Source organism: Misgurnus anguillicaudatus, chromosome 23, assembly GCF_027580225.2.
Source record: "Misgurnus anguillicaudatus chromosome 23, ASM2758022v2, whole genome shotgun sequence".
NCBI lineage: Eukaryota > Metazoa > Chordata > Actinopteri > Cypriniformes > Cobitidae > Misgurnus > Misgurnus anguillicaudatus.
In genome coordinates, this window is record NC_073359.2 from 12,568,036 (window position 1) to 12,640,124 (window position 72,089).

The 72,089-nt window shown below is 35.9% G+C and overlaps 2 protein-coding genes across 5 annotated transcripts; one reads left to right on the top strand and one right to left on the bottom strand.

Moving 5' to 3' along the window:
• The first annotated feature begins 17,588 nt into the window (after positions 1-17,588).
• On the top strand, positions 17,589-27,576 carry LOC129452704 (uncharacterized). 3 transcript variants are annotated; one of them, XM_073861882.1, is made up of 11 exons: positions 17,731-17,752; positions 18,318-18,366; positions 19,408-19,487; positions 19,570-19,764; positions 19,912-20,074; positions 20,545-20,646; positions 23,651-23,758; positions 25,536-25,934; positions 26,377-26,444; positions 26,865-26,908; positions 27,340-27,576. In XM_073861882.1, the coding sequence occupies exons 4-11, from the start codon at positions 19,570-19,572 to the stop codon at positions 27,395-27,397; spliced, it is 1,137 nt and encodes a 378-aa protein (XP_073717983.1). In that variant the 5' UTR covers positions 17,731-17,752; positions 18,318-18,366; positions 19,408-19,487; the 3' UTR covers positions 27,398-27,576. The 3 variants fall into 3 exon arrangements, with proteins under 3 accessions (XP_073717980.1, XP_073717982.1, XP_073717983.1); XM_073861879.1 differs by lacking the exon at positions 19,408-19,487 and having other exon boundaries at positions 17,589-17,752; positions 18,318-18,378; XM_073861881.1 differs by lacking the exon at positions 19,408-19,487 and having other exon boundaries at positions 17,589-17,752.
• Positions 27,577-31,489: 3,913 nt separating this feature from the next.
• LOC129432548 (uncharacterized) lies at positions 31,490-40,972 on the bottom strand. Of its 2 annotated transcripts, none has more exons than XM_073861357.1 (18): positions 40,798-40,972; positions 39,756-39,988; positions 39,566-39,680; positions 39,382-39,471; positions 38,290-38,685; positions 38,014-38,118; positions 37,649-37,881; positions 37,378-37,561; positions 36,490-36,578; positions 36,171-36,406; positions 35,736-35,850; positions 34,820-34,937; positions 34,640-34,731; positions 34,120-34,237; positions 33,362-33,463; positions 33,115-33,296; positions 32,128-32,296; positions 31,490-31,816 (listed from the first exon to the last, which is right to left on the bottom strand). In XM_073861357.1, exons 2-18 carry the CDS (start codon positions 39,825-39,827, stop codon positions 31,608-31,610), a joined length of 2,625 nt encoding a protein of 874 aa, XP_073717458.1. In that variant the 5' UTR covers positions 39,828-39,988; positions 40,798-40,972; the 3' UTR covers positions 31,490-31,607. The 2 variants fall into 2 exon arrangements, with proteins under 2 accessions (XP_073717458.1, XP_073717457.1); XM_073861356.1 differs by having other exon boundaries at positions 40,794-40,972.
• Positions 40,973-72,089: the final 31,117 nt, after the last annotated feature.

Consider the following 72,089-nt stretch of genomic DNA (forward strand, 5'->3'; position numbering starts at 1 on the left):
GCCTCACATGAAAGAGTAAGAACTCTGTGCATGTTTTGAGGATCGCTCTGAATCTGATCTCTATCAAAAGTTCTTCAAAAAATGGAATAATCTCTAAAATTTCGTGTTTTTGAAGACACCTAACCATATTTAAGAGTTGATAAGAAGAGAACTAATCAAGGTAGGATGAAACAGTTTTTGTTGTTGTTGTTGTTTTTTTATTTGATAAATTGTATGTTTAGTAGTGCTGGGTAAAGATTAATCGGGATTAATCGCATAGAAAATAAAAGTTCATTTTTGCATAAAAAATGTGTGGGTGCTGTGTCTAATTATTATGTATATTTAAACACTTACTCACACATACATATATTACTTTCAGAAATATATATGTTTTTTTAATATATACATAAATGTGTGTGTGTGTGTGTGTGTGTGCGTGTGTGTGTGTATTTATATATACATAATTATTAAACAAAGCACACGCATTTATATTATGCTAAAAATCACTTTTATTTTGTATGTGATTAATTGCGACCAATCTTTGCCCAGCACTAATGTTTATATATTTAAAGAAGAACATTTTCTGGAATGCATTAAACGGTTGTGAAAATCATGAAAAATGCTGGTGCTGGCTGGCAACTTAAAGAAAAAAACGCTGGCGGAGAAAGAGTTAAGTACTTTTTGCAGCATAAAGATGCAGGTGGGTTTTTGTTATTTATTATTTGATTAAAAAAACCAAAGGTTCAAATTAAGAAAATGAGCAAACATCTAGTCCCGGCACCATGGACGGGCTGTAAGTCACTAGTGCCCGCCCTGGACGAGCCTGCGGTCTCCCTTCACCTGTTCACCAACTCCATGTCCCACCAACCAACAGTTCTTGCTTGTTTGCACTTTTTTTAAGTTATTGTTTTGTATAACTCCTGAATAAAAATAAAAATGTGTTTGGTCTGATTTAAAAAAGAAAATATTTTAAATGTATTTAATTGGTTTGTCGGTAGTGAGCGTGGAAATGTTTGGTTGTTTGCTAAGCAAAGCGCCACCGCTTAACGTTAAGACACGATTGGGTGTTGCAGTGAGAGTGACATGTTATGGTTCTGCTGTGATCTTTGAATTATTTTTGCTGCTGAAACAATAAAAACCTACCCGTTCTCACCAAGATGCGTACAAATGACACGCAGTGTGATTATCGTGCAATAGATACGCTAAATTCCGATTTTGCGTGCATATGATACGCCAGTCCTTCCCATTCACTTATATGGCGAATCGTTTTGTGACATTTTATTTATTGTTTTCTCATTTGTTTTCTGTTTTTTAAACCATTTTCGCTTGGGTTTAGGGTAAGATTTCACATTTGTTTAAGCAGGTTATTTAATATACAGGTTTCTCTATGTTTTTATCTATATTTAAGCCATGGTCGCTTGGAGTTGGGGTTAGAGTTGGGGTTTGGGTTAGGATGTCATTTTTACATAATAAAAAGTTGTTCTAACCCTAAACCCAAGCGAAAATGGTAAAAAAAAAACAGAAAACAAATGAGAAAACAATAAATAAAACGTCACGAAACGATTCGCCATATAAGTGAATGGGAAGGACTGGCGTATCATATGCACGCAAAATCGGAATTTGGCGTATCTATTGCACGATAATCACACTGCGTGTCATTTGTACGCTTTTTGGTGAGAATGGGTTGATAAAAACAGTCAACATTGCGTCTAAAATGTAAGTGACTAAATATTAATTACTTGTTTAGTGAACTGTCATATGAAATCTGTACATTTTTAACCGTAATGTGATGTTGCTTAACTGTATCACGTTATTAAAAACTTCACATTTTTACCGCAGTATGTTTAACTCACTTTGTTAACACACTGTTAACTCACTTTGTGTTTGCTGCACTTATTGGTTGAACTTAGCGTTACATTATGCACTTTCGGTCGCCATTAAGATTAAAGGATGCAGAATCATTATCGTGTTTTGGTTATTGTTATTGGCGTTTTATTCAGACTAGGCTACTTGTCCGGTCGAGCAAGTAAAATTCTCTTTCACTTGGCCTTTTAAAAAATCCACTTGTCCCTGATAAGTGGACAAGCGTTGATGTCGAGCCTTGCGACGTGTGTTTGACTGCTTAAGTAGGCTAGGTAAAATCTTTACGACTCCGTTGTATTGCGTATGTCAGTTCTTCCTAGTTTTTGTCCATTTAATTCATAATAAATGATATTATGCATTGCAGTGAGGTTGATCTCATTTGTGCCCCCCTGAAAAAATTAAATGCCCATCCGTGAATTTGTGTCTGGCGCCGGGTCTGCAAACATCCCTTCAAGCCTTTGAGGCTTTCTCCTAATGTGAACCCACCCGAAGGCAGTTGAACATGCATTTTAGTCTGAGACTAGAATATGCCTGGATAAAGAGTAAACAAGGAAATTAATGGATGATGGAACTCGTTTTTTTCTTTTTTTGCTTATTAAAGTTATTCCCACATTAAGAGATTGGAATTATTTTTTTAGAGAGCCAGATCATTTTTTTTTCTTTCAGCAATGAAAGACAACTCTTTGGTTCCCACACGGTTCCTCATTTTGTAACACTTCTTAAAAACCAAGCAAATGTATCAATGTATAACTTGAGTTTCATTTAATAGACTGGGTTGTCAAACTGAGCAAACAAAATCCAAATCCATGTTATTTCACTGTCATAGCACCTAACATTAGCCTGTAGGAGGTTGTCGTTTCAGAAGCTCAAATAAGTGGTGTGCATTTTTCCTCCATCATCTTTGCATGCCTCATAGATTTCTGTCTGAGCCATCAGCGCTTAAGGACCAGTGGAAATCCAGACTATTTTACAAATGAGGCAATTATAAGTGAGCTCCAAAGTGAGATCAGACTCAGTATCGGCATTCCAATGAAACCGAGAGGGACTGAGATTTCTGGATCATACAGTCGATTCTTTCGCTTGCAATTTCTCAGACCGAAATGCTGAACACTTACCAGCCTCCTGTGGTAATTGATTAAAATTGGAGCCGAGTTTGATTCAGACAGAGCGAGGATGAAACCTCCCCAGATGCAAAATATTGATACAGAGGAGTAAATGTCGCCATTGTTCAGTGTTGTTCTTGACCAAAACTTATGTGCTTATGCCTAGAACAGGGTTTCTCAACCTTTTTCAATTCAAGGCCCCCCTATTGAACACTACAAAATTTGAAGGTAATCCCACTTATAATTTCTACTCAATAAAACATACTAGAGCTTGGCATACGTGGCACCTAGACAGCTCATATATTTCTTACAAAAATAACTAAACTTATTTTTTGTTGCTTGAGATTATTGAAATGTTTGTTTTGAGGAAAGAAAATTATATTTATATTATATATTTATTTATTTGTTTATTTATTTATTTATTTCAAACTTCGGTAGCAAAAACGTAAGCCTAAATCACATCTCAAGAATACAACTTTTGTTATGTCGAGATCACGAGAAAACAACTTTTGTTATCTCGAGATAACGAGAAATTAAAGGGACACAAGGCATGTCTGAGTATTATTTCTCTACTAGCTCCCCCTAGTGTCTGGGAGTAAATGCTTTCTATATCTGAGACTTTACGAGACTGAAGGACACCGGGTCGGATACAGCGAACTTGCAAGTGGGGTATTCTTCCTACAGACGGTAGGGGCGGGCGAGAGAGTTTTCATTCGTCATGTAATGAGTCATTTAACCATATACCGACTTACGAAGATGATTTATTAACATAAAAATGCTGCCTTGTGTCCCTTTAAGTCGTGATCACGAGAAAACAAGCAAGCAAAAATAATAATAGTGCAGGGCCTCTCTGACTTCCGTAGAATACAAACTTTGATGGGAAAGCATAGTTGCATTTAAAGTTTATTCGTTAAAAAAAATGTGCATTGCAGAAGAAAGGTCTAAATATAATTTCACTGTGCTACAGTTTTACATCAGTTATATTTTATTGAGCAAAAAATCTTGACAGCGTTTCATTTTTGGTACGTAATATCAAGCAGCAGGAATCGCTTGCCATTATCTCATCCTTCATCTAAAAAGTTTCTAAAAGAATCTGGCTGCAGATGTAAAGTTTTTTAATTATGTTCACGTTTATTAGTTTTATCTTGTCCATCAGCGGATGCTAATATGATGCACATCAGGAGTCTGCTCTCCCCCTGCTGGTTAATCAAACACCGACCGCTAACTTGACACATGTCTTTAACCAGATGCCAACAACCTGGGCCTAGTCTAAATGATATGCGGTACCAAACCCCTGCACATGCAGAGTGTTTTCAATGTTGCTTTCTAAAACTGTCTATGTTGAAAGCAGCATAAGACAGATTGGAGAAAAAGTCTTTGCACATCAAATACTTTAACATGATCATATAAAAATAAAATAAAATAAAATAAAATAAAATAAAATAAAATAAAATAAAATAAAATAAAATAAAATAAAATAAAATAAAATAAAATAAAAAATAAATAAAATAAAATGTGACGTTATGTTATGTTATGGGAATTTGTACGTATTTAACAAGTGGCTTATTTGTATTAATTCGTATAGTGAATTGTACAAATAACATATGATTATTAGAAAGAAACAATAAAAATATTCCAACAGTAACCTGGCCTCTAAACTCATCAAATTGTATACAAACAAATCATGCAAACTTGGTTGTGTGAATTCGAATTGCCATTTTATACAAATTACCATGAGATCTTCCACATTAGTCTTAATGATGATCTCTGACACAAGGCTTTGGTAGAGAAAGTTTAATGGTATCTGCATAGTGTCCATTTATTCTTCTTTGTCTTCATAGCTTTCTTTACACCCACGGTTTCGAACATATGTTTACCTTAAACATCTCAGCAGCAAATAAATCTCCATTCTTTATTCCCAGGGAGTCGTTAATCATACACCTAACATGTTGCTTCTTGGGATTCTTTGACGGCTCCTCCGAGCCAGAGGTTATGATTTCCCTGTGTAGCTATTTCTAAAGGACACGCCATCAATATCCTCAAAAGAAAAGTAACCGTGTGCTTTTATTTCAAAGGCAAACAACACTGTTAGATTAACTGTAATTTCTACAGTTACTTACCACAAAATGTAGTAACATAAAAATACCAGTAAAATACCATCATTTTCTTTTCCAGTTCATTACTGTAATATTCATTGCATTATGGGTATCAACATTTAATTTACAGTGATTTACTGTATGTTTTGAATTTGCGGTAGACTGCTGTAAAAAGCAGCAGTAGTGCTTCTGTAGTTGAATAAAACAGTGTTATAAAAAGCATATAAAATGGAAAAATAAAATATATCTATGAAATTAAATGCATTTCATTTGTTATGCTTTTAGCAGTGAAGCAAATTTCAAAATGTGAATTGTTTTTCAGCAGTGCAAAATAATTTATTGAGAATTGTAGATAGAAACAAGAAAGGGATTATGGTTAAATGCTTGACCGTCAGATCTGAATTTTACCTCAAAACTTCAAACACTAGTGACGCCAAGATTTCAATCCTCTGAGTGTCAGGAGAGTGACAGAAGAGGCTGCTTGGGGAGTGTAGCGAGTAACTTTTATCAAGTGACTATGTGACACTGTGGTACTGTTATGGACCTACGACACAGGTGACCCAGGTTTGATTCCCCTTCAAGGCAATATCTTTTTAAAACTAGGTTACAGTAAGGGTATTATACTGTAAAATGGAACTGCGGTAAAGGCATCATACTGTAAAAAACATGTACAGTTATGGTGCTGTAATTGGGCAGTTACAGTAACTCACTGGCGACATGTTACCGCATATATACAATAAAAAGTCTAACAGTGAACTTTCGGAACTGAGTGGTTTTGCGCTCTATCCTGCGAAGTATAATGGGACATCTGCCGAAAATGTAAGGTTAGCATTGGTAAATTATACTGACACTGCTCTGGTTTACCCTGGAGGTCCACGTGGGCATATATCTGTAAAACAAAAGAAAAGATGAGTTGGTGGAGGCGTCAGCAAAGAATTTTGCATCCGCCACTCGAACATCCACAATTAGTTTATTGCAAAGCGAAGCACAACAATAAGCTTAACAATGCTTCTATTTAAATTTTTTCATCCTTCGTGGCTTTCCAAGCGGTTTGTTCTGCTTGGGTTTTCTCTGTAATGACAAGAGCTACTTATTTCAGTGGAAAATATAAAGTCAGTAATAATTTATTCTTTTCAACAGCATTTAAATCTTGCTCGTCCAAGCACAATGATGCACGGCAACTTAAACAAGCTCAAGCAAGTCGACCTCGGGGAGGGTTATAAACCCACGTCTGCGGCGAGGCGGCCTTTGATATGGCCTTCATTTTGAGGCCGGTGGATGGGAAGAGTGGAAGGCATGCAGTGCTTTCTCACACCCCAGGGTCTCTGGAGGCATCTCAGGCCCTGAGTTCTTGGCAGGCGGAGAGACTCCAGTGGTGGTGTCTTCTCGTGGCGCTGTCTGTAGTGCATCCAGAGCTGGAGCTGTGATCTGTCAGGGAGTGAGCTGGACGAGATTTGATGAGAGGCAGAAAATAAGGCGGTCGAAGTTGTGAGTGTATGTGTCAGTGTGTGTATTTGTGGCTGGGGACTGAGGTCTTACAGTACAACCAGCAGGGACTATCACTCACTTTTGTGTACTGTAGTATATGGCTTTGTTGATACAATTATTTAGTCGCCACAAAACTACTGTATTTGTACAACTGATGAACATTTAGACATTTAGAAATGCATTATACCACAGGGCTGTTGAATGCATCATTCTGAGGAATGTTGCACAGGTATGTATTATTTCTTGATAATCGCACACCTGACCTGTCAAATATCTTAATATAACCACCAGAGCAATATTTGTGGTAAACGTGGCTATTTTTAAGACATTTTTTACAGGTAAGGTGTGCTCTTATCAAAAAATAATGCATACATTATTTTATGCAATATTTCTCAACCAATCAAAATAAAGCATTTAACAGCCCGGTGGTATAATTGACAATAATTCACACCGGTGTAACGGCACTCCACTTCACATCATGCTGCATTACCACCTTGGGTGTGCATTATTTTCGAATAATAAAATGGCCAGTCGTCAATTATTTCTTATAGCTATTCTGACTATTTAGCGTTAACTAGACAAGATGTGGCAAATACGCTTGTCAGGCAAAATGTATTATTAGATAAGGCTGACCTTAGATATGAGGTTTTGATTACGTTACCATATAGTATTTTTATAGCATTTATAAATGTCTTAGTTCTGGGGTTTTCAAACTGTGTTTCAGACTAAAAGGAAAGTGTGAAAAGTTTTTTCTGTGAATCATGTGTCCATTGTGTAAAAATAAAAATGTTAATATACTAATTACTATTTTGTTTTTATTATCATTTTAAAAAAGTGATATAGGGGCCTCGCACAGTCTTTGTATAGGGCCCATAATCCTGTGCTGCGCACCTGACAATATGTATCATACACGAAAAGTAAAACTACTTTTTTTGTAATTTCTATTTAAAAGATTTGAGTGGGTCTTAAGATGCTTCGTACTGTATGTAGGTCTTGGTTTGTGAAAAAAAAGTTTGTGAACCCCTGTCGTTTACTTTAACATTTACAAAATGATGGATTATACTGTAGTTGGTTGTACACTGTCAGAAAAAGATACAAATGCTGTTATTGGAACAATACCCTTTAAAACGCTCCTAATATATATATCAGCGTGATAACAACTACCTTAAAGGACCAAAAACATCTTTCGAAAATTTTTATTGGAAGTGTAAATATCTTTTGAAGACATGGCTACGCAGCACCATGACCCAGAAAAGACTCGCACACCTTTCGGTGATACATGCTCAGACAGAAATTCTGAACTCCCTGGGCTTTCGTCTCCTAGCTCATGCGAGACTTTGGACTTTATTATACAACGCAATGCGCAACGCGAGTGTCTTTTGCTAGAGTAAAGAGCGCGTTAGTAATATGCGCATACAGTATTAACGGGTTGCCAACCCGGGTTTGCTTATCACATACATCGATGCGCAGCAGCACAAAAACGCTTTTTAATATGAAAAATTAAAAGATTAAAATGTAAAAGATTATTATTGAGTCTCTTGGACATAAATGATGACCGATTATGAGACGTTAGAAGGCGTAAAGAGCTGCTTCATCTGTAGCTAAGTAAATAAATGCTTTGCTTTAAACAAATGCATCTATTTTTAAATGTTTTTTAAATGCTACCCCACGAATTTATTGTATATAATGACTCTGTACCTGTGGATATGGTGAGATGAGAACGTTTGTAAATTCTTTATCTCTTGTTTGTAACAAATAAAGTATTTTTAGAGTAAAAACCTTATATAAAGCCTAATATATTCTAAAAATGTAATTATACACAATGTATTTTTTTTATATAAAAATATAGGCTACAATATCAGAACTAAACACATTATTATTTTTGTTCAATTTATGAATTACTTATAAGTTTAAAAACGGACAGTAATAGTACTATTTAGTAAAAAAAGATCCATGTAAAAATATACTAGGTATGTTACCGTGAGAATATTTTACCACTGTTAATCGACGTGAGATCCTAACTTAAAAACGAAAGTAAAATATGTTCGTCCGCATGGACATTGAAAATTGTGAAGTTTAATTAATATCATGGGCCCTATCTTGCACCCAGCGCAATTGACTTTGTCAGTGACGCATGTATCATTCGTTTTTTGCACCGGCGCACAACGGGTTTTTCCCTCCATAGACGCACGTCGGCAAACTAGGGAATGCACTTGCGCTCCCTGGGCGGTTAAGCACAAAAAAGGAGGCGTGTTCCGGCGCAAACCATCCCTGATGCTATTTTGCGGTTTCAAATACTGTAACAATTGCGCCACTGACCAAAAAAAAACTAGTCTAAAGTCAATGGCGCGTTGTTCATTATGCTATTTTAAGGGCGCATGCTTGACCATAATGTATAGCGTGCACAACGCGCACACACTTTGCTTATCTAATCTACACAGATGCAACAGTTATTTTTGCAAATCATAAATTGTTACAATAAAAAATATTAACACATGAGATAAGGGAAATCGTGGTGAGCATTGTGGTGATAGTTTTTATTTATTGTGTGGCTGCGTTAAAAAATTCTCATGCAAATAATGATTAAAATATTTTCATAAGTTTGTTGTGTGGCTGTATTACCTTTATTTTATGTAAATAATCATTAAAATGTTTTCATAAGAAATCTTAATGTATATGAACTTAATTTGTAAGTGTACTTTGGCGTTGGACCTTACTTGCGTTTCTTGGGTCCGATTTCAAAGCTCCCAAACTTTTTCAGCGGTGAGGGTGGACGCAGCGATGTCCTCTGCTGGCGTCAGGTCATGTGTAGGCAGATCCACCTCCCGTTACATGGCGTGCCCGTTTAATGCAGGCAATCTTGGGATTCCCCCGTCTCCTGACATCATTGTAGCACTTGGCGCAACGATGGGGATGCCAGCTGATGAGACAATTGTGTCTATTTCCTCTCACGCCTGTTTAACCGACGCTGATTTGGGCGGGTTTCTCCTATCCCCATACAAAACAACTTCTCTGTCTTTGACTGCTCTTACAAGAACGTGGGTCTCCTCGGCTGTGAACCGCTCCTGGCGTGCGCCTGGTAAATCAGTCATAATAATAGCAACCCGCCATGGAACTTGCGCCCTTGCGTTTAAAGGGAATGTTGGATAGCGTTCTGATTGGTTTATTTGACGTTACGCCCAAACCACACCTATGAATAATGAACCTACTTCAGACCAACCCCTTATTGATTTGCGCCTGTCGCAAGAGTTATTTCTCCCGCCGGGAAAATAGCAACAGCGCCCAAGATACGCCCACAAAGTCACTTGCGCTTTGCGCTTCGCACTTGCGTTTCAGATCGTTAAAATAGGGCCCCATATGTTGTTATAATATTATATGTTGTATGTAAATATATGTATGTATCAAAAGTTGTAACGAAAGTAATTCCACATATATTCATCTGAGAACTGATGATGTCTGTGTGTTTCAGACCCTGGCTGTGTGCACTGAAGTGTATATGACAATAAAGTATTGAAAACTCACTGTATTAATTTTTAAAATTTTAAAAATATTTTAAATAGGCCTATAGGTTCATAGGTTTTTTGTAAAAAAAAAAAAAATTCACAGCACCCCCTGTTAAAAATGACTTCCAGCGACCCTGCTCATAAGTGACAGCTTCCTTATTTCCTATAGTGTAGTTAACTGGTAGGTTATTCATGCGCTTTTACTTCATGAATATTACATAATCAGACAAGCTACTAATTGGTCATAGTGGTTTTTTTCACATTATATAGTACACTCTTACACTATAAAAAATGCAGCATGAAGGTAAAACAACTTGGTTTTGCAAGTCAATTCACCCTACTATTTTATGTTTTGGCTTGTGAATAGTTGACATAAAAAAACTACAGTAGTTGAAGTTGTTTTTTAAGTTAAAGCAGCAAGAAAATATATATGTTTTATTTTTTTTGTATAAAAAGCACACCCTTGTACCTAGTGCATATTAGTACATTTAAGGTACACATTGGTATCTCAACGATACATATCTCTACCTAATTGATACAAATTAGGACATTTTGCAAAGGGTAGCGTCCCAGTGTTTCTGACAGTGTAGGGAGGCAGTCATCATTTTGATTTGTACAGTTTCTCATTGTCACACATTTCATGACAAACTAAACTTTCATCTATTAAAACTCACCTTGACACAAATTGGTTTAAAATCTTGTAGTAGAGCAACTAGAGACTTCATCATCACTGTTTATGCATACATTCGTATTTAAGCTTAATGAACAAAGACTCTGAATGGTGTTTATCAGTTCTGTGTCTCTCTTCTGCAACATTTCAAAGAGTCTCCAATGAAGATATTGTATTGTGATTTATCATGGTGTATACATGCATCACTACACTGTAAAATTGTGAAATTACAGTATAACTGGCAGCTGGTTGCCAGTAACTTACTGTGGATTTTACATTTATGTTATTTACTGGCAACAGTTTGTTCAAAGTTAAATGAACATGAAACATTTTTAGTCTTTATCTTCTACAGTAAGTTACTGGCAACCAGCTGTATAGTTACACTATTTTTTTACAGTATATGTAAATCGTATCATGAAGCCCATACAAAATACAGACATTATTCAAAAAAGCAACTGTCAGATATAGGAGAGTAGTAAATTGCTGCCCATTTCCTAAAGCCTTTCTGTGTTAAAAAAATCTGTTTTTGTAACAGATTTTGTAAAGTATGTGTCTTCAAAGTTTAAGCATTTCACAGATACTTTTATCTAAAGTAACTTACAATGCATTTAAGTTATACATTTTTAATCAGTATGCGTGTTCCAGGGGCGTAGCCATGAGGGGGCCTGGGTGGGCCTTGGCCCCCACATTTACATGTCCGGCCCCCTCAGATTTCTAATTGCTTAAAATAAAATAAGAAAATGTTGATTTCTTAGTCTGATTGATAGATTGACCAATCAAAATGCTGCGCGGTAAATAGCTCATGTCACGCGTTGTTGTGTGTAACTTACGCTGTCATCTTCGCATGAGAGTTAATTAATATTTGGTGACAATGTGCCATCTACATCATATATATAGTTGAGTTTCCCCCTCATTTTAGGATAGGACCCCCCAAAAATAAAATTCTGGCTACGCCCCTGGTGTGTTCACTGTGATACATAATGATGTAAAATCAATGGTAGTCACTTTGGGGAAAATGCATTTACTTGTCACTACAAAATTTTCTTAATGGTTCCCCAAACAAGCTTATTTTTTGGTGGTGAAAATATTTTCCTGAGATGAACCCATTTTTTAAGGCACAGGTGTGACTGTTCTTTGTTCCAGCATAGTAAATATTTGCATTATCTTAGCAGATGGATTAAATACTGTCTGGACTGTGGTAATCCTTTACCACCGTTTTTGACTTGCTGATCAGTGTTGCTTGAGCTTTACCCTTCTCATTTGTTTTTGCCAGCTTTCCAGCAGTCCGCCCAGCATGTCTTCACCCCTCCCGCTCTCTCTCATCTCCATTCCAAGCGCACACGGCGTGAGGCTACAGTGCGTGAAGGCAAGGAAAGAGACCTCCTCTGCATGAGGAGTAACCTCACTCATTCATATTCACCCTCATCTGTCGGGGGCCGGCGGGGTCGCACATGGATTTTAATCAAGCCCCAGCCGGTTGTGTTAGGTGTTTTTGCGCCACGGCCAAACGGTGGGCAGCATTAGCAGTTAAGAGTACATTAGCCATGCTGAATTTCCATCCTTATTACCTTAGCACATATATGAGAGAATATTTCTGCCAGCCGCTAGTTCTCATCTTTGATACTGTAGTGAGATGTGGACATATTCATTGCTTAAAGGGATAGTTCATCCTTGCCAACTGTCCCGTATTAACCGGTATGTCCCGTATTATAAGCATAATTTATTTGTCCCATTTTTTGACTCTTATCTAACCAATGACTGATCCAACAGGCTTGTTTCGACTTCATGTGGCGCCACAAAAACCGAGCGGCAGATAACATAAAAATCCAGTGAGACCGATTTGAGAAATCATACAGAGGAGACTGCTATCAAAATGCTCTCGTGGTATTTTGAGGTCATACTCCTGTCAGTTGTTGTGGCGCCACAAGCAGCAACAGCAGCAGTGCTAATCACAACACTTGAGAATGATCTCTGACACCTTTCATCCTATCACAATCAGTATACGTTTAAGAGGGTCAAATAATATAATTTCATGTTTTTTTTATTTAGCTGTTTGTGCATGTATAAGATCTGCATAGTTGAAGTTCATTCTTAATTCTGTACAGATCACCGATCCAGACCTTCCTAAAACGCCTCAATCTGTAATGCCCCAAGGCATTTCCAACTTTGCTTGGAAATTCTCGTGCTCGTATTTTAATTAAAGTTTTAAATGTTGACTACAGCTCACAGAATCTATGTTAGTTTTAGTTTGTGATACGTAAGATTAACATAAAGGGGATAATGTTTTTCACTCTTAGTGCAGGGGTCACAAGTGTTTTGTTCTTTGCAAATTGAGCGTTGTGCGCAGTACGCGTGAATGGTGCTTTTTGTGCATTTTGTGTTTGAAGCAAATTAGCGGCTAATGCCGGAGTTGGAGAATTTGAACTTTGGCGGAATTTCCCGCCGCATTAACCAATTAGGAGCCTGCCTGCTGCTGTGGAGGCAGCTCCGCACTGAGTCACTTATTCGACCTGGAAGAACGCTTGGATTTTGCCTCTGACGTGCGTCAAATGCTTGCTTTTTCCGCGTGTCTACTCTGCTCTACACGCGCGAATGCATTCAAACTGTTCAAGCGACATTAGACGGGATTTTGACGAAACGTGGTTGGTGTAAACGCACCATTAGAGTTGGGTTTGGGTTAGGATGTCATTTTATGTAACAGAAAGTCGTTTTGGGCCATTTTGTGCCGCCATGTTTCTACAGAAGCCCTTAACGGGCAAACTTTTTTTACTGAGTTTTCTCCGCCAACCTCGCCACTGAATGCCACTAAAATTTACACACTGCACCTTTAATAACCGATGGTAAGCACAGAGGTGGCGGTACCCAATGACTTCCATTGTAATAGTTTTTCCTACTATGAAAGTCAATGGGTACCAACCAAACGCTGTGTGTTTTTCTTTCTTTTTTTTCCACATTAGAAAGAAACTCATACAGGTGTAGAACAACATGAGGAAGAGTAAATAATGACAGAATTTGTATTTTTTGGGTGAACTATTCCTTTAATGTAAGTTAAATTAAAGCAAATAAGTATATTAAAGGGGTAGTTTACCCAAAAATGTTAATTCTATGATCACTGACCTACCCACACATGTTTGTATACCAATATAAATTTCTTTTTTTCATGGAAAAATGTGTTTTTACCAAAAAACCCAGGCTGCTGTTTTCCTCATAATGAAAGTGAATGGTGACCGAGCTTGTAAGTTTCGGTAAATAATACATTTTTTTTGTGTTTTACTGTGTTTCTCACACAGAAATGTCCTACAGGGGAATTAATTTAAAGGGGACATATCATGGACTTTTTCATGTTTAACTCTTTCGCCGCCAGCATTTTTTTAAAAAGTTGCCAGCCAGCACCAGCGTTTTTCATGATTTTCACAAAAGTTTAATGCCTTCCAGAAAATGTTCTTCTTTAAATATATAAACATACAATATGAACGAACAGACCCTCTGCTTTCAAAAAAAGTTTCATCCTACCTTCAGTAGTTCTTTTGTAATCAGCTTTTGAACATGAGTAGGTTTCTGCAAAAACACCACATTTTGAGCAAAAAGCAAAGATAATTCCATTTTTGTGACGGACTTTCATAGAGATCCCATTCAGAGTGATCTTTAAAACAGACACGGACATGCAGCCGCTTGCCATAGGGCAATACTTCCGCGTTTAAAAAGTTGCGGAAGGGCCACCTGATGGATAATAGCGGTTTTGCGGAAAGACGGAAATACTCGTCATTGGCAGGGAAGCGTTTTCTCTTGATTGACGAGATATTAAGAGAGTTAAGTGCTATAATTAGGTCCCCACTGCTTCTATCAACCTAGAAAATGTGAAAAAGATCAACCCAGTAACTTAATTTTGGTAAACCATTCTATGAAAACATGTGAAAAAATAGGTCATTGATATTTGGCTCCCCTTGTGATGTCAGAAGAAGATAATACCGACCCTTAATCTGCACTATTCAACCACGGCACTGCCATTTAGTGCAGATATCAACTCATTTGCATTTAAAAGGCACATTTTTGCTCACACCTACAAAGTGGCAATTTTAACATGTACGTAATAATAAATTATCTATATGGTATTTTGAGCTAGAATTTCACATATGTACTCTGGAGACGCCAAAGATTTATTTGACATCTTAAAAAGGTCTGGTGAAATGTTCCCTTTAATGCAGATGTCTACATGGACTGCTTTTAAAATGTTATTAATGTGCTTTTAAATCACCTGTCCTGTCAGCATCTACTTTTATTGTACATGATACAGCAGATTAGACATTTTGCTAAATGGTCTTTAAATGCTCTTTTAAAACGTGTAGTAAATATTTGCTTAGACTCTTCTTTTCAAAAGCTATATACTACTGTATATCTAACATCCCCACTATTTTACATTAGCATTTTATACATACAAATGTATCTGTCCTAGTGGATATTTTCTGATGAAACCCTTTTGCATGAAACATGAATCACATTGAATTTTTTAACTCTCTTGTCAGTAATGAATATTTTCTCCTAAAATTCTTCACCCACCTAACTGCGATCATGTAACAATTCTATATGCTTTCATGCATTTCTTTTTTTTTGGCTATCATTGAGGCGCTCCATCTGTAAAGTATACCCAGTGTGCTACTACGAGAATATATCTCAATAACAACAAGTGACAGAAATCCAATAGAAGCTAAAATGAATATGTTTGATCTGCTGTTTTTAAATTGTACCCTGTTGACTTTCAGAACGGTTTCTCAGATTGTGCTGTGTGTGAAGCCATTCTGATGTTCAGGCTTGATTTCCAACATTCTTCCAAAGATGACCCGCACATTAGTCACAGCTATCCAAACGGAAATGAACCCTACTTTGGTAGTTGGCTGACGTTGGGAGCCCGCAGCCAAGGGTGACAGTTATGAGGGCAAGTGCCATCCATCTTTGGACCGGGGTTATGTCGAGCACTGGTGAAAAGGCTTGCGGGATTGTCTCCTGTGTGTCCGGGGGCACTGGTGTTGGACCAGAGCGTAGTGGAACAGTCAGGTCCAGATGGCAGTCGGCCTTCACACCCACATGCTTTAACTTGGCATTCCCATCATAGCATGCCACGACTGTGCCCAGTGGATGCCAGCTGTCAGGCCATGTATGTCTTCTAGCACTTACCGTGGCTGTCTTGACCAGAAGCTGTTTATTGGCAGAAACTATCTACAGGGTAATAATAGCCTCTTAAAAAAGTACATGTAGGGAATAGTTCACCCAAAAATTTAAATTCCTTTTAAGTAGTATCATCATTTATTAAAATATTTATAATTTAAAATAATGTGAAATATTGTAAGCTTAGGCAAAAGTAATCGATATGGTATATGCCAGTGTATTCTTGTGAAAAGTCGACTTGTGTATCAGCTCCTGACTGGCTTTAAACTGGAGTCGTAGAGAATGACCTATAGTGGGTCTGCGTCTTTAGCCTTTCCTATTGAGTGTGATATATCATTAGTAAAAAGTTACAAAACAGCTTCAAGACCTAATAGACTTGCACACTTGACGACCCTCCACTGTGTCATATTAGCGTTCTTCAGGGGCGAAGTTTCTGTCTGAAGAGCTTCATCTTTCTAAAACTCCAGGGAAAGAATAGCTAGCTGAAATACAAACTGTGTAATACTACAGTAGCTTTGTAATGAATTGTATTGCTTTTATGTGCAAAAAATATGTTCATGCCTCCCAGGCCTGTTAAAACTGCAGGCTGCTCATTTCAACCCTGATATTGTGGATAAATCTCTAATGTTGTGGATGAATCATAAAAAAGTGAACGGAGCAATCTTGGCTTTTTGTTGTCAACCGCACCTTTTTAATTAGCCCCCAACATTAACTGTAATACCAGGACAGTCTTAGGTTTCGGCATCAAGGTTGGTGGTAAGTCCAGCCCCCAAGGTTTTCTAGGAGTCTCTGCTCATGTTTTTGATGAAGACCAAGTAGGAGAAGTTGGTGTTCACCCTTACCGGTGTAATTCAGTATATCTATAACACTTTTCACAGTGTGAATTGTTGCAAAGCAGCTTTACAGAAACATTTACATGTTAAGGTACTGTATGAGTCCCCCTGTAAGCAGCCATAGGTAAAGGTGGCAAGAAAGCAAAATCACAAAAGGTTTAGTTGTGCAGAAACAAAACCTAGGAAGAATTGGCTCAACAAGTGGCCATTTTTAAAATGGTGAAAATTGGAGTTTATACAATTTTGGATATGGCACCTGGGAGCTGTTGGTTGTGTAGGCCTCTGGCACACCTACAGTAAAAAAAACTCAGGGAATATCTCCGGCTACTGCATTGAGCCCAATCCGACTGGAGGGTATGTCAAATCAGGAATGTTAACCAAAATTCAGAGATGACCTGTATCTTGGATACTTTAGGCTTGGATCAAACTATATTTCCCCTGCATATCCTGTTGCTGGTCGTGGCAAAGGAAACCCCAGATATTATCTTTTTGAAACAATCTGCAAATACATTACCTTTGTTGTGACTGACTCTGCAAAGGCTTTTCTTCATTTCTCTATCAAGCACAGGTCTACAAGTGTCTCACATGAGAGCTAGCCCTAACATGACCTTCTGCCAGTAGACCATTCAGAGGAGAAGTCTAATGTATATGAACTGAAGGCAAAGGTTTGATTCAGCTATTGTTTTGTCTAGCAGACGCAGAAGGACTAAGATGTTTTGACACATTGAGAAGTGTTGTGTGCATGAAGTGTCACAGGGGCAAGTGATGACAAATGATGAGGACACACAGTCATGACACACATCTCTCTATCTATCTATCTATCTATCTATCTATCTATCTATCTATCTATCTATCTATCTATCTATCTATCTATCTATCTATCTATCTCAACAAGTTCTCCAACTCATACGACTAACATGGTCGTATGCACCTTTGCTCAAATACGACTACCTATAGCGTATCATAAAATAGCGCCCCTACCGGCAGCGGGAGATGGGCCACAGCCTCTTCGCCTTGATGCATTGTGGGTCTCTACCATAAACGAGGATTACAGGTATGTTATCAGTGAACCTTGATAATCTAATAATTTGATAACAAAATAATAATGCTAGGGCGTTTTGTGTTGTTTCATCTTTGTTTGTGGTGATGTAGTTGTTCAGGTACGTTATGCTACTTGGGAATAAAGTAAAAGGACATTACGAAATATCACAAATAAATAAATAAATGCAAAAGTTAAACATTACGAACATAAGTGACATTGAACTTTGCTTTTATTAAAATACGTCGTCACAATAAATATTCGAAAAAAATCGATTTTTGTCATTGGACAAATATTAAGAACGTTAGGCCTATAACGTTATAATTCTGTCGTCTGTTCAGTATTCGTCGCGTTTCAAATCAACAAGGTATGTTTCCCATAATTTTAACATTTTTTAGGGTTAGATCATTTAGTAAAGTTAGTATCTTGCGATATTGATTCGAAATTGGAAACGTTGTGGTTAAGGGACTATGTAAAAGTGCACACATTTTGAAAACGTGCATGGTGCCACACATATTTCGCTTATCTGACTCGATCATGCAAATACATTGTTTTTTTTCCCTCTGATTCCTTTATACAGGTGCAAATCTAGGAACAGAACAAATAACGCTAGAAGACAGACAACAAAGGTGATTAACCAAGTAATGTGATGTTTTTGATCCACTTAAACATAATCATGCATCAAATTAACAAAACACAGTCACATGCATCTATATATATCTATATATGCATGAAGCCATATATAAGAAACCCCAAAAGATTTAGTTAACAAGAAAAAGTACAAAACTGTATCAGCAACATGTCTTATTAAACTAGCTATAGAGATTCTCATAGTATGCTGGTCTACAGCTAGTAAAACAATCACTATAGTTAGGTTGTACTTGATTTGTATAACCAAAATACATTATTCTATTAAACTATACAATAAGTTATATCCAGTGTTATTCAGTTAACATATTGCAATGAGATGAGTGACATGCCTGAAATTTCTGTAATTTAACCTAATTTGTGGTCTGAAGATGGACAAACTTCTTATGAATGTGGAACGTCCATTTTCGGACTACAAATTAAGATATTTTTGATAAAATCTGAGGGTATTTGATGCACACATAGGAAACAACACCATTGCACCCTTTGACATCCAGAAAGGTAGTTAAAAACATGGTTAAAATAGTCAACATGACTACAGTGGATGAACCTTAATGTTATAAAGCGATGAGAATACGTTTGGTGTGCTAAAACAAAAAAAATAAAGACTTTATTCAGCAGTTTAAACTGTCATACATAGTTGACGTAGTAAACTCAGTGCAGGCTTCTTTGTTTACATCCGAATGCCGACTCATTATTGACCGAATTTTGCCTCAGCATCACATACTGTACATGTGTCATGCTGCTCTTGGGCTCTGCTTCGGGCAATATTTAGTTGACATTCGAACGTAAGCAAGGATGCCTGCATTAGTTCCTGATGTATGGAAATGGTTCAAATTGGTTAATGAAGTTGTTATTTTTGTTTTGTTATATTGCACAAAAAGTACTCTGGTCTCTTCATAATATTAAGGTTGAACCACTGTAGTCACATGATTTTGCTGCCTATTTGTGGATCATATACCTTTAGATTTCATCAAAAAAAATAAAAATTTCTGTTCTGAAGATGAACGAATGTCTTACAGGTAGAACTAGTCAGTATTAGGGGGCATAACAACAAACTCTTGACAATATTTTCGAAGACGGTGACTTGTCAACATACTAGGTGTGAAAAAAATATTTCTTATGCCCTCATTACATAGCATGCTGTGTTCTAATCATCATTTACCGTATGTTTCTTTTTACAGATGCCTACTCTAAAGGATTGCTACACATGCAGGGAAAAGATTGGAGTAGCCAGCAAAACATGTCCACACTGTAGGGCCAAACAGCCATATAAGCAAATGCTTGAGAAAAAAAAGAAACAGCTTTCCCAGGAATGGATAGACAGACAAAAAAAAAACTGCAGTGTGAACAAAATTTATGATTCAACAAATCTTCTGGTAGGTTTATCTTTCAAATGTTAGTCATAAAATAATAAGTAAATAATGCGTGCGTGCGTGCGTGCGCGTGTGTGTGTTTCATGCCTGTGAAATTGTAATTATTTATCCCGTTTTTAGTCTTATGATTGTGTCTCAATTTCATTCCAGCTCCACAAGTGGGAACTTTTAGAGAGGTACCCAGTCCTTCTCCTTGCCAGGAGAACCTCAAATGGTTTCTCTGCTGAATGCTTCTGCCCATGGAAGAATGAAACCGAAGACACTCAGGACGCTTTTCTTACTATAAAGAGATTATACGAAAGTCTTCTTAATGGTAATAAACACAAATGTGCACAAAATTTTAACATATTGCAGAATAAACTTTACATTAAAGACATTAGTAATAGGTTTTATCGACAATACATACATTTGCAGAGTTCATTTTTTCCCTCACATTAGGTTTAAAAAAAAAAATTTTAACATGTGAACAACATGATGTTTGTAGCATTATTTCTTATTTAAAAATGTCTTGTTCAACCGGACTAACATTTTACAACACATATTGGTGTTATTTATAAATATTTTTATACATTTAACCTTGAAGTATCATTTTTAGATATTTGAAATTACATAAGAACACTTAAGTGGGGCTTTGTATTATTTTGATCATGTCAAATTGATATCACATTATTAAATACAGTACAACCCATAGGTGAACTTAAACTTAATTAATTGTATTTATTTGAGCTGTATTATTATTGAATTATTGTTATTATCCTATCCACAATTTCTTTTGTCCAACAGTGGCTATTGCAGATAAAGAAGTAAACGGCATGGGAGAAAGTTCTGTCACAAATGGCACAGAGACTCCACCAGCAAACTCCACACCTCCGTCCACCTGTAATGGTAAAATGTCTTATTTTTTTGTACAGCATACAGTTTTGTGGTCCTATTACCTGTCATGCACCAAATACTAGTATCTGTCCAAAGGCAGACCTTAAAGCCCCATACACACCAGGACAATTATCGTGCATGCTTATTGCAAGTGTAATTTCAGACGTTTTTTGTGTTCATACCCAAGCGATTTTTACTGGTGATTCGCAGAGTGAACGTGCAAATTCACTCCCTGACAGTTATAGTGCTTGTGCTGATTGATAACGAAAAAAACATATTTATGATATGAATAAAATGAAAGAAGATAAAAATACAGATATAAAATGTATATATGGCATATACATGTTATGAGGAGATGGTAGTCAGAAACAATGGTGCAAATAAGTTACAATGACAGTAGTGCAAGGGAAGAGTAGTGCAAATAAACATATTTATAAAATAGACATTCTTAACCAGAGATGTATAAAGTACTAGGGACCCAGACTTGAGTAAAAGTACAAGACGTGCTCTATCAAAAAAGTGACTTGAGTAGAAGTTGAAGTGCTCTTTAGGCACAGCACTTAAGTGGAAGTACTAAAGTATTAAAAATGTTTTGTACTTAAGTATTGCAAGTAGTTTATTTTAAAATATACTACTCAAGTACTGCAACTAAAAGTACAAGTAGTGTGTAATGTAGTTATTAAAGAAAACAGTCAAAAGTTTGAATAAAAAATTTAATTGTTTGTATTATTTTAAATGTTTAAGCTAAAGGACACTCACAATTCCTTTGGCTGTAGCAGGAGTACAAGGACAGGAATGTTCAGATTAATTCAACTGATATGGCGATAGAGAATTCAGTATTAAAGGTGCAGTGTGTAATTTTTAGAAGGATCTCTTGAAAGAAATGCAAAATAATATACAAAACTATATGATCAGGGGTGTATAAAGACCTTTTAAAATGAACCGTTATGTTTTTATAACCTTAGAATGAGACATTTTTATCTACATACACAGAGGGTCCCCTTACATGGAAGTCGCCATTTTGTGCCGCCCTGTTTCTACAGAAGCCCTTAACGGACAAACCTTTTTACGACGTTGTCTCCGACGATGAAATGTTTGTCCGTAGCTTCTTTATGTATTTCAAAAGCGAGGGTTGGTCAGTGGACTGAGCCGTTGGTTGCAAGTCGCAACCTCACCACTAGATGCCTTTTAAATTTACACACTGCACCTTTAATGAAATATTAGTCTATATAATGGTAAAGGTACAAGATGTTTTAATGGATTTAGGCTTCGTTCTTTCGCGCACACTCGCCCTTTCTCGCACATTTTCTCTCTTTTTCACGCACTTTGGCTCTCTCTTCGCTTCACATTTGTCCACAACCACTGCTCATATTTGTGGTGAGAGGAAGGGAGGGGTCCGCCCTTCACTATCTCCGATTGGTTTAGACCACTATGTGTGTCTAATGTGTATCCTCGCTCTGGCAGTGATAATGTGGGTTTGTAATGATTCGTAACATTTGAGTGTAAAGTAAAAGTATTAAACTCATCGAAAATATGTACTTAAGTAAAAGTGGAAGTAGGAGAAAAAAATTATACTTCAGTAGAGTACAGATACTGCCTTTTAGTACTTAAGTACAGTAGTCAAGTAGTTCTACTTCGTTACTATACATCTCTGTTCTTAACTATATTTCTCGAAGGTAAAATAAAAAAATTAATAAAAATACCGAAATAAAAATGTATATAATAAACGTCTATTGGTGTGTCCAAGAACTGGCAGAGCACCCTTAGTATGTAGGGCTCTTTCTTGTCACCTTGGTAAAATGTGTGCTAGACAAGACCGTTTTGTGTTTGAGTGCCACCAAGTAATGTTTTACTGTAACTTTAGCAGCTCCAGGCATGCGCAAAAGTGGGGATTTCATTGGTCCACCAGTTTTTAATACTGCGCATCAAATAAAAAACAAACCTGAGGTCATTTAAAAAAAAAAGTATCCCTGCCGTTTTTCACAACGGTGTGCACACTTACATTGGTGCCCTTTGTTCAGTCACAAGCCGTTAAACATCAGCGATAATCATGCACGATATTCGTCCCGGTGTGTACATTACTTAAAGGGATAGTTCATCCAAAATAAAAATTTCGTCATCATTTACTCACCTTCAGGTTGTTCCAAACCTTTATACATTTCTTAGTTCTGCTGAATGCCAATAAAGATATTTTAAAGAGAGTTTGTAACCAGACCGCTTTGGGCCACTATTGACTTTCACAGTAGGAAAAACTACTATGAAAGTCAATTTTGGCCCAAAGTGTTCTGGTTACAAACTTTCTTCAAAATATCTTTTTTTTTGTTTTAACAGAACAAAGAAATTTATACAGGTTTGGAACAACCTAAAGGTGAGGAAATAATGAAGAATAATTTTTTGGGGTGATCTCTTTAAGAATTACACTCATAAATGTTTCATCCTTAAAAACAACAACAAAAAAATATATATATTTTTTTATTTAACATTTCCATTACTGGAAACCTGTACATAGCTCATATCCAATTGTGTGTGTCGCATAGACGTTGTCATCGTCTTGCTGCCCCCTCCCCGTTCTGTGATTGGTTCCCAATTTGAGGGGAAAATTTGGTCCATGGTCTCCATGCTAGACTTGCAGCGTGAATAAATTTGTGCACAAGGCAGCATGGGGAAAACCCAGGCTAATATATATATATATTTTTACACACATATTTTTACACTGATTCTGAAATTGATGCTAGTTGCCGAAAGTCAGGGCCAGCCTACACAATCTGGGAAGTAAGATTTCACAGAAAATAATGTAGTGTATGATGGACACAGACTCATAGCTTAAGGCTATGATTCCATCCCACAGGAGGATATGAAACATGTTTTAAGACATGTTTAAGACAATTTAATAACACTTTCCCTCCAGTTTCACAGACAAAGCTTAAGCCAGTCCCAGAAAAAAATGCTTGTTTGAGCTGTTGTAACTGAAAGAAACTTGTCTCACAATGCACATCACTTTTCTTTTGTCCAACAGTGGCTATGGCAGATAAAGAAGTATCCGGCATGGGAGAAAGTTCTGTCACAATCACAAATGGCACAGAGACTCCACCAGCAGACTCCACACCTCTTTCCACCTGTAATGGTAAAATGTCTCATTCAATAGAACTGACATGTTGTTGTTGTTGTTTTACTAAGGCAAGTTTATAAAAGCTACTTAAATCCCTTAATTGAACTATAGCCTAATCCGGGTGTAGTCTAAGGCCCTGTTTACATTAGAGCATTTGCGTTTTAAAACAGCATTTTAAAATGAAAACGATCCTCGTTTATACTGGCATTTTAAAAATAATCTTCATCCACACCATAAACGCATGAAACATGACCAATCACGTAACTGGGCATGCACATAAAAGTGTAAAATAACTTATTACTCTAATAATAGCTTACCTTTGCACATTTATGCAGCCTAGGGGTGTGCGATATTGAAAAAAATTAATACCTGGGTCCTTTGCTGGCAACTACAACAGACACTAATTTTGAACCTATAAAAATGTGTTTGGGAAAGTCTTATACTGTTTTAGCTTGCCCCTGCAACATATTAATATGATTAATAGGTTAATTTTGATTTTATAACTAAACAGAAAGGTCTTTATGATTTAAAAAGAAAGCATTCAAGTGAACAGTACTAAACTAACTTGAAGCAAAAATAAATTTCAGCAAATGCAAACTTCAATCAAACATAGTAAGAGAAATGCTTACTGTATTGCATTAATTTTTAAAAGTGTGAGAGGTATGTGCACGTCCTCCGCTAGCAACACAGAAATAGCTAAAAGCTCAAGTGGCTAAAGGAGCATTAAATATTAATGACGTTGTTGAGTTTATTGTTTTTATTAATTTATATTCACAAAACGTATCAACAAAACATTGATTAAAATTAGGAGACAAATTATATGAAACGAAATTTATTTTAAAGTAGCTAACAAAACTTAAATTAAACTCAAAAATAATGTCTGACCCATTACAATTCTCCCGTCATATTGGCCTTTACAACGCCCTATATGGCGTTTAAAATTACAGTCTATCTTTTGTAATAAGCTAACTAAATTTAAACAAAACAACAACAACATTACAACAATATTCAAACCTAACAATACTCAAACATAAATGTAAAACAGACATTATCTATAAGAATACATGTTAAAACATTCTGACATAGTGTTTATAATAGCTGGTTGGTAGATGTTTACTATTTTTGGCAAAACCTCCATTGCAAACCTCCATTTACCTGAATAAAAATAATTTTTACCTTGAAAATGATGCGCTGTCACGTTAACATCAGCTGTTAGTTTACATAAGACTCCATCTACATTTACACTCAGCGCAACGTCTGAGTTCTCAAACTAAAACAGGGTCTGCAACGAATCCGTTTATGAGGGTCGAAAACGGTGGTGTAGTGTAGATGAAAGGCGTAAACGTAGCAAAAGTAACGCGTTTTAAAGGATAACCACATTAATGTAAACATAGCCTAAGCCAGGGGTCTCCAAACTATGTCCTGAAGGGTCACTGTCCTGCAGAGTCTATCTCTAACCCATATTAAACACACCTGAACAAGATCAACAACACAGAAATAGCTAAAAGCTATTTCTGTGTTAGCTAAAAGTTATTTCCATAATCAAGGTCTAATTATGTGTACTAGAAACTTTCAAGCAGGTCTGCTAAGGCAAGTTGGAGCTAAACTCTTGAAGACCCCTGGTCTAAGCCCTGTCTGTGAAATTGTTTTTATTGTTTAGGTGTCTCCTAAGCATTTTAGTTTCTTGTGCCTGGAAAGAGGTTACGAATTGTATAGTGTATTCCAGACTTTAAATAGATTTGTTTAAAATGTGTTGATTACATAATTTTTCACAATTGTATTTTTCCAACAGTGGCAAACGCAGATAAAGCAGCAAGCAGCATGGAAGAGAGTCCTGCAACAAACAACACACAGACTCCACCAGCAGACTCCACAGCAGACTCTGATTCAGAGCTTACGCATGAGCCTGTCACTTTTTTCCTTCCTCCTGCATCTTCCTTTTTGGCTTCTCCTGATTCCTTTACCACCCCCTCTCCTATGCCTTTATCCATCGCTCCTCTGGTGTCCCCCCAGACTCATCCTGTTTTCAAGTCCTCTCTGTCTAGTTCTGTATCTTCTTCCCCGGCTTCTCCTCTGCCACCAACCTCTACCCTTTCTACCTGTTCTAAACTTTCCACTGAGCTAGGCAGTCTAAGCCCAGTATCTTCCTCACGGAAAAAAGGACAAATAAAGAGGAAAGCAGACCCTAAAGGTATGTGTGAATTTGTTAATTTTTGTTTTTATTTATTTATTTATTTGACAAATAAAAACTATGCTTGATTTTGCACTGTGAAACAGTTTTGTCAATTGTAAGAATGCATTTCTCATAGTTTTTTGAAAAGGACTGTTTTTGAATTCTACAAATGTACATATTGTAATATTTTCTTTTGCACATATTGCAACATTTATTTATTTATCTATTTATTTTAACACACGCTTGTCCTTTTTGTTGCCTCTTTGATCTGAGTGCTTCATATGTAAGCCCTTTTGGATAAAAACAATAAAATGATTACATTAACAACTTTTTAAAAGTCTAATTGTCCTTTGAAAAATGTCTTTATCCATGACACTCATGGTAATGTTAAGATGTTTGTTGGACTTTATGTTTTACTTATATCTGTTACAAATAATAACCATCCTTTAATTTGTTACAGAATGCCCCATGCATGAAGAATCAACCAGTTTCCCTTACAAAAAAATAATAAGGAAAAGAATCAGGGAGGTTTGTTTCAAAAAGAAAAAAAAACACATTGACAATAACAATATCAATTTGCTGTGTGTTGTAAACATTGCCAAATATACTAAATAATAATGTAGGGTTTAGGTATTCAAATAATTCATGTTAAAATGTTCAACTATGGATTTTAAAAAGTAATATTTTACTTCACAATTTACGTAGTTTGACAAAAAAATAAAAACTGGTCCCATGTTTTATATATCCCATAAGTTTTATTTTATAAAATCCATTAGTTTTATTATGTTACACTTAGTTCCACTGACTAATAATATTACTTTGATTTCACTTGGATTTAATGTTGTCTTTACCATTTAGCAGTATTATTGTTAGTAAAAGTGTAACTTATACTGTATGTGTTAGAATAATGTCATTAACTTCTCCTTGTTTCTTTTTGTTTTTGCTAAGGGCCATACGGAGGTGTTGGTTCAGTGGCATCCTTGCTCTGGATGGTATGCATATTATCTGATGTTTACTGTACTGTTGAAAATTGAACAGAATTAACAACAACAAAAAACATTTATTTATATAAACACAATAACATAAAGATAATAAACTTTACATTAACATTTATTCATCTTTAACCGCAAGATCGATCAGTGACACTAAAGTCAAATTGTCAAGCAAGTCACATAACAAAGTAATAATGTTTTGCAGTGTAGTACATTCAATATAAAATAAATTGAAATGTATGGTTAAAAATGATTTTTTTCCCATCATTATGATCATACCATCATTACCCCATGGAATATTAAAAAATAGAACGCATGCATACCTAAAACCTACATGTCTTATTGTACAGTGACAAGTTGGTATTTATTGTATCCTAGTAATGAACATAAATAAATAATGTGACTATAGTAACACTATTGCTGTCTTACAGTGGGAAAAAGTGGAAGAACTCCTGGGAGCCAAGTGGAAACATTCAGAGTTTATCCTGAAGATGTGTGTGTGTGTTTGTTGTGTTAAGATGTGTCAAGCCTTTTATGACAGTTACAGAGTTCTGATATACAGTATGTTTGTTTTGTTTTGTTTTGTTTTGTGCTTGCTTTGTAAAGCATATAGTCATTCTGTGTTGTGTGTTTGATGACTAAACAACATTAAAAACAATATGTCACTGGCTCTGTTTCTTCCTATACTCTTCATTTTAAAGATTGTTTATAATTTGTCTTTTAAGGCCAAATATATATTCACTGTAACTAAGTGTATTTAGTGATGTTTACTGCTAAAAAATCTGATAAAACCAGATTCTTATTCTTATTGTTATTCATTACCATAAAGCACATGTTAGCTCACAGTCAAGATGGGTTTTTAAATCTAAAATATGTAAGATAGACCAATACATATTTGGACCTTGCCAAATGAGCAAACAACTGAAGCTGGCATTTCCTTTCTCTGCAGGTAAGAACACAAGGAAGACAGGGATTAAATACTATTAATACCAGAACAAAACTTTTTGTTAAATGATGCCCCTCACCATTCATATACACCTCTGGGTTTTGAGATAACTGAACAATGTAGTCAATAATTTACATCTGTTATGAATCACCTAACCTCGCCTCTGCTCCTACCCATATTACAGAAACATCTTCACGCACTAGATTTAAATAACATTTTGGCTGATTATATGCCTTTTTAACAAGTGGGGACCAGTCAAATGTCCTCACTATTGTAAAGTATAACAACTTATAATTGAGGACAATTGGTCCTTACAGGTATGGTCAAAACAAGCACACACACATATGTTGTCTCCTTTGCACCAATAAACTGGTGTGGTGCAATATGGCTGGGGTCGCATCATTCAGGTGGATGCTGCACATTGGTGGTGGTTGAATGTCCACCTTTAATATTTAAAGCGCTTTAAGTGTCCAGAAAAGTGCTATATAAATGTAATGAATAATAATTATTATTAGGCTACACACATGTCTGGTTCACTATCCTTGTAGGGACTCTCCATAGTTTTTATACAGTAAACACTCACACACAGAAAGACACACACATACAGAGAGAGAGAGACAGACACATACACCACTAAAATGTCCCTAACCCTAATTCCACATATCTATCTATCTACAGAATATTTAAGGGGCAAATTCTGTAACAATATTGGCTAATAACTGCCATCAGACTGAAACAACACCAACAGCCACAACAACAATAATAATGTTAATACAGGCTCAGTGAGCACAGTCAGTCAACACGTGAGATGACACGATGATCACAGTGACATTACACCATTCACATACGGTGATAATCAGAGTGTGAGCTATACGTGAGTTCATTAATTGTGATTTCAGAATGTTGAGTTCATTGTACAGTATGAGTGCACAATGAGGGTGCCATGACTTCACATAGTGCACAGTGAATGCACACACACTCTGCTATAGCAGGGCAGCACACATGTCTGGAAAATGTTGGCCCAAGAGTAGAACGTCACCTGTCTTGCCTATAACTTCTAAGGAATGTTATAGGAATTATCATAGGATCAAATTTAGGACACTTTCTACACAGCATTTTATACAGCCATATGGTGTGTTGCCTAATGTGTATACATAAGCGATAAAATGTCAACAATAACAACAACATTATGGCATCAAGAAGCCTAAATAAAGGTTTTAGAAAGCTCACACATATTGGAGGTAAAAGTGACCAGGATTCACAGATTTGTTTTATCCAAGCATTGTGGCCTATGATTAGAGAGTCAGACTGGGATGTAACCCAGAGTGTGGTGGTTCGATTTTCACAGCTGGCAGGAAGTGATTGAATTTTGGGGTAGGCCTATTGCAGTTATAGTTGCCCTGTGTCTATGTGCGTTTGTGTGTGTTCATGACTTGCAGTGAATGGATTTACTATTCAGTGGATGGGTTAAATGCAGAGACAATCATGTCTCTTTCACTTTTTGTTTTATTGGCAGATATCATTCGCAATTAAAGGATGTCTCGGCAACATGTTTTTCATTTAGTAAACCTATATTAGCTCTCTGAGAGACATCTGGTACTTGTCATATCCTTTATGGGGTAGTATGAGCTCACAGTGAGCGTGCAGTGACCTCATACTGTGACCTAAGCACACTGTGACAACATTATGAGGATCTTTTGAGATCATGGTGACTTTACTGAGAGATCAAATTGTATAGCCATCTAGACCGGCAAAAACATAAAGAGCTGGTTACCCAGAGAGCAAAGGGTGTTCGCTGTAGGACAGGAGAGATCAAGACAGAGATGCACTTCCTCCTTTACTGCCACAATATCTATAAGAGATCTCTACTTCACCAAATACACTAACTTCATAAAAAATGTACAGCCATGAAGTAAAACACAAATTTTTATATTAGGAGACGGACAGACAGCAGTGGCTGTGAGATACATGTGGATGTGCCACAGCCTGAGAGACAGCAGGTGAATGTATGTTGTGTGTGTGTCTGACCTTAATGTGTTTTCCTACAGTACAACAGTGACCCTCAGTATGTGTGTTTATATGTTAAAACACTTTGATATGAAATGTTCATGTTCTTCTAAGGTTCTAAAAATCCACAGTAGCCTACTAAACTACTTATTTTTTTCTTGTAAACCTTTTTGCCTCATCCTCTAGCTGGCCCCCCTATACAACTAACCTTACTCTGCATTGCCACCCTGACTATGGTTTATTCACTCCGCTACATTCAAAACATAGATACCGTACACTGGCGGCAAGTACTGAGAGACTTAGCAAGAGTTTCTTTGAGTAGGCCGTCCGGTATCTAAATGGTAGTTTGTAGGCACTTTAAGTATGCACATGTATGTATGTATGTGAATATGTATGTATATGTGTCTATATATGCATGTGTATGTATATGTATGTATGTATGTATGTTTATGTAGGTGTATGCGTAGGTATATGTATATGTGTACATGTGTATGTATGTATGGATCTGCAATAACCTCCAGATATCCTGATTGTATTGTTATTCTAGTTTGTTACTGTTTTGTTTTGGGTTGAGTAGCACGGAGCCGTCTGTAACATTTCACTGCATTGTATGTATGTGACAAATAAATCTGAATCATTATTTACATCCATTCAAAACCTATAACTTGATCTTAGGCCTACTCTAAAGCCACGATGGGTTGGTGTTAAGCTAAGCAATGAGTGCTTGGACATGTGAAAAGCGTGAGGCACTGATGAATTAGTGTGGTATTTTGTTTGGTTGTGTTTAAAAAAGGAAATCAAGTTACTTCCTCTTAGATTGTTGTATTACATAGAGAATTGTGTGTCATGTTTAGCAAAGGTGTTTTATGAATTACAAAACTAAGTACTGATGATACATCTAGTTTAATTTTCACATAGGCTAGTACACATATTTGTTGTACTGCAACACAAGGATTCACAGGCATTTTATTTTATATAATTGTTGTATTATTTGGTGCAAAAAATAAAGCAATATGAATGGTGTTTACATTAACTTTTATATATTATGAACACTATTATCTTGCTTTGGCCACATCTCACCAAAATGCCATTGTTTATTATTTTATAACCTTCAGTATCAGCATTTAGGGCACTATGATCACATTGATATTGTTAAGGGCATATATATTGTTATTTTGCACCATGATCTATTACAATATATAAAATATAAAGACATTGTATTCCACAAATTCTTAATGAGTACATAAGTATTTTGTATTTTCATGATCACTATAGTAGTTAATGTAACATGTGAAAATTTGGCTTTAGAAGAATAAAAATATAAAACTTAAGATTAAATATTAAATATGTCTATACAAATTAATATGAAATATATTACCTTTAGAACCAAAATGTGAATATAAATATGTATTCAATATGCAATAAATAACATATGTAACAGTTATACTGCAACATACTGCCCAATGTAAAATCTGAAATATAAAAAGGATCAAAGTAAGCAGGCTTTGCTAGCTGTGTCTCTGTCACAATAGTGACAGATGCTCATGGCTAATGTAAAGCCTTCTGATATCCAAATTTGAGGAAAATGAGAACATGTTGGTGTAAGAAAAAACAACAAACACAGTAGCTCATGCTTAGAATGACTTTTACTTATTATTTTGTTTAATAAATCTGAAAAATATTTAAATAAATTGCAAAGAATCAAAGAGTGCTTCCAATGTTTGCGGCTTTAAAATGTAAAATTCTTTAAAATTCATCTTCAGAAAATTCTGAGCTGCTGTTGTCCTCAATCTCCTCTTCAGCATCTTCCTGCAGCATGAAGAAGGAAGGGTCTGTGTTGACACTGCCATAGGTGCTGGCGACTGCTGCAAGTTTTTGCTGCAGAATGTGCCGCTTGTGTAAGATACAGCAGTGCAGCCCCCTGTGTCCCTCTTCAGTCAGCTCTCTTGGTGGATCTAAAGTAAAAAGTGAAGAAAACTGACATTGATAATCAGGCAGCATTTCAGGAACTATATAGTGGGGAAAATGCCCTGCAGTTTGAGTGCCCAACTCTGGTGTTTTACTGTTCATTAATGTGCAATAAATAAATAAATAAATAAATAGAAAAACAGCTAGCAAAACTTAAAAACTTTTTTTAAGAGGTGATTTAAAAATACTTTTAAATTTGAAGCAATATTTACAAGAAACAAATATCCTGCTGCTTACAGGCATTAACATATTTTGACATTATTAAAACAACAACAGCAACAACATTTATAATACATACTATGGATCTTGATGTCCTCTTTAATCTCCCGAAGGAAGGTGTCCAGTTGGTCCAATGTATTTTTAAGATGTTGATAATGCTGAGTCATCTCTTTCACTATTATTATCTTCTCCTCATCCATGCGCTTGGCCAGCATGACTTGGTCAAACAGCCGCCTCTTCAAGCGGAGACTAACCACTATTTTGTTTAAATAAAATTGGAAGGTAAAAAAAATTAAAACACATTCAATTTTTCAGCTTTATGCCTAGCACAGTGCTCTTCATTAATAATTTTGTGTGCCTTGATAATAATATTGATAAATAAACTTGTCCAACAAGGAAAATGTATAAGGGTAATAATCTAGATAATGCCCTATAAAATATCCTATCATCCCAAATTATAAATATAATTATGCAGCCAAAACACCCAAATGATAACAACTGAAGCAAAACACTACAATTTAACAAATAAAGTTAAAGAAATGCTAATAGCAGTATCAAGATGTGTGCTTTTCATTTAAGACATACTGTGTTGGCTGTAGGGCTGTGCAAAAAATCGACTGCGATTATCATGTGCGTGTCATCAGTAAAGCCGGTTCGGTGATTAGTATTAAATCGGCATCAGCTGCTTTCAGATGGAGCGGCATTTATTACACAGACCCGTAGTTCACCGAGAAGCTAGGCAAAATCGGGTTCATAATCGAGGAAAATCGACTCCGATTATCTATGCGATTTTGCTTCTCGGTGAACTACGGGTCTGTGTAATAAATGCAGCTCCATCTGAAAGCAGCTGATGCCGATTTACTTCTAATCACTGAACCGGCTTTACTGATGACACGCGCATGATAATCGCAGTCGATTTTTTGCACAGCTCTAGTTGGCTGTGTTACATATTGCATGATGTAGGATATTAAATATTAGTGTTAGGATAAAAGTGTTAAATTGCTGACTGGTATTCATTGAATCAAACGAATTATGTGAATTAAAAAAAGCACAAAAATACAACAATACTAACCACATCTCCTTGTGCTTCCCAAGGCAGAATGAAATCATCAGAGAGACAGCATGCTGCTTCTGTGTCAATTTTCTCTTCACAGCCAGGAAGGGTGTTGTACTGCACTATCTTCTCTCGGAGTGTCTTTTTGAGCTCACCAAGTCTTCTCCGTTTGCGCTGCCTTGTTTGGTTGCTGTCTGTAAGGTTAAAAAAAGTGATTAGGAAAAAGAAAAAAAGCAAGCTGAGTAAAAGTACCAAATACCATTCTGTCGATACAGATCACGCTTCTTTCTTCGGATCGAATAAATGATCTCATCAATTTCTTTCTGGAGCTCTTCCTGGCTACCGGGAGTACTGTCTCTCTCTAGAAAAACAGAAATAGCCAAAGTAAACATTACAGAAAACATGGTATCACCACAGAAATGTAGCCAAATGTATGGAAAAAGTACCATATTTTCCGGACTACAAGTGTTTTTTTTTCCATAGTTTGGCCGGTGCTGCGTCTTATAGTCAGGTGCGCCTTGTAAGTCAGAATGAATTAATTTGGACATATGAGAGGCAAGAGACAACATTACAGTCTACAGCCGCAATAGTCTGTTATATGATGCTCCTGTATTTATGTAATCTAATGAATTTAGTGATGTGGAATGACGAGCCTGCGAACTTGATGCATGCTGGCTTGTTCTGTTAATATCGCCTATTCAGCCTCTCAGGTATGCTCTGTATGCTATTGTTGATTGTCTAAATAACTGATAATGTCACGTTTAACGTACAGACACAGATTTAGCCTGCTGTTCTGTCTGCTATTGTTTAGTTGAATAACTCGTCTTTCCAGATTAAATGTCTGTTCTTCGGCTTGGATTTTGTGAAATAATTTTCTAAATAAATGCAACGTATAGTCTACTGCGACTAATATATGTTATTTCGTCTTCATGAAGCATTTTTAATTGATGCAACTCCGGAGCGACTTATAGTCTGGAAAATACGGAACCATTGTATACACTCGCAATTATGACATACCAGTTGCTGCCCATTGCTGCACCTCACACACCCACCGATCTGCATCCTCCTCAGAGATGTTTAACTCCTGCTTGAGACTCTCAAGATTGGCTGCTTCCATTTCAGCCCTCTGTGTAGTCTATTTAAAAAAATAAAAATTACTAGTATCACTACAAAATTAGTGAACACGGCCCCACACTACCAAAAATTATGCAGTCAAGATTTGGGAAATTCTCAGGGGTCAGCACAGCTAGAATGCAATGGCTGAGCCTTGCCCTAGAAGAATCACTTCCTTGATCATGGTGCTTTAAGTAAATGACAACAACATCTATAGTCAAAATTGATTTACTGCATCAAGTACCTACTGTCTTTTGACATATTTTTGAAACATCTTTGTACTATAAAAAATGTGAAGTTAATATTTGTAGGTAATCGACACCAGTTTAACGTCGGTAGACCATGTAATACAAATTTATGTCAAAACACCTCCAGGGCCCAGAAAACACCTCAGGACCTAAAACATACAGTGTAGCCTTCTTACTTTGACAAATCTTTTTGCCAGTGTCTTGTGAAGACTCTCCACCTTCCTATTGTTCCATGCCATGGCAAGCACAGTTATCATATCTGCTCTGCCTTTTAAAACAAAACAGATAAGAACAAATTAATTGTACAATCTAGTATTATGTGTCCAACACAAGGGTTATTTCTTTTTTTAACCAACCTGACTTGGTCATGTACTTTGTAGTAAGAGCTGCCCTTGAAAGGAAACTATTGACCTGTTCCACCTCTTCACCGACAGTATTTCCTGCACCATCTTGGCTTCTACCACCCCACCTAACCTGCTCCAAAACATAAGATCAAGACATTTGTCTTAAAATCTTATTTATTAGTTGGTGTATCCTCAATGAATTTGGTGCCATTAGCAAATTTTATTATTTTAATGATCTTAGGTAGAATTATCATGAAAGCAAAGCTTTCATAACAGCAGTTGTGCAATTACAATTTTAACTGTAATGTTAATAATGTTTTAAAAGTTCATCAGTGTTGTGTGTATATTACCCAAAACGCACACTTAATAAGTTATTTTAAACTTATCCTTGAGGATGTCTCACTGATATGACACACTTGATTTAACTCATCAGCTCATTAGTAGAGACTTGAATTGGACCTGAACTGGGTGTGTCAGAAAAGGGAGACATACTGTACAAAATGCAGAGCTGGGGGTCATCCAGGACAGGTTTGGCAACCACTGCAAGTATATCACTAATGTGCATAACCTTTTCTGAAACATGCATATTGAAAGACATAGAAATCCAGCAAATGTTTTTCTGATGCCGTAAGGATATGCTCCTGAAACATATTTCCCCAGTTTCACAGACAAGGCTTAAGCTAGTCTCAGACTAAAATGCATGTTTGAGTGGTTTTAATGGAAAGTAACTTGCACTGACATATCTTAAAACATGTCAGAGTCATTGTTTTGTCTCAAGATGTACACCAGTAATGTTTTTACTTTTCTAGTGTACATTTATAGTGTAACTTAAATATCCTAATTGAACTAAGGCCTAATCGTGGCTTTGTCTAAGCCTTGTCTGTGAAACAGGTCCATTGTGACATAAACTTAACTCTGTACACTGTACCTCACATTTGCCAGTGTGGGCCTTAGCATGCATTACGGAGAGGAAAGGCTTCATCATGGTTAGTGGTTGGAGCTCAGGCAACTTCTCTGCCATCTTTTCCAAATAAGGCCAATACCTGTAATGGGAAAAACGCTTAGTTTATGAGGTGCGTGGCAAAAATGGTAAGGAGACAAACCAGGACCAATGTTACTACCCATGTACAATTCCTGTAAACAATCATGAACACCATGTAGTCATATGAATAGTAATATTGCATTATATCTGCAAGAAAATCTGTGGTAGATGTAAACTGATGAAACTGTACCCATATTAACCTTATATTAAGTCCATAATATATTAAATGTGTTCTTTTTAGCTAGACATGGTGTTTTTCTCATGCATGGCATAGATTACTAACTGTAAGACATTAGTTGTTATTTGGCAATGGCTATCTACTTGCAAGCAATGTCCATACAGAAGAATGTCACATTTGCAGCTTGTGCCAGTTCCTTCTGCAGGAACATTGGGTAGGCATATATTTCACCACGATAGTGATTCAAGCCTTGCAGCAAGATTCCATGTCTGCACACTGCTATTTCAAGGCCCTCTTCATCCACCTTGGCCCGGGATTTCTGTGATGTTTCTCTGCCTGCTGTAAATGTTGCTGGCCCACAGACATCATGACCTGTCCTCTGAAAGTAAAAACAATATGGTACATGTAATACCAGGACAAGTTTTTAAAAGCTAAGGTTAATAGAGTTGAATAAATCCTTACACTACACATCTGGCTTCTTATTTGCTCAACAAAGGCAGATACTTTGGCATCTTGTGCGATGAACAGTCCATCAAAAAGAGGTGGTTCGTCTGTCCTGTTAAATAAGAAATTTTTCATCAACAACACAATTAAATAATCATAAATGTTGCATTTACCTTAATTAATATGAAATTTAACCAGAAACGTGCCACGCATTTTAATCAGTATTAATTTGATCTGAACACTGTGTTTAGGGTATCAGCTTTAATTTGTCCTATGGCATGAACTTGTGCAAGAAGTTAAAAACATACTGTATCAAGTACAAAAATAAATAACATTGTTAAAGTTTTAGTATATGTCTTAAGGCTACAGAAGGGAGACAAAAGTTATTAAACAATGTACAATATTATTGTCATAGAACTCTAATGTTACAAGCAAAGAGTATTTAAGATGTACCAATTTGGATACAAATTATTTGAATATTAAGCAAGCAATCATGCAATTTACACATTTTGTTATTTCTGAACTTTAAATATAAGTGTACTTTTATCACTTTTTTACCAACAAACTCAAAATTGTTTTTATGATGCTAAGAGCCAACATTTTTATATTAAAGAAATATGTTCATATGCCAGGACATGACTGAAATTGTATGTATGTAGAAACTTACATGTTATAGCAATAAGGTGCAGCATAGTTTCTCTATAAATAACTATCAAGTCCATCCAACCAATAGCTATACTTGTTTTTCTTTAGAGGGTCATGGCATGGGGGGTCTAGAGCCGTGAGTTGCCGCATGGACAGGCTGTCACTGTATTTCTTGGCTAAACCAAAAGACTAAAAAAGACTAAAAAAGTGCACAAGTGTGCCATCCTATATCTAAATTGTAAACGATAATAAAAAATTCCACTGTCCCTTTGGATTTCTTGAATCTGTAATGTTTTCTATTGCCGTCTGCAGATATAGCCAGCATGTCTGGTGTGCATGCTGGGCATTTAAAAGGCTCCATCAAGCACAGATCTTCCTTTTTATAACTGCAGAAGGCAAACTCCCGAAAAACTCTATTAAACGTATTGCCACAAATACTACCCATCTGGAAAAAAAAATGGAACAGTTTTGGTTAATAAAAGATTTTAAAGTCTGAAATTTAAGAAACATTCTAAATGAAAACAGCCCTTACCCGACCAGTGGAAAGAGATCGATGCTCAAGCATTTTGAGGAATGCTTGTTGGGATAAGGATGGGCTAGCTAACTTCATCTGCTCGAATGATGTGAACACATCAAACTTAAACAGCATTTGGCAGCTGGTGGTTGCTGGCCAATATCTAAATTTAAGCAAGTCACCAATTCCAGGAGTCCATTTAGTAGAACACAGTGGACAGCATACACTAGGCAGGCACAGGTTGTATGGACCTTAAAACAAACATGTGTTAACCATTTGACCAGTATTTGTACAGCACAGGACAACATAATAATAGTAATCAATTATTATGCTTAACTTCATCTAGTGGGATATAAAATGTAGAAGGAAGTGAAAAGACATACCATTGATTGTCACCAAGACAGTCTGCTTTCCTGGGGTGATTATGAGGTCTTGGTTTGGACCGCAGGAGCAGATTTGCAGTGGCGGAAGAATTGGAAGCATACACACTGCAGTAAATCACATTTTTAGAAAGTAATATCAGTAATGTCTACACATTTACTAAACAAATAAAAAAACAGATAAAGGAAACAGCAGACAGAGCTTTTATAGTACCACTGTACATGAAGTGAACATTATGAAAACACGGTAATAGGACATACTAAAATATCTGAACATACCTTGTTCATTGAGGTGATACTGGTCACCACAAACCACCACAAAGGATGTTGGTGGAATAGGATTAAAAAACCCATCAAACATAACTTCTCTGTTATGCAAAATATTTTTTCTATGGATCTCTGTGTCGCATGTGGAACAGAAAAACTGAATTCCCGAGGGAACACAGTCCAGGCACCGGACAACAGCATCAGTCATCTTGCATTGTTGACAGCAATGCTGGTTTACAGTCTCTGCAGTCAACATGCAATTTAAAATTTCTGGCATCGCAGCCTTGAATTTTTTTTCAGATATAGCCTGTCTTTTTGTCCACGCAGACATGGTGGTTGTGTCTTCTTCCACCGATGCAGTGACAGTGACTGAATTTACCAGGTCTTTTAGTCTCTGAAGATGTTGATCTAAATTAATAATAAAAAAGATACTAATAATAATGATAATAATAAGATAAAAAAGGTTCATCAATGCACTGTAAACTAACATGAACAAACAAAGAACAACTGTATTTTCATTAGCTAATGTTAAGAAAACATTAGTGTATACAGAAACTGTGCGTTCACACCGCACAGGCGAAAGCATCAAAGTGGCCAGAAGTCATTCATTTTTTAATGAGAGTGGCGACAAGCTCCGGCACGGCGCGTCATGTACAGGGTGAGCATCAAGGAGAGTTGAAATCAGCTCAACTTTATGGTAATGAGCTATGACACGGTTTGGCGGCAACAAATCGGAAGGCGGAAACCTTCGGCAGCAACTAATCCGAGGGCAGAAACCTCTGCTTGAGAGGATTCCAGAGAATGCATTCGAGCATCAGAGCGTCCACAGTTTTTCTATAGCGTCGTTGACAGGGCAGCCGGAGCTTTTTTTGACGCTCTCGCCGGTGTAAACGCACAGTAACAAATGTATTGCACATGGTTAGTTCTAGTTTAAGTAATGAAACTTATAGTAAAGTTTTACTGCAATTTCTTATATGGCTTTATCACTTCATGTGCATTACGGAAATGGTCACTACATACATTTTGACACTTTCCTAATTTTGAAGTTTTTACATTTAAATATTAAGGCTGATATTATTTAGGCTTTCAATTCAATATGCTTACCAAGATTTGGGACCTCCTGTTGAATTTCATTCACCTCCTCAACTTCAGAGAGCTCCTCAACTTCTGAAACCTTAGTGCCAGAGGGTTTCACTGCAAACACAAAATACAATGCTATAGAAAACATTACTTCTGACCAGAAGCATAAACACTTGTAGACAACAGCATGCATGTACAATTTACTGACCAGATCGATTCTTCATAATCCTAACACGTTGTGGTAGGATGTTCCCATGCTGGTCTCTCTTCCTCCACGAAACATTGGAGACTTTAGGTCCCTTTTGCTTTCTTTTCTTTTTGGTCTGAAAGTAAAAACTAAATGAGGGAGACATAAGGAGAGCTATTTTCTTAGGAAAATAATGTATGAAAAGTATTACATTTGTGGTTTCAAACTCATCTGCCAAGGTTTTTGCTGCTTCCAGCCATTGTCTGAATGCCTCAGATGCCATTTGACGATTTTTTAAAGATAAATAACGAAAGGATAAAGGTATAAAGAAATACAAATAGGGAGAGAGATAAACACAAGAAAAAAGAGAGAAACAGAGAGAGGCTCTTAAAAGAGCCGTTTGATTTGTAAAATATTTCGCTGATAAAGGATGGGTACAAAAACCTGAAAACAAAGAGATGAGATGATTAGTTATACTATCATTCAACTTGTTTCTGAAAGTTACATTTAGATAAATACAAAGTAAATGACTAAAACGGGAATTAAACAGGGTCAAAGGGAAATAAGCAGAGTGTCTACACAAGCTCCAAGTGCACCAATCAAAACAACTACACAGACTGGTCCATGCCAAACTGTGCCTGTAAATCTGAATTTACTAATGATTATTATTTATTGTCTTTGACTATAGTCTAAAATAGGCTATAATAATGAACCTGATTTTGTAATTAATTCATCTGTGATGTTTTAATTCTTTAAAATGTAATATTCCAGGTTGAATTGATACCCTGAATTTAAATCATTTAGAAAGCTGTTAAACTGTTATGCCCTGATAATATTATTATATATGGTGAAAACACCTTCGGGATACTGAAATTTATTGTGGCAATATGACAGACATTGCAGTAACGTTACACGACATAGAACTCGGTAACGTTACATATACATAATTCAAACTTTATTTTAGTTATAAATTAACCGTATAAGTTAGGGTAGGCACCATAAAGAATCGTGTTTTGCTTGTTAATTAAGAAGCCGGATTTTGCATCTGAGGTAGCTAAGTTAGCAGCACCTGCAAGATAACGTTACTGTAGGTAGCAACGGCTAGCTTCTTAATGGGTAAAATGGTATTCTCAACAGACTTGTAATTAAAACGCCAAGATGCACTTGCATGCTTAGCTCCACATGAATTGCAAACAATCAACACGACTACAAATACATATTTTAAAAAACAACACAGACATCATTTTACCTACGTCCGTCAGGAAAACACCTAGCCACGCCTGCCTTCTTCTTCTTCGTCGTCGTTTCCTTCAACTTCCTCTTGGTTCGTTTAATTATTTATTTTTATTATTTATTTTCATTCAGCGCAACTTGGAATAATTAAAATATAATATATAATATAAATACATTTGCGGCGCTGAATATATATATTCAGCGCCGCAAATGTAAAATGTATAATTATATTATATATTATATTTTCAATACGTTACAAATAATTATATGATATAACGTTAAACTGTATCCGTTTTTATTAGTTTTTTTAAATCTTTTTTTCTTACAAAAGGTTTATAATTTAATTAATCATTTGATGTGATAAGAGTTATTGATGTGGCTGATCACTTTCCAAGATATTTAAAAACATCATAAAAACATATATAACTTTTAATTACACAACTTCTCCTGTATTATAATCTTGATTAAATACGATTATAAAACGAATAGTATTTTGATTGGTAATGACAGTCAAACGCCATTTCATGACAAACGAAACTGTCGTTATTTAAAGGGATACTAGAGGGCGCCCTAACTTTAAAACGTAACAGTAGGTCGTTTTAAGCGGCTTGCACATACGACATACTGGGTCGTATTTTGGAGGAGGACAGTCTCATCTATCTATCTATCTATCTATCTATCTATCTATCTATCTATCTAGATTGTCTGTCTACATATCTATCTAGATTAAAGATTGTATGTCTGTCTGTCTTGATTCAATATTATCTGTTTGTCTGTCTATCTGTCTTATGTATGTATTTCTGTCTATCTGGCTGTTTATATCTCTGTCTGTCTAGATTAAATATTGTCTGTCTGTCTGTCTGTCTGTCTGTCTGTCTGTCCGTCTTGATTCAATATTATCTATCTGTCTGTCTGCCTGTCTGTCTGTCTAGATTCAATATTATCTATCTATCTGTATGTCTGTCTATATGTCAGTCTACATATCTCTTGTCTGTCTAGATTAAAGATTGTCTGTCTGTCTGTCCGTCTAGTTTAAAGATTGTCTGTCTGTCTAGATTCCATATTATTTATCTATTTTTCTTTCTGTATGTATTTCTGTTTATCTGTCTGTTTATATATATCTCTGTCTGTCTAGATTAAATATTGTCTGTCTCTCTGTCTGTCTGTCTGTCTGTATGCCTGCCTGCCTGTCTGTATGTCTAGATTCAATATTATCTGTCTGTCCGTTCGTCCGTCTGTTCGTCTGTCTGTCTGTCTGTCTGTCTATCTATCTATCTAGATTTAAGATTATTTATCTGTATTATTATCATCTGTCTAACTGTCTATCCAGATTAAAGATTGTTTGTCTGTCTGTCTAGATTCAATATTATCTGTCTGTCTGTCTGTCTGTTTATCTATCTAGATTCAAGATTGTCTGTCTACATTTCTATCTAGATTAAACCTTGTCTGTCTATATTAAATATTATATATCTATCTGTATGTCTGTCTATTTATCAGTCTATACATCTCTTGTCTGTCTAGATTAAAGATTGCCTGCCCGTCTGTCTGTCTGTCTAGATTCAATATTATATATCTGTCTATCTATCTGTCTGTTTATATATCTCTCTGTCTGTCTAGATTAAAGCTATCTATCTATCTGTCTGTCTGTCTGTCTGTCTGTCTGTCTGTCTGTCTCTCTCTCTCTCTCTCTCTCTCTCTCCCTCTCTCTCTCTCTCTCTCTTTCTGTTTGTTTGTTTGTCTGTATGTCTGTCTGTATGTTAATTCAAGATTATCTGTTTTATTGTCTGTCTGTCTAGATTTAAGATTATTTATCTGTAAGTCTGTCTGTCTGTATATCTCTCTAGATTGTCTGTCTGTCTGTCGAAATTATGTAACAATCTAGATTTCTATGCAATATTTTGAATAATAGATAGGCCTAGTGTTAAGAAAATTGTGGTGATGATATAAATGTACCGAATATCATAAGTATTGAATATTGTTGAAAATTAAGAATAATGTGCCAAAGAAAGCACCAGTAGACAATTGTACTTCCCCATTATGTCTCCCAAACAGTGCAGCAAACTGTAAGTCATTATTAAAATGGTGACCGCAAGCAACACATGTATGAAAACTGTAGTAAGTCTATAGTTTAACAATGTTTTTGAACTAAACATTTTGAATGTTCTATCCAAATCATGTTTATTTTTTAATTAGGGTTAAATATAATTAATTACCTCATTTTATTATTATCAAGCAAAGGCAAACATACATAGATACATATTGATTACCGTCAACATTTGGAAACATTTGGAGATATTAGCTATATCGCTCAGTCATAATAATGAATACAATTCCAAATTGAAAAAGAACATTCCACTTGCACTGTAAAATCATATGGACCGCATTGCTTTGATAACCCAGAGGATAAATCATCCGTCGCCAGCAGGGCGCAGACCGATTAGTTGAAGGGAGACGCTATCTTTCTACTACCGCCCGCAGGTGAACGGACCAGACAAAGACAAACCAGTCCTTTCTTGTGCACTAATGATGGGAGAGAAACTTCACCCACCCCATCCCTACTTTTCCACCCGATCCCAAACACTAATGCATGCTGCCTTAGAGACAATACATGTACATTAGTGTGCTTTTTACTGTATGCAAATTCCTCTCCAAACAAGATTACATCAGCCCACCACACAAATTCAAATAGTATATGCATACAGTAGTTGCAGTCCACATCGTGCATTTGTTGCACGTGTCCAGCTTGTAAAAAAGAGCTACAGCACAGTGTCTTAATATCAATGACAAGACAATATTCCACCATAAAGTGCGGTCTACCGCTCTCTGTCAAAGTGATAGAGTGCTATCCCACAAAAATGAAGATCCTGTGCCATGGTAATGATTATCATACTCTCCATTGGGCTTTAGGGTTTGAGGTCTTTCCTCCGTACCGCAGGCCAACTTTCCCAAGGCTGGGTCCATTCACAAGTGACATCCCTAAACTCGTTCAGAACATGGCAAATAGCATGACAGATTAAATCACATTTGGATCAATCCTCACTGGGAACTAAACAAAGTGAACAGCTCGATGTCCGTGTCCTGAGAGTCAACCGATACACATCACACAAACCACGGCTGTAGAAATCAATAGCTGGAAGCAAACAGCGCTTCATCTTGTGCAGTACAGAAGTTAGAATGAGGTCATTCCAGCGCTGCACAATGTTTGGTTTAAGACACAGCCATCATGTACGGAGGTATAACACATCTCTACTGTAAATAAAATGGCAATGAACAAATAAATAAAACCACAAAGCATAGATTTAATTGCAATTCTCAAGTATTAATCCATGCATATGTAACTACTTCCCAGTCATCTCTCTCTCTCGTTCTTCAGATCTTAGCAAGTCGTTGCATTCACGATGTGAGAGTGAAGGGCGGTCCTCTGCCTGTCTGACCAGAAGCCTCTTTGATATTGAACTCTCTCTCCGTAGCAAACTCCTGCGAGACGTCCAACGGCACCGCGCCTTAATGAGAGATGGCATTTCAAAGGCATTAATTGAGAGTCTGCTCCGACAGCAACCTGCCTTCAGATTGTGTCGAACCTTTGTGTTGATACAGAGGGAGGCCGTCTCCTGATTTAATACCACCCTCAGGGTAAACTTGTTGGTGCTTGTTTCAGAAGATCTGGTTCAGATCCGGCAGGGAGGTCATCCGAGAATTATTAACTGGATGAATAATGCGCACGTCGGAAGAGAACGATAGATCCGTACAACAGCTGGCGCGGCCAGTGGGTCGTGACCCAAAAATGGAATGCAGTTCTCTTCTGGGAGCACGAGAAAAACAAAGCTAAATGCAGATAATAAAACCACACTAATGAAAATTCATTCATGGATGCTAGCCAATTTAGGCAGATGCCAATATGGACAGGTCATGTGTCATCCAAAGCCTGGAAAACCATGGACATAAACGATACGACCCACGTGACATTAAATACAGGGATAAACAGGGTTGGTGCCAGCCACAATGTGTTTTGTGCAGTACATATTTGGCTGCAGAGATCATGAAACCATTGACATTCAAGACTCAAACTATAAAGGCAACCATGTTAAGCTTTTCAATAATAAACAATATATGTTTACACGAGAATAAAAGTTTGAATATAGGAATACGTTTGTTTACTTCTGCTTAGTAAACAATTTTGGCTCTGTGTTGGGTCAGGTTACGTTATGTTATGTTTATATTATAGTTTTAATTTAACAATTAACTATTAAAATCTATTCAATTGTATAATACACTGTTAGAAAAAAAATATATGTACCCCAGCTGTCTGGAGCAGTATACTTTAAAAAGGTCCTAATATACGGAGCCCTTCTGATGACATGGTAAAACTTTTTTTTAAAATCGTGGCCACGAATTAGCAATTCGCTCACACGAATCACTAAATCGGGCGCACGTTTTAGCAATTCGCTCCCTCGTTTAAGCCAAATCGCGCGCACGATTTGGTAATTCGTTCCCTCGTTTAAGCTAAATTGTGCGCACGATTTAGTAATTCGTTCCGTCGTTTAAGCTAAATCGTGCGCACGTTTTAGTAATTCGTTCCCTCGTTTAAGCTAAATCGTGCACACGTTTTATTAACTCGTTCCCTCGATTAAGTTAAATCGTGGCCACGTTTTATGAATTAGTGCCCAGAATTTCATTTAAACCATCTGGACATTAACACAACGCTAACAAGATTAAATTCACTCTAGCCATTATTAATGACACATACTTAATGCAGTTTTATAAATTCCTGCCAAGAATTTCATTAAAATCATCGGAATAGTGACGCTTATTGCAGCTCAATGCATTAATACATTGCTATTAAGTATAAAATTCATACACCTTATGGCTTCTGTATATATACAGTTTATTAACTCCTTCACAGAATTTCATAAAATATATTGGGACATAACGTGAGCTAACGCATTGATACAGTGCTATATAAGGATCAAATTCATACATTGGGTCTTAAACCGTTTTATTCATTCCTGCCTGGAATAAAAAAAAACAATAATCGGGAAATTAACATGACCCTTAACGCATAAATACAGTGCTATTTAAAGATCAAGATTAATCTATATACCTTATAAATGAGCCATACTTCATATACAGTTTTATTAATTCCTGTGCAGAATAAAAAAAACCTTAACACAACCTTTAGGACATTAACATGACGCTTAATGCATGCTAATGCATTAAATACAGTGCTTTTAAGATCAAAATCACTTTATTAATAAGTCACATATTCCTGCACAGAATTAAAAAACATATTGGGACATTAACGTGACGCAGTAATTAATTTATTTTGGTTTGTCCAACTAAAAAATCACCCAAGTGACATAAAGAGATTTAAGTTATTTTATTTTAGTCATATTTAAGCCCCTGAATTATTTAGTTTAATTAATTCCTGCGTCACGGTAATGTCCCAATATGTTGGGACAATATATGGGCAGGAATAAATAAAACAGAATATGTATATGACTTATTAATACCGACTTTGATATTTTACTGTATTTAATGCATTAGCATGCATTAGCATCGCTGGTCAAACTGTGCAGCCTCTTTGCTTAACATAAAAGTGCTCAACCTGTTCGGCAGGTCCAACCATAGGGATTTTTAAAAATATATGGGGATCATTGAACGGCTCCTCCCCAAATGGCATAGCCTGTCGGCCTTTGATGTAAAAAGCCGCGCCGCTCAATGCTTGTTTATTGCAGTACATATGCGGTCGTATTGATCCATCAAGCAGATAGACTATTTGATAGAAAGTGTGGATTAAGAATGTTTAAAATCTCTAGCTTGGTGGTCAGTACATGAATGGATCAAATCAGCACATTTGCAAAGGTTTGTCTCCATATGGCTATATAATAAATACAAATAAGAAGGGTAACTTTGCAGTATCACATTATATATTTTCTACTAAGTGATTTTCATATTATAAACGAGAGTATTTAACTGCAATATGTCAATATCCTCACAACATTATTATTTCTCAAAACTTTTTACAAAAATTATTTTCAAAGGAACTGTATTATTGCAGTTATTCAAAGATGCACACATTATTCCGCATATGATTTAAATATTAGTCGAGAGTATATAACAGCAATGAACGTCTTATATGGCAATAAATATCCACATAACTTCAAATAACAACATAATGAAATTAATAAAAAGACAAGGAAGCAGGATTGGCATGTAAATTGTATTATTATTACCGGAAAAACAGCAAAATAACTGAAATAAACTCTGAGGTAAATGAGCAATAACAGTGGAAAAAACGTTATTATCTATCAAAACTTTATATGACAAAAATTATATTTAAAGTTATTCAAAGATGCACACTTTATTCATGAACACGTTCATCTCTGGCCTGGCTCTGTTATGTAATAGCTGATTGACAGGTGCGCAACTCCGTCTTTCGAACAGGTATAATTTTGTATAGTTACTCATTTAGGAAAATTATCCATGATTTAATGATTTTATTATTATTATGAAAATGTTTTTTTTTTTTTTGCAGATTGATTACGATTTGTATACCCTAGTTTAAATACAAGACCTTTTTTTTTTACCACGGAGGGCCGGTGGTATACGGAATTTCCCAATAGATTTTTTGGTCCCACTCCGCCCCTGACTGTATTAATGCGTTAGGCGTCACATTAGTGTCCCTACTTTTTAATGGCCTACTGGGCACGAATTAATAAAACTGTATGGGACCCAGGGTGTATGAGTTTGATCCTTGTAGCGCTGTATCATGAGCCGGCTCACGTTAATGTCCCAATATGTTTTTTAATTCTGTGCAGGAATAAATAAAACGGACTATGTGACCTATTAATAAAGTGATTTTGCATTAAGCGTCATGTTAATGTCGGTTGTGTTAAGTTTTTTTTTTATTCTGCACAGGAATTAATAAAACTGTATATGAAATATGGCTCATTAATAAGGTATATAGATCAATCTTGATCTTTACATACTGTATTTATGCGTTAAGCGTCATGGTAAAGCCCCGATGGTTTATTTTTTATTATTCCCGGCAGGAATGAATAAAACGGTTTAAGACCCAAGATGTACGGAGCCCTTCTGATGACATGGTAAAACTTTTTTTTTAAATCGTGGCCACGAATTAGCAATTCGTTCCCACGAATTATTAAATCGTGCGCAGGTTTTAGTAATTCGTTCCCTCGTTTAAGCTAAATCGTGCGCACGATTTAGTAATTCGTTCCCTCGTTTAAGCTAAATCGTGCGCACAATTTAGTAATTCGTTCCCTCGATTAAGTTAAATCGTGCCCACATTTTATTAACTCGTTCCCTCGATTAAGTTAAATCGTGCCCACGTTTTATGAATAAGTGCCCAGAATTTCATTTAAACCATCGGAATAGTGACGCTTATCGCAGCTCAATGCATTAATACATTGCTATTAAGTATAAAATTCATACACCTTAGGCTCGTGTATATATACAGTTTTATTAACTCCTTCCCAGAATTTCATAAAAAATATTGGGACATAACGTGAGCTAACGCATTGATACAGTGCTACATAAGAATCAAATTCAAACATCTTGGGTCTTAAACCATTTTATTTATTCCTGCCCGGAATAATAAAAAATAAACCATCGGGGCATTAACATGACGCTTAACGCATAAATACAGTATGTAAAGATCAAGATTGATCTATATACCTTATTAATGAGCCATATTTCATATACAGTTTTATTAATTCCTGTGCAGAATAAAACAAACTTAACACAACCGACATTAACATGACGCTTAATGCAAAATCACTTTATTAATAAGTCACAAAGTCCGTTTTATTTATTCCTGCACAGAATTAAAAAACATATTGGGACATTAACGTGAGCTGGCTCATGATACAGTGCTATAAGGATCAAATTCATACACCTTGGGTCTTATACAGTTTTATTAATTCGTGCCCAGTAGGCCATTAAAAAGTAGGGACATTAATGTGACGCCTAACGCATTATAGTCAGGGGCGGAGTGGGACCAAAAAATCTATCGGGAAATTCCGTATACCACCGGCCCTCTGTGGTAAAAAAAGGTATTGTATTTAAACTAGGGTAGGTATACAAATCGTAATCAATCTGCAAAAAAACAACAACATTTTAATAATAATAATAAAATCATTAAATCATGGATAATATTCCTAAATTAGTAACTATACAAAATTATACCTGTTCGAAAGACGGAGTTGCGCACCTGTCAATCAGCTATTACATAACAGAGCCAGGCCAGAGATGAACGTGTTCATGAATAATGTGTGCATCTTTGAATAACTTTAAATATAATTTTTGTCATATAAAGTTTTGATAGATAATAAAGTTTTTTCCACTGTTATTGCTCATTTACCTCAGAGTTTATTTCACTTATTTTGCTGTTTTTCCGGTAATAATAATACAATTTACATGCCAATCCTGCTTCCTTGTCTTTTTATTAATTTCATTATGCTGTTATTTGAAGTTATGTGGATATTTATTGCCATATAAGACGTTCATTGCTGTTATATACTCTCGACTAATATTTAAATCATATGCGGAATAATGTGTGCATCTTTGAATAACTGCAATAATACAGTTCCTTTGAAAAAAATTTTTGTCAAAGTTTTGAGAAATAATAATGTTGTTAGGATATTGCCATATTGCAGTTGAATACTCTCGTTTATAATATGAAAATCACTTAGTAGAAAATATATAATGTGATACTGCAAAGTTACCCTTCTTATTTGTATTTATTATATAGCCATATGGAGACAACCTTTGCAAATGTGCTGATTTGATCCATTCATGTACTGACCACCAAGCTAGAGATTTTAAACATTCTTAATCCACACTTTCTATCAAATAGTCTATCTGCTTGATGGATCAATCCGACCGCATATGTACTGCAATAAACAATTGAGCGGCGCGGCTTTTTACATCAAAGGCCGACAGGCTATGTCATTTGGGGAGGAGCCGTTCAATGATCCCCATATATTTTTAAAAATCCCTATGGTTGGACCTGCCGAACAGGTTGAGCACTTTTATGTTAAGCAAAGAGGCTGCACAGTTTGACCAGCGATGCTAATGCATGCTAATGCATTAAATACAGTAAAAGATCAAAATCATTATTAATAAGTCATATACATATTGTTTTATTTATTCCTGCCCATATATTGTCCCAACATATTGGGACATTACCGTGACGCAGGAATTAATTAAACTAAATAATTCAGGGGCTTAAATATCACTAAAATAAAACAACTTAATAAAATCTCTTTATGTCACTTGGGTGATTTTTTTGTTGGACAAACCAAAATAAATGACAAAATTAATTACTGCGTCACGTTAATGTCCCAATATGTTTTTTAATTCTGTGCAGGAATATGTGACTTATTAATAAAGTGATTTTGATCTTAAAAGCACTGTATTTAATGCATTAGCATGCATTAAGCGTCATGTTAATGTCCTAAAGGTTGTGTTAAGGTTTTTTTTATTCTGCACAGGAATTAATAAAACTGTATATGAAGTATGGCTCATTAATAAGGTATATAGATTAATCTTGATCTTTAAATAGCACTGTATTTATGCGTTAAGGGTCATGTTAATTTCCCGATTATTGTTTTTTTATTATTCCGGGCAGGAATTAATAAAACGGTTTAAGACCCAAGATGTATGAATTTGATCCTTATATAGCACTGTATCAATGCGTTAGCTCACGTTATGTCCCAATATATTTTATGAAATTCTGTGAAGGAGTTAATAAACTGTATATATACAGAAGCCATAAGGTGTATGAATTTTATACTTAATAGCAATGTATTAATGCATTGAGCTGCAATAAGCGTCACTATTCCGATGATTTTAATGAAATTCTTGGCAGGAATTTATAAAACTGCATTAAGTATGCGTCATTAATAATGGCTAGAGTGAATTTGATCTTGTTAGCGTTGTGTTAATGTCCAGATGGTTTAAATGAAATCCTGGGCACTAATTCATAAAACGTGGCCACGATTTAACTTAATCGAGGGAACGAGTTAATAAAACGTGTGCACGATTTAGCTTAAACGAGGGAACGAATTACTAAAACGTGCGCACGATTTAGCTTAAACGAGGGAACGAATTACTAAATCGTGCGCACGATTTATCTTAAACGAGGGAACGAATTACTAAAACGTGCGCACGATTTAATAATTCGTGGGAACGAATTGCTAATTCGTGGCCACGATTTAAAAAAAAAGTTTTACCATGTCATCAGAAGGGCTCCGTACTAATATGTACCATTAGTTACAGATATGTATACATTTGGTACCAATATGTACCTTTGAGGTACTTATACCAACTCATCAGTGATGGGACTAACGCGTTACACTGAAAAAAATGATTCATTGAATTTAATCAATTTTTTAAGGTAAGTGGTTGCAATCAATTTATTTAAGCTACATTTAAACAAAAAAGATTAGTAACGTAAAATAAAATATAAAACTTTTGTTTAAATGTAGCTTAAATAAATTTATTGCAACCACTTACCTTAAAAAAATTGATCAAACTCAACGAATCATTTTTTTCAGTGTACTGTAATTCCACTACTTTTAGCAGTAACGAGCAAGTAATGAAGTATTTTTTTAAATCAAGTAACGCAGTTACAATTACTGAAATTTAAATGAGTTCGTTACTCGCGTTACTCTATTTTGTGATAAATTAACACTTGCAGAAAAGACATTTCTGATCTAACGTCACAAGACCATGGTGGGCGGCGCAATGGATCATTAAACTTCTTCAGGGCCGACAGTGCATACAGAATGAACATGAAAAATCAAAACCGGACGACATACCTTTGTTTAAAAATTGTGTGTCCGGTCTCAAGGTGTAAATTATCTTTGCCAAGCATTCCCATTATGATATCAACTTGAATTTGTAGTCCACAAAAGTAATAAATCTGAGAAATGTTGATATGTTTTCAGACGTTTACAACGGCTTTCATGGAAGAGATCAATCCGCAATTGCGCAAGTTTCAGTTTGGGTTTCGGTTTCACTCACTCCGTGTCTGACAAAACAATCAACGTACTCCGTTTTCTGATTAAATATCTTCCTTTAATCTTGTTTCTCGTTTAATTCAAACATAAAAAATATACAAACATAATCTTAAATCTAAAATATCACGGATACATGGAAAACTGCATTCCAGATAGCGCAAAGCTGCTAGCTTCACACAGTCCCCAAATTCTTAAAGAGACGGTACACAATTTTAACACATTATATATGTAAACATACAGAATATTTGTCTAAATGGTCTAAATGATATACATAAATAAAGTAAGCTTACATATTATTAATTTCTAACAAAAATATTCAAAGGCTGAATCTAAAGCAAAATATGCTCCTACAGTATGTGATTAGAGTCTTGCGAGCCCATCCATATAAGAAACTTTACTAAAATAAGTTGTAAATAGTTAAAGTTTACAGACTTTTACAGTTATTTCGTTTTAAGTATTAGACTGGACTAACTACCTGTTGATTACAATAAATAAGTCTAAAAATGTTGTGTTTGACTGTTCAGTACTGTTCATATTTACATTTAAAAATCAAACATAAAAGTAAAAGTTACTTTCCCTAGTAACTAATTACTTTTGATACACAGTAACTGGGAGAGTAATTCAATTAACTAGTAACTGTAACTAATTACTAATTTTCAGTAACTTGCCCAACACTGCAACTCATTAGGTACAAAGCTATACTTTGGTACAAAGCTATACCACAACATGTTTTCATTCAGAACACTTGAACCAGCTGCAACAGACAAGGAGATCAGCGATTACATAACGGCAACCGCAGTTGCAACACGCATTTGGAAAGGCGAGGCGCTAGAGTGCAGTGTTCGTTTCAATGCAAAATACAATTTCACCACTAGATGGGGGTAAATCCTATTTATTTTCCCTTTAACGTTAATGTTACCTGAGAAGAAGAACAATGGAAGACGCACTGGAGGAGGATATATTCCTGAAGTAAAGAGTTATCCTCATATATATTTGCTATCATGTAATATGCTTATTGCTTGTGCAAAACAAAAGGTCATTATCTTGATGCCATTAATCCTTTGAACTCTCTTCATCGCTTCAAGATTTTCTCTCTTTAACCAGTTGTACTGGGATACCAGACACAGCCTGATAATAGGAATTAAGCTTAAACTTTAGTTTGTAGTGCCACAAAATCATGAAAAACTGAGTCTAATAATCTTAATAAAAAAAATCAGATTAAATCTATTTAACTCTTATAGACTTCTACTAACTCTTTGTAAACTCTCTCTTTTTAAAGGGATAGTTCACAAAATAAAGCAGAAGCACCATTCACTTTTTATAATAGGAAGCACCATTCACTTTTTATAATAGGAAAAACCACTACTATGGAAGTCAATGTTGCTCAAAAACGTTTTGGTTACAAATAAAAATATTGTCAGTAAATGATGACAGATTTTATTTATTTTTGAGTGAACTATCCCTTTAAAAAAGTTTTTAAATGTTTAATTATTATTATTATTATTATTATTATTTTTTTTTATAATCTTCACAAAACTTCTACGGCCCTAAAACATTCAATATATCAAATATTACAAATTTTTATAATATTATTTCAAATAAAACTCTAAAAAATAACAAACAGGATTTTATTTAAGCTTTATTTTTTAGGTAATAAACAGCAACATATAACCATTAAAAATACAGTTTCTGCCAAAGACTTCCAGATGGGATACAGAACCGTTATCAAAACAGTTGTTCAAAGAAGTATAGAGGGTATGCACATGACGTCCCCGTCGACGAGAGGGACTGTGGTTACACCCACTGAGTGGCAAAAGACAGATCGGCAGCATTTGAGTACAGCGTGACATCGGCGAAAACACGATGAAATTGCGTTGAAATGGGGAAAAGCTGTTGTGCGATAGACTGTACTAACAGATTAACAAGAATTCGGAGCTGTCATTTTACAGACTGACAGAAAACACAGAAAGGAGAAGTAATTAGATCGTTCATTCCAACGTCCACAGACCACAGGTGGGTTGACAAGTTGCTAGGGTCACTATCAAGCAGAGGTTTTACTTTCTACATATTTTTTCAAGTATTTGTATTTTATCCGTGTTTTTCTTTGGAAAACATACACTCGAAAGCATATTATCATAATTTTTACTCTATTACATTTCATTAATAATACGTTTTTGTTTTACATTTAAAATTTAAGTACATTAACATACTTTTACTCCAGTTTAAATTTAATTAGGTATTAAATAAATTTTAATATGCAATATTAAAGAATGCACAGTATGATTCTATGCTTTAGAATGTAGTGAAGTAAATTTATTTCCAATACAAACAACATAATAAAGCACAGATGCTTGGAAAATGTAACTAATGTAACTAAGTATTGTCCACCTCTGCTATCAAGTCCAACTAAATTCAATTTAAGCTGATAATAGCCAGTTTTACTGGCATTTTCGCAGCACCCCCTATGAAAACCAGCCATTTTGTTGAACGTTTGCCACTCAACAGGGCGAGTTCAGGCGTGGTCACGTGGAAAAGTGACGTCAATGCATATCCTCTATATCATTACTTCCAAAGTTTGCAGAATTGTAAACTTTTTGTGAATTCTATAGGTTATTTTGTAATGTAAACAAGTTTTGATTCATGCATGTTAAATGTTTGATGATGATGTTAGTTTACATGTGCTTAAAAAAAAATCTTCTCTTGGTTTACGCTGATCATCTTATTTGCTAGTTTTTGGATCCGGTGATGTGGTGCTCTTTCAGAAGATACATAACAGCGCCCCCTGCCATAAAACAGTGAAAACATGGAAAGTCAGAAAAAAGGTGGAAAAAGAGTTAAAGGTGGGGTGCATGATTAAAAAAAAAAAACACTTTGGAAAAGGGAGTCAAGCCGAGTGCCAAAACACACTTGTAGCCAATCAGCAGTAAGGGGCGTGTCTACTAACTGACATCATTGCCTGGGTTGCGTATGTATGTGGCGGGTCTTTCAAAAGAAGGTCCAGATTCTATTGGGGTAGGGGCGTGTTCGTTTAGGTGATTTCAAATGTCAACATTGGCTTTCAGATGTCATGCACCCCGCCTTTAATATCTCATTAATTTTTTTAAAGATCAATAAGAGTACAGTAAATGAACTGCAGATAGATGCTGTTGCTTAAGTTTCATTTGTATGCATTGTTGTTTTATTCTAAGCAATTTAAGCAAATAGAAGAAACATTGGTTACATTTTACAGTATATGTACTACAGGTGTATTTACTCTAAAAATTAAAATACTTGTAAAGCCATGTACTTTATGTGGGTTAGGGTTAGGATTAGGTTCAGGGTTGGTACAAAGTAATTGCACAATGAGTACATAATACACATATGAAACTGGACTGTACAATAAAGTGCTACTAAAACATCTCAAAATGAATAATACAATGTCATTCTTCATTTCATGATGTTATTTTATATTAGCTCAAAATACATAGAGCCATAAATACGTTTGAGCCTTATTATGCCAGAGAATCACTCATCAATCAGAAATTAAATGTAGCTATCAAACAATCAGGTGTGCGAGAGCATACAAGTTCACCTTTGACAGACGGCACATGCATCGGTTGCAACAGCCACTTTGGCTACAAAAACAGCTGCTCAGTCTTGGCTTTATCCATGGAGTATTGATATCTTTCAGATCAGATTTCCTTTCATGTTAAACTAGGCTTAAAAGTTGTTTTTCCTGCTTGATAGCTGCTTTGCACAAGTCAGAGATGTGTGCAGAAGTACCCACATATTGTGACATTTCGATCATATGCTTAAAGCTTAGCTTCAGTTTACCCACAAAATAGCCCAAAGTGCTTGTTTTAAAAGACTTTATCAAACTCAAAGGTGACCTAAAAGCTCTATCCATATCCGTTGGTTTTTTAGCAATCTGGAAAAGTAAGGACTGTCTATGAGTGACACAATGACATGTTTTGATGTAAGTCCGATTTGCTTGAAGTCTTTACAATAGTGCAATGTCTGTCGCCGATACACGCTAATGCACCTGGCAAATGGTTCAGCGCACCTGCGAAGGCCAGGCCTCAGAGAGCAAAGAGTGTGTTTGCAATGGTGATAAGATCAAAAAGACTGCCCCATGTGGCCACCAGGTGCGAGGTAAGGCCGGTAAATGCCTTCGGTGACTGTGAAGAGAAGGGTTTGTGTGGGTGATAGAGGATTAGGTGCAGTTGGGATCTGATCTAGGAATCGTAAACCCTGGGGCCGAATGCTTTAAGTAAAGGTCTGTTTTGCATGAAAGAATTTAAACACCATCTGTGGGTCTCCAAGCATTAAGTGTCTTCTACAAAGAATTTACTTAACTTATTTCCCTTACAAAAAAACGAACAGGGGCCTTGTTGTTGTCCAGTGATGTTATCAGACGGTAATACTGTTTTACTTTAATAAATGTAGCAATGATATATTCTTCAATTTAAAGTTTTTTTATTGTCCCCTAAAACGACTAGCTTTAGTTTTTTATAAACAATCATTGTAGCTTTAAAATATATAGTCGTATAAACTTTTTATTGCATTACTTTAATTTTCTTCTCTACTATAGTAAACCTATAAAATGGGTTAAAATCAATTCCAATTCCTACTTTTTCATTATGACCAAAAATCTATTTTTTGTTGTTAAAGAAATAATTCACCTGAAAATTACCCTATAAATGTTTCACTTTAACGCCATCTTATATATATATATATATATATATATATATATATATATATATATATATATATATATGATGGTACATAAGATGATCATTGGTTCTCATGAGTCTTCTGAATATGTTCCACCAGTGCCTCCTGGCTTCCTGTTCCGCCTGCTCCTCCTGGAGTGCTTCTCAATATGCTTCCTCGTCTCCTCGCTCCTACATCCTACATCCTACGACCCGGAAACCGATCGAGCTCTGCCATCTTGAAGGACATCTCAATTCTTTAATTGCACCGCGAGGAGGCGGGGAACGAGGAGTTAGGAGGCTTTCTGAGGAGTCATGAGCGGCGATACACAAGTGTATCCTATGCGGAAGTGTTTTATCAACTAAACCTGACGCACGTATAAATCTCCTCCTCCTTCACATCGTCACGTCATTAAACACATATAAATCTTGCTATTAATCATTAAATTAATGTAGATGTAGACTCGTTTCAAACAGTATATTTAATATTTCTATATAAACCACCGATCTATATAAATGATCAGTGGTATAGACATATATATTCATTTTACAGCACTTTTAATAATGTCTTTATTTTAATATAGTAAGAATATGAACTATAACTTATTTAACTTTATTTTATTAAATATTTGGGGGTTTTAATGCACTTGATAATTTGATAAAAGAGAATAAACGTTATAAAGAAAGTAAGGAAAGAGGATATAATTTCACTTAAAACTTCGTCTCCTCTGTCCTCGCGCCTTTCCTCGCTTGCATCCTATGAGGGTGGAGCTAAGACGCGAGGAAAGGAAGCACGGAAAGGAAACGAGGATACACAAATAAGAATTGAGAAGCACCCCTGGCTTCCTGTTCCGCGCCGCCTCCTGGCTTCCTGTTCTGCCGCCGCCTCCCTGTTCCACCGTGCCTCCCGGCTTCCTGTTCCGCCAGCGCCTCCTGGCTTCCTGTTCTGCCGGCGCCTCCTGGGAGATCTACACATTGCTTGTGTCATTTTATTATTTAGATTATTATACTGTACCCTTTCCACTTTTGTACTGTTTAAAGTTAATAAATTACTTATACAAAACATGATTACTACATAGCTGAATAACACATTAAAATTATAATTTATAAGCCATGATTACTACACTTTTACTATTAAAAAATAAATTTCGTAAGGTATGTTAATAGTTTACAAAAAAAAAAAGTATTGTTTTTGTAAAGCAGATGATGACACAAAAGTACTGACGTGTCTGCAACATGAATATTAGTTTATTATAAAAAAAAATTTGTTGTTAACTTCACTTTAAAAAAATGGTATGCTTCTATTTTGTACAACGTAATTAGCTTGCTAGACCGCTAACGCAGACGAGAAATTCCAATGACAAATTTTTTAACAGGCATTAGTGCTAGGTACCAATCGGGGTCCTAGGGGAGATCGAATTGCCAGGGGGGACCGAATTGCTCATGACACCGGCACCTCCCTGGCTTCCTGTTACGCCGGCTCCCCCTGGCTTTCTGTTCCGCCGGCACCTCCCTGGCTTCCTGTTCCGCCAACACCTCCCTGGCTTCCTGTTCTGCTGGCACCTCTCTGGCTTCCTTCTCTGCTCTGGCTTCCTGCTCCACCCTGGCTTCCTGCTCCGCCGGCTCTTCCTGGCTTTCTGTTCCGCCGGCACCTCCCTGGCTTCCTGTTCTGCCAACACCTCCCTGGCTTCCTGTTTTGCTGGCACCTCTTTGGCTTCCTTCTCTGCTCTAGCTTCCTGCTCCACCCTGGCTTCCTGCTCCGCCAAGGCTTCCTGCACCGCCCTGGCTTCCTGCTCCACCGGCTCCACCATGGCTTCCTGATCTGCCATGGTCTCCAGGCCCTCTGCCACACGACGGCCTGGCCCTCCCCCTGGTCTGCCTTTGTTCCTCCACCCACCTAGACTCTTTTGGGGGGGCATCTGGAAGGGAGGAGGCTCTGTCACAGTCATGTCTTGTTTTTTCCCCAGTCCATGTCTATTATTTTGAAGTTATGTCTTTGTTTGCCATGTTTGTAGTTCTTTGTAGTTCTTTTGTTCATTGGTTCTTGTCTGATTGTCTTTCCAGGTGTGTCTTGTTATCTTGTTAACCCATTAATATATATATAGCCGCAGTGTTTCCATTGTCTTTTGTGAGTCGATGGCTGCGTCCGAAAACTTAGGCAGCTGACTTGTTGCCTCGCTGCATCATGAGGCAATGACTTCGGAGGCATGAAGGCAGCTAAGAGAATACTTTCGTACACACTTCAAAGGCAGCGTGTTTGAAATATAAACAGAGAGTGCCTTTGTGATAACTAATCACATATTTAAAAACTACAATACTAATTTCTCGCTAGAAATGCAATTTAAAGGTGTAAAAAGTGAGAATATACATTTATTTACCCTTGAACTTGACCAGGCTCGACCAATCACATTCCCCATGCGGGCCGCGCACACATATAGAATTGTGGGACAAGATCTCAGGAGTCAGGAAGTAAACCTAACATTGGATTCGGTCATGCCTTGATGCCTTCCTGCCTTGGAAACCTGCCGCAGAAGGCAGCAATTTAGAGTTTTTGGACGCAGTCGATACATGTGGATTATCCCTGTTCCTGTCGTGGTTTTGTTATCTTCATTGTTTAATAAATGTGCTGCGTTTGGATCCGCTGCTCTTGCCTGCCTTCTTATCCACGAAATGTCACAATTATATTATACTATGGTACAAAGTACTTCAAAATACCACGGTACAGGAAAAACGTGCTAAAACCTTACTACCCTACTAAATTACTATGGTACTCTTGAAGAAATACTTCACTTGTAAAAATAAAGGGTACAATGAACCTTTGTCAGGCTATACATACACATAAAGTTAGTTGCACAAAATCTTCTTTGTAATTGAAAAAATGTCTATTAAAAGGTCATAAAGGTACTTAAAAGTCAAGGTTTTAAAATGTATTTAAGGCTTTTTTGTCCAACTAAGACTTAAATATACTAACGGTAACCAGCTAATATTTGCACCAAACAAACAGCCATTCAGAGACAAAATGTGAAAACATTTTCTTGTAGTTTTTCTGTAGGAAATTTAGGCCAAATATCAATCTTTTCACATTTTAAACAGTCATTAAATCTAAATAAACACACATGTGGGTCAAAATATTTGAACTCAACACAACTTTTTATTTAAAATCAAGCATGGCAAATATGTTATTTGTATAAAATAGAAAGTATTTGCCAGGCCTTACTCAGTCAGTTAATATTAAAGATATCAATGTTGTCTTTTCACAAAATGTTATTTACATTATGTAGCATGATTTTATGTAGACAAACAGTCAAGTCAAGTGTAATACAACTGCAACAAATGAGAAAAGAGAATTAAATATCATAATTTCTGTAACATTACGTCCATATTAAAACCTATTATAATCCGCTTACCCTACAAGTGAACAGCAAACAGAAAAAGAATGTTGAGGTTGTAGACAGACATTCAGTTTATATACATGATATATACTGTGTCAGGGGAACGGGATGTTCATTTGGGGTTAACTTTGCAACAATAAAAAAGCTTTCAAGATGTGGGCCGCAGTAAATCTTGAAAGGGTCCTGGAAAAAGGCAATAAACAGTGCAGTAGATGAATATTTCCCTGTCCCAAACCTGCATCTGTCTCATAAGCCTCTGCAGCACATACGAAACCCTAACATAAAAAACACGTAAGGAATGGTTCACAAAATGATTCAGACGGGGAAAGAGTTCAGCTCACATATTCACTCCCCGTGAATTGATTCTTTTCCCATCTGAGCTTCACTTACAGTAACTCATTTTCATTGTATGTCTTAAATCATTTGAACTTTGACCTCTTCTTGTAATTCTGTCCTGAGCCGTCCATTTTCACATTACCTGATTTATTATTCTGTTTTCTGTTGATTTTATAGACTTCAATGTAGTCTTTGTACTATATGCAATACTCAATACTTTAATTTTGTTAATATTAAGTTAATATTAATTTTGATGTTAATATGTGAATAATGCCGACCACCATTTGAATGTTTTGAAGATTCACTTTAATCTTAATTTAATGATCTTTATTAGCTTGTTAGAAATTAATTTATATTTTTTTAGTTCTGATGAAAAAGTAGCATCAAGGCCATATGTTCATATCTGCATCAAGGCCATATGTTGGTATCAGCACCCATACCTCTATTAAAATAGAAAGGTTTGTAATTTCACTTAACATGTACAATTAAAGCTATTAACATTAAAATGCTAGTATTAAAATTAATAGGCTTCATTTGCTAATGATCAGCCTTTTTTCTTATTTGTTAACAATGATTATAGCACATTATTAATAATTAAACAACATATTATTTTAAAGTTAAAGCAACTTTACATCATTAACCTGTTTAACATTAGCCTGTTTGTGACTGCTTGGTTTAGTATAACAAATGAGCAGAAAGACAAATACCTACAGTATTATCACGCAATCTTATGCTTATAAAGTACATTTTCACTGTTATACTTCTGATAGACATTTGTATCATAAATCAATTTGTCATGCATGCTAATTCTGAATGTCAAATTGAGAATGCCTGCATTCATTTACATTTTTTTACTGTTTGAACTTTATTTTGAGAGTAAATTTAAAATGCATTACCCATCATGACATTTATTAAGATATGATCATACTAGAATTTAAGCATGCGAGATAACATATGACCTTGGAGAGAATATAAAGATTGTGTGATCACTATATAGCGATTCTGTTTTAATGAATTAAAAAATAAATACAAAAAATCCTATTCTTTATGTCCAGTGTGTTTTTCTTCTGCCTGAAATGGTAGGTCAGAACAAGACTAATTATTTTAATAATTGATATAAGTCTCTGTATTTTTTATATTTTCTGGTCTACCAGGGACCACCCAGTGTTGTCCACAGAGTTGGCCTTTGAACTGTTTTACAGACACAATGAGCTCTCAGCGGAGAACATTTTCCTTCTGGTCTTTATGAAGTGTGAAGTTCTGCAAGTCAATCAAAGCTCTGGACAATGTTTCACAACTCTTTCAGACGTTGCTAGTGAAGTCTGTTGGCCACTGTCAACTGTTTACTTCCCATATGGCAAAAAAAAAAAAAAAATGCAACTTGTACTATGTTTCTTCATGTTTTTAATGTATTATAACAAATATAAAACAAACTATTATTTACAGTTTTTCTCAGTCGCTTTGGTACAATTCTCAGATCAGAATTGAAATTCTCAAAACTGCTTGTTCAATTCTCACATCATTGTGTCACTTGTGCACATCAAAAAAGCAGATTCTCATTTCTTTGAACAAGTTGCAAATGCTTTGGTACATCCATGCAAATGATTATGTACAATTCTCTGCTTTTTCCTACATTATCAGTTGCTTATATCATGTTGATCAAAATGTATTATAATGGGTCTCTGTTGAATAGTCTCACCCCACACAACATTTAGGCATTAGTTCATAGTATAAGTCTTTACTTGCAAAATTGTTGAACATGTTGTCAAAATACAGGATATGGTCAAACATATTTCTATACATTTCCATTAGACATTTTTTCTAAATCTGTCCTGAATTGGTAAATTGCTCCTAGGTGAATCTTGACTTTCTCTAACAGACAGAAACGTCCCCAGCAAGCAAAAACCGAGAAGTTGAAATGACTGCTAACTATTGACCCAATATAGTCCGGCTATGAGTAACCCACTTCTACCCTAAATAACCTTGAATTTGGTTACATGCCATTTTTGCCAAAATAACTTGAAGATGTATGATATTCCAACATGTAAGCAAAGTGTGTTCAAGGTGTTTGCTTTCATTTCTTTACATGTTCTAAATGTATATGCATCATCTATTCTTGGGCTATGGTTAGACATCTTTTAGACATCTATCATGTTCACATTTCTACTTTTGTTTTCTCTTTATGCTATGCAGTGCTTGCAGTGCTGCTGTCTTTATCTTTCTTTATGTCAATGACAGGGTCTTTCAATGAATTACAGTACAAACAGTAAAAGCGTACATGTAAATTTTGTCAAGTCTCTTGCAATCAAACTCACACATAACTTATACTAAGTGTAACTTACAATTTACAATACTTGTCTTCAAAACTTTAGCCATAGTTTACATCAGAACATTCCTCCAGAGTAAACTGTTATATTGACAACATGACTAAACAATTTGACTGTCTTATTCGTACACAATGACACAATGACTTGTTATTCTGATGGCACTGACATGTTCATTGACACAGATATTTAATTTTGAGAGATGAACTAAGTATTTTGAGTAAAAGAGTGGCTTTTGCAGGTTATCCATGATGTTTTGCTATTTGTACAAATTGTTGTGAGAAATGCACTTACTGTTTTGCAAATTGTGAGTATGATTCGAGAAATGTACCAAAGCGACTGAGAAAAACTGTAAATACTTTTAAATATAAATGTTTTAAATACATTTATGTACAAACGGAGAAATAAATGAAGATTGAAGACGCAGTGCAAGAAATTAAGGTCGGGAATTTACATCATTAAAAAGAAAAAAAAGGTAAAGCTGCTAAATCTTATGTAGAGGTATACTGAAAAAAATGATTCATTCAATTTACTCAATAAGGTGAGTGGTCGCGATCAATTTATTTAAGCTACATTTAAACAAAAGAAATTAGAAAAACAAAACAAAAATCTTTTACAGCTGAGCGCATTGGTAGCTGTGCTACTTCAGCTGTGAGCCGGTTGGTTGCTGTGGTAAAGTCCCGCCCCTCTTCCACTGTGATTGAACAGCCTTGTGAGAACTGACATTTACGAGCAGAGCTTTTCAGCCAAAGTTGAATATTTTTAAATAAAACGCAGAGCGCCGGTTTTCAGCGCGGAAGAAAACCGCTAGCGACTCATTTGAAAAACGCCGAGCTTCCACTGGAAACAGTTGACAACATGTGCCGGTCGCGGGCAAAAAAGCTTTGGTGTGCACGTCCCCTAAGCCTGCATACATAGGCCTACAAAAAGAATAATATTGGAAATGTTTTTTCTCGTTTTTCTAACTAAATAGTAGTTAAAGACCCTTGATTATATTTGCAATTATATCTAAAAAGTATTACATTTAGAAAATAGATTTAATATTTGTCTACTTGCAGGACATGTTACTGCCCTCCAGTGAGGCTAAATGAATGAATATTTCTCAATCAAGTGACATAAATGTATAGACTATACCAAAGAAAACTTATTCGAAGTCCTAAGCCTTTTACAACTATCCAGAGCTGTGTTGTCAACAGAAAATATATACTGTTGTTGTTGTTTTAAAGAACCTCTTAAAATACCCTTGATAGCCAGATAAGACAGTGGTTTAGTGGATAGCAGTGTTGCTTGGACTCAAAATGATACAAAAGTGGTCCCAAGTTGTCACTGGGGCAGTACCCTTTAAAAAGGTACTAATCTCTACTACTATTCTGTACTAAGGTACAGAATGTATATATTTGGTACCTTTATGTACATCTAAGGTTACCGCCCCAATGACAGTTAGGGACCATTTTTTTTTTACATTTTTGAGTTCTGGAATGTCTTTCTTTTCCAGTTTGTATCCCTATCTTGACTTGATTTAGACAGGTTGGGTCCCAGTACCCCATGTGATTCCTAAACAAACAATCTGTGTATAAAATGGATGTTACCTGCAAAAATAGGATGAATAACCATTAAAAGAGAATGCTGCTTTTTGCTCCCATGGTTATGATATTTATATTGACATAATTGTGACAATAATGTGAATTGTTTAGGGTGGTTAATGGATATATTTCGATTAGATGTCAGGCACGTAAAGGCAACATAATGCAGAATGATTGGGCAAAGTAGGACACACAAAACATGTCACACAATAACCTTTTGTTTAGGCAAAACAGACATTATACTACAATATTAAGCATCCTTGACATTTACATTTATGCAATTTACAGATCATTTTACGAGCTAAATATTTAAGCAACATTTCTAATGTTTTCTGATACTGATGCTCCACTAGTTGAGCTACAGGTACGCTAGCTGCACCGAGACATGCTTTGTGCTTTGACAAAAGGTTCTTTGACCACAAAAGATTCACTCCTTGTTTTTCATTCAGGACTTGAGGTTGCTGCCGGCAATAATGGAGAGTGCCTTTGGACTCCCTGTATCAACAACACAGTCAAACACATCTATCCTTTAAGCTTCAGAGCTCTTGGTTGAAGCTCAGTCCCTACCGCCATCCTCCATTAACATTCCAAGAATGTTAATCTGAGTTTTCCTCACAGAGCACAGGAGAGTCGTCTCGCTTAAACCCAAGAGAAATGTCTGACGATGGGGATCACAGATAGATTCCTCTTTGTTTTTGGTTCACCCCTCCCATCCCGCTTCTTTCTCCGGTTCTCTACTCCTTCCTATGGTAATCCCAGCATCCCTCTCTTCATGTTACACCCTGCAGGAGTTTGGGGTAACGTATAAGCTATTGTAATCATCGACTGTCATTATCTCGCCCATTGATGGATTGCCGAGTTTAGCTGCGATGAAAGTATGGAAATACTTTGGCTTCGCCTTAGAGGCTGCATTGAGTCTGAGGCAACGAATAATCAGTATTTTGCCTTATTGCAGGTATCACAGAGCAAATTTCTTGTAAATTCTACCAACAGTTCTTTTCGAGGGTATAATATGGTGCTTTCAGAGATCCATCAGAAATGTTTTGGTCATTTAAAGGATTAGTCCATTTTCTTAAATAAAAATCCAGATATTTACTCACCATCATGTCATCCAAAATGTTGATGTCTTTCTTTGTTCAGTCGAGAAGAAATTATGTTTTTTGAGGAAAACATTCCAGGATTTTTCTCATTGTAATGGACTTTAATGGACACCAACACTTAACAGTTTAAAATCGCAGTTTCAACAGAGTTTTAAAGGACTCTAAGCGATCCCAAACAAAACGATTGTCATTTTTGACAAGAAAAATAAAAAATATGCACTTTTAAACTACAACTTCTCGTCTATCTCTGGTCCTGTGACGCGCCAGCGCGTAATGCCGCGGAAAGGTCACGTGTTACATATACGAAATGCCCATTTGCGGACCATTTTAAACAATAAACTGACACAAAGACATTAATTAGTATCATTCGACATACAACAATGTTGGAATGGTCCTCTTTCTCCACACTTGTAAACACTGGGGTGTAGTTTGCATACGTCATCCGTGACCTTTTGACGTGTTGACGTATTGCGTGAGGTCGTGCTGGGGCGTCACAGGACCGGAGATAGACGAGAAGTTGTTGTTTAAAAGTGCATATTTTTACTGTCAAAAATGACAATCATTTCGTTAGATAAGACCCTTATGCCTCGTTTAGGATCGTTTAGAGTTTTTTGAAACTCCGTTGAAACTGCAATTTTAAACTGCATCAAAACTGTTAAGCGCTGGGGTCCACCGAAGTCCATTAAAATGTGAAAAACTCCGGAATGTTTTCCTCAAAAAAACATAATTTCTTCTCGACTGAACAAAGAAAGACATCAACATTTTGGATGACATGGTGGAGAAAATGAACTAATCCTTTAATGTTTAGTGATGATGATATATGCTTAATGGGCTTTTATAAAACAGTTCCAGTCCTTGATTTTGATTGGTCAGTAGCTGTATTTTATTTATGATAGCTATGATCACAGCATCCAATGATTCTGTGTATCACTGCACCTTTTGCAATGTAAACATATGTGAAATATATATGTATTACTTCCTCACAGTCCGTCAGGGACTACTTTTTCAGCGTAATGAAGACTTTCAGTGATTTTACTTCATGAGAGTGGCACTGATTCATATATTTTTGCTTTAATATTTGTATTATGTGTTTTACTAAAAAAAGTAATGGAGGCAAGTGCTGTTTTGTGAATAGGTCAAGGCTAAAGTGCTTACATTAACTTGTGCCTAACGACGCCTTTCAGCCGTGACTTATGCTGCGTTTTTGAGCCCTTAAATCACGACTCATGACTCAGAATTGGGAGTACATCGATCTAATACGAGTTCACGGATGGAAAGTCACGGGTTTGACTGCCGTTCCAGTGCACTTTCACGGGTTGAAGGTTGGTAAAACAGGTTGCCTGGAATGCGGCATTATTCCACGAGACAGCAAAGCCTGTCGTAGCTTATTGTTTACATATACTAGAGTAGTTGTTGTATAATGTGTCCACAAAGTTTTTAATCTATATTGTGGTGTGAAATACAGTATACTGAAACTTTCAAACGTGGTAACATTTGTCTGGGACTTGCTTTATAAAACAATAAATCGTTTGCATACTGAGACATGCATTATATAAGTAATAAATTCCCTTTTTGCATAACATGACTAAATTGCTTAATTAGAAATGACACACCTTATGTCCACACACATCAGGGTCTTTACTGATACTATTGCCACCTACAAAAACTGCTTCCAAGACAGTGTCAATGTGAATTTAGGGTTAGGATTAGTAACAACAAAACATAAAACACAATCTGTATATTTTAAAGGGGTGGTTCAATGGTATTTCATGCATTCTGACTTATTAACACAGTTATAGAGTTGTTTCCTCATGCTAAACGGTCAAAAGGCAAAGGGTCAAAAAAGCAGTTGGGCGTGTAACAGAGAATTTCTGTGCCGAATGCACTTCGCCAGGGGCTTCTATACGTATCACTTCTTTTTATAGGCACTTCCCCCGGAAACCCCGCCCACCCGTCAATCAGTGGGAGACGCTAGAGCTTGCAAACATCTTATCACGCGACACAGCTTGGTTTAATTTCAAAACACAACAATGGCATGAATGAAGAAGTGTGTTTTTGGATGTAAGGAGAAGAAAGCCAGCCTTATGAAAACAATGGATATAGTTTATTTATTATCCGGGGTAGCAGCGGAGTTTTGCTTGTGTGTTTGATGCACTGGATTTTCCCAACCGGGTCATGAGTTGCATGCGGTAAGTAAGACGTCTGTCTTATGTTGGAAAAAGGCACGTGCATATTATATAAATGACACGAACATATAGTGAATCATAAGTTAAACAGTGTTGTATAGTGTTGCATAACTTGTACTCGCTCCTCCTGCGGTAGTAACTTCTCCTTCATTTTTTCGTACGTTATATGAAAGATTCGGTAAAGCTAATCTTTCTTTTATAAATCTGATTAAACACTCTTCTAAGATATAAAGGATGTAAAACTACTCTATAAGTACTCAAGATTAACATCAGAAATGCAGAAACAGCGTATGTTATGTGAGCTTTAATAAAAATCAACCACATGAATGTATCCATAGCCTGAAGAAAAATGCTCTCAGTCTGGATACAGTTACTTAAAGTTAAACACCATGTGATTTTGTTCTATGCTTTGACGTGATTTCCACCAGAACAGGTTGCAAAGGGTTACGCATTGAACGGCCCCTCCCCATTTTAAATAGCCAATAGGATGCAGTTTTCTGCACAGCCTGGAATCTGATGAAAAGCTGAAGTGCAGAATATCATAAAAACCATTGATCCGTGTTTGGGAAGTAGGAGACTGTATGGTTCACATGTTAGTATTTTATAAATACAGATTGTAAGCACACTAGAAATCCAAAATTCCCACCATAATGCAAGAGTGACAAATGCTTTTTAAAAATGACAAAAAAGCTACCATTTAATATATCATTAAATCATTACAGCTACATTCCTTATAATCATGAAACAATTGCAATGCTGCTTAAAAAATAGTGTAAGGTGTAATATAGCATGTTACATCATGACACCCCAAAGTATTTTATGTCAGTGGCCCAAAATTTTGCCTCAAATTCCACTGAATGATTTAACATTTCATTGGACACTTTGGAGAGCTATCTGTGTCCTCACAGGACTGAGATAAGACACACTCAAGGGGTTCTAAACTCTAAATGTAGCTTGTGTAGATATATAGACATATACAGCTACACAAAAATTCACAGTGGACACGCACACGCAAGATTAGGTTAGGTTGAAGGTCTACAACCTAAATGGGTTGGATGGGGAAATTGATCTATGATTTAAAGTCATTCTGTGGTAAAAAGTTACATTTTTTAAAGCTGTTTAGACTGTCAGAAAAAAAGGTCAAAAGATGTATCACATTCAAAAATTACAGCTTTGCACCTAATGAGTTCAAATTAGTACCTTAGCGGTACAAATTGGTACCAACGAGAGGTTATTAGTACATCAAATATACATATTAATTTCTCAATGTACATATTGGTACCAAATGTACCTAGTGGTACATATTAGGACAGTTTTAAAGGTTGATTAATGTCTGTATGCTGTATTAAAGGGGACATTTCAAAAGGCTTTTTAAGATGTTAAATAAGTCTTTGGTGTCCTCAGACTATGTACGTGAAGTTGCCACTTTGTAGGTTTGATCAAAAATGTGCCGTTATCGTGTGTGTCCTTTTAAATGCAACTGAGTTGATCTCTGCACTAAATGACAGTGCAGTGGTTGGATAGTGAGATTAATGGGCGGTTTTATCCCCTTCTAACATCACATGGTGGACAAATTTCAATGACCTATTTTTTCATATATGCTTGCAGAGACTGATTAACCAAAACTAAGTTACTGGGTTGATCTGGGTTGATAAAAGCACTGGGGACCCAATTATGGTGTGATTTAGTGGAGGCGGGGACTAATTTGGATATTTATTAGTTTTTTTTTACAACAGGGGGGTTTAGGATTTTCGCATCCTACTGTATTTCCACTCTATTTAGAAACATTTTAACATGTCCTGTGGAATTTGAAAGTGACAGTTTTTCGACAGCTTTTCACAGTTTTCCTACTGTGTGATGCACTGAATACTCCATCAAGCTTGGCTTTAACAAAATCCAAAAGTGACTGATAGGTTGTGTGGGAATATGTATGCTTTTTGGCCATGGAGCAGAGCACAGCTTAACAGGGCCCAGATGAAAATGCTGACCACAAAAAAAATGCACATACTCAATTTATTTGCATTTTTGTTTATTCACTTGGTATCGGGTTTGAAATGAACTTTTTTTTCACAAGCCAATTTAGCTACTCATTTTTTTTTTGTTGTTGTTACCAGCCATTCAGAACCAGATTAACTATGTCACTATACATTTATTAAACATGTTATTATTATTTATTACAAAATCTGAATTGCATATTATTTACACAAAATCTGTCATCCTGCCATCTACTCCATTACACTCTAAAAATGGCTGGGTTATTTTTGATCCGGGTAAATATTGGACAGAACACGTGCGGGGTTAAAAATTACCCCATGCTGGGTTAAAAATGACCCAATGTTGGGATGTTGATATGCAACCATGGGGTATAATAACTCAGCAGTTGGGGTAAAATAACCCAGCATTGGGTCAATTTTTAACCCAGCACGTGTTCTGTCTAATATTGACCCATTATGGGTCAAAAATAACCCAGACATTTTTAGAGTGAACTCTTTCACCCTTGTCCTTTTGACTAAGCAAATCAACACAGTACAATAAACATAAAATAAAGCAATGAATAAGTTCCATGTCATATTTATACTAGTTAGTAACCTCAGCCAAGTATCGCCACATTATTATGTTTGAGTCTAGCGCACCATTGTTTGTTGTGTTTTCTAAACAATTCTAAAATTAAGATACATTTTCTTGATGAAAATAAATCTAGTTTTTAGACCAAAAATATAACATTTCTGTGAATTTATGCTGAAACAAGAAAAAAAAAAAAAAAAAAAAATCTACCAATGGGGTAAGAAAAAAATCTTGAAATAAGTTTACTTTTTTTCTTAAACACATAATTAAAGAAAAAATCCTCAACCCATTGGCAAATATTTTTGCTTATTTCAAGCACAAATTCACTTAAATTTGATATTTTTTCATCTGAAAACTAGACTTATTTTTTTAGGTCATTTTGCTTAACAAGAAAATGCATCTTGATTTAATTTTTTTTAGATGTTTTTACTTAAAACAAAACGAAAAACCTAAGTAAGAAAGACATTTTTCCAGTGTATTTAGTATACTGTACCATGATGACTCACGATTTGAGTATTTGTGCTAAAACTGTGCAGATTTTGGCTTACATGAGCTTTACCAAAGAAATTAACGATTGAACATAATTTATAAAAAGTAACCTGACAAATGTATTAAAGTCATTTCAAACACTGCTTTGGCATTCATAATATATTACGTAAAATGTTGCATCAAATTTAAGCCTCATGCTATCCATTATACTAAAACAAATATTAATGCTATTATATATGTTAATGATTTCATTGACATGTATATTCACTATCAAAAATAAAGGTACATAAGTTGTATTGTACCTTTTTTTCACTGGGATTGTAAAAAGATATACCAGTGTGTACCTTATGGTTACCAATATGTAGGGTAGAGCGAGGCACAAACTAACACTTTTTGGCTTTGGTTCTATCATTCAAAAAATGTTAGATTAATTTTTTTTACACAATCAACACACACATCTCTGCTACAAATAAACACTTAATGTTTGTTTATAGGACCTACCGTTATTGTACAATTACACCGAAAGTGACAGGAGTGCAAACGTTATAACACACCCTATAGGTGTTAACTGTAACACCTGCTAGAAAATTTGGTTTAAAAACCATTAATTCAATACAATTCTATCTATATACTAAAGGAGGATATTGTTTATATATATGTCTATATTAGATAGATATCCACACATTCATCCATCCATGATCCTTCTTCTAACCATCCTTGTATTTTGCATCAATGCATATAAATATATTTTTTGAAAGGGCTGCACAATTAAACAATTTGGTGTACTATTGGGTTGCCAAGGGGTTTAAATATAACATGCATTATCTAAAAATATTTATAACACTATTACCTTTCTATAAAGCCACCTATTGATTCCTTCTGTGCGGCAGCTATGAATGGAAAATTAGGTTAGCGGATCAATACATAATATTTTAGCCGTAAAGGCATGAGATAAATGTAACTCTGATACATCCATAAATAATGTTAAGAAATGTAATACAGTACCTATAGGATTTTAACAAATCTATATCTGTTAACATAGCAGACTTTCTAATCCTATTTTACTTATCGATGAACAAACTTCGGCATCAGACTATACCGCCTCCAAGAGTATTCTGTTCTGCATGGCATAATCTATATTCTATCCATTTACAGGATGATTTTTCAGCCTATATCTGGCTCTCGCACCAGTCTCCTGAAGAGGTGTCTGCGTTGGGGTGTCTTACTGATGTCAAGGTTGAAAATCTTTCGTTATAACTCTCTCTTTTACTCATTTAAGGTCCATTGCTGGCTGACCTGTAGCTTTCTGAGAGGCGTTGAGGATCGCTGCCAAACTTATCTATACATGAGGCCAAAAATAGTGCTTTCCTCTGGCATCGTGTCTGTTGGCTGAGTGCTCACTTCACAACATACACACTTACACTTTTAAAACACCCAGAGCGATTTAAGGTCTCTGTTCTGCGCTGGTCCAACTTCTAAGAACCAAGATATCCACGTTTGAGTATAGTGGAGACTGACTGTACCCTACTGTACCATGTGTCTGGATTTAATCGACAAAATCCCATAAACACTTCCTCATAATGAAATTCTGTTTTCATGTTAAT

Bases quoted from the DNA above. Each gene is read 5' to 3' on its own strand.
- LOC129452704 (XM_073861879.1), top strand. From the start codon at position 17,616: ATGGTCGTATGCACCTTTGCTCAAATACGACTACCTATAGCGTATCAT. The intron at 20,075-20,544 runs GTAATAAACACA...TTTGTCCAACAG, and splicing joins ATACGAAAGTCTTCTTAATG to TGGCTATTGCAGATAAAGAA. The intron at 25,935-26,376 runs GTATGTGTGAAT...AATTTGTTACAG, and splicing joins GAGGAAAGCAGACCCTAAAG to AATGCCCCATGCATGAAGAA.
- LOC129432548 (XM_073861357.1), bottom strand. From the start codon at position 39,827: ATGGCATCTGAGGCATTCAGACAATGGCTGGAAGCAGCAAAAACCTTG. The intron at 36,407-36,489 runs GTAAGGATTTAT...TTTTACTTTCAG, and splicing joins TAAGAAGCCAGATGTGTAGT to AGGACAGGTCATGATGTCTG. The intron at 34,938-35,735 runs GTACAGTGTACA...GTTTTGGAGCAG, and splicing joins CCCACACTGGCAAATGTGAG to GTTAGGTGGGGTGGTAGAAG.